The sequence below is a fragment of the Brachyhypopomus gauderio genome, chromosome 10 (assembly GCF_052324685.1).
Source record: "Brachyhypopomus gauderio isolate BG-103 chromosome 10, BGAUD_0.2, whole genome shotgun sequence".
NCBI classification, from domain to species: domain Eukaryota; kingdom Metazoa; phylum Chordata; class Actinopteri; order Gymnotiformes; family Hypopomidae; genus Brachyhypopomus; species Brachyhypopomus gauderio.
The window spans coordinates 23,873,880-23,932,369 of record NC_135220.1 but is presented as its reverse complement, the minus strand read 5'-3'; the positions used below and the strand labels follow the sequence as shown (position 1 = coordinate 23,932,369).

At 45.3% G+C, this 58,490-nt stretch overlaps 1 protein-coding gene across 4 annotated transcripts; it reads right to left on the bottom strand.

The window, feature by feature from the left end:
- Positions 1–536: 536 nt before the first annotated feature.
- On the bottom strand, positions 537–16,366 carry glis3 (GLIS family zinc finger 3). 4 transcript variants are annotated; one of them, XM_077020579.1, is made up of 12 exons: positions 16,089–16,366; positions 15,246–15,397; positions 14,138–14,519; positions 12,238–12,415; positions 10,903–12,073; positions 6,355–6,516; positions 6,129–6,239; positions 5,282–5,423; positions 5,064–5,190; positions 3,223–3,380; positions 2,124–2,303; positions 537–2,003 (listed from the first exon to the last, which is right to left on the bottom strand). In XM_077020579.1, the coding sequence occupies exons 3-12, from the start codon at positions 14,466–14,468 to the stop codon at positions 1,897–1,899; spliced, it is 2,667 nt and encodes an 888-aa protein (XP_076876694.1). In that variant the 5' UTR covers positions 14,469–14,519; positions 15,246–15,397; positions 16,089–16,366; the 3' UTR covers positions 537–1,896. The 4 variants fall into 4 exon arrangements, with proteins under 4 accessions (XP_076876694.1, XP_076876693.1, XP_076876695.1 ...); XM_077020578.1 differs by lacking the exon at positions 16,089–16,366 and having other exon boundaries at positions 15,246–15,491; XM_077020580.1 differs by lacking the exon at positions 16,089–16,366 and having other exon boundaries at positions 15,250–15,491.
- Positions 16,367–58,490: the final 42,124 nt, after the last annotated feature.

The window sequence follows — 58,490 nt, the reverse complement described above, 5'->3', positions numbered from 1 at the left end:
AACGGAGCTATTAATCCTTCCTGTTGAGACACATTCCATATGTCTGAATCAACTCCAAGTCAACAATTGATTCATTTGGCAAAATAATTCATGAATGCTTTATAACGTCGCTGTCAAGGCGGGACTTCCCATTTTGACATCAACCGCATCAAGGTTGGTGGAGGGAGCAGAGAAAGGAGCGAGGGACGAAATTACTTTCCTTTCTGCGCTCTCGTGTGTCCAACTTGATTACGTTGTAAGCTACTTACCGATGGCTCATATTAACTTACTGATTACGGAATTAGACATTTGTTCAAATATAAGTTTAGTAACTATCCACCTAACGTTAAAACAGCAAAATAACGAGTCTTAAACGCAGTTAGTGTGACTGTAATTCCAAAATGCTTTAAAAATGGCTTCTCCTAATTCTCTCCTAATATCACTTTTGCCTCCACAAAATTGTATTCCTCAGTGACGTCTAAAGCACTGTGATCGAAGCTTTGTGCTCGCGCGCGCGCTCACTCACTCAAATAAACCAATCAAGACTACAGACAAAGTAAAGTGGGCCAATGGTTTACAGTCTTGAATTTATTTTATTGTGATACTGGTACAATTCAAGTAAGATCAAACAAGTATTGTTTTATGTGGTACCTCTATGTCCTAGAGGCTTTGCATACTAATAGGCATGTGCATTTGTCAAGGGTTAAAATGTTAGGCAGAAATAAGATAAGCCCATAAGCTATTAGACTACTCTTATTTTAAACCATATTAAAATTGCAAGCAATAATTTCTAAAGCCTTTTGTTTGTTTAAATAAGGATATTGCAGGCCAGAAGGTTGTATATATTTCCTGTTCTTGGCTTCCTGCACTACTAAATGGAATTCTTGTGCATAGGATTCTGGGTAAAGATATGGAATCGCTACAAATGTAACAACACTCCTGATATGAGTGTAGTGATGTCAAGGACTCTAAATTAGCATAAATATAGAACTAAAAATGCTGCTCGCTTTATTAAATCTAATTACTGTGAGTCACATCATCACCCTTTTCTAGACGTGCTCACACGCTTGTTGCTTGACTTTGTCACAAGTGGCTCTTGTCAAAAACTTTATTGTTGGAACTGTGTTCTCTCGTTATTCATATTGATGTGATAGAATGCAGTTTGAGGTTGTGGAGTATGTCGGGCTTCAATAGACATTTAGAATGAAACGACCAAATATGGCCTATGTAATGAGTAGATGTCAGCAGGGGCACATTTTCTGTACAGGCATTTTACATGGGCTCCTTGAACCTTTTCAAATGGCCTGAAAGACAAAGCTTAGCTCTTTGATATGTTCCCAAAGACTCTTGACAGTTACACCTTTAGATGCTTTCTTTTTTGCAACCGATATGCTCCATTGTAAGTCAAAATAATAAAGGTTTTAGCTCCACAGTTATCGGTGTTGCAAAAATAGTAGGGAAACCTTTGCTTTTGTTCAAGTAATTGACTTCTGGCTCTACCAGAGAGCTGTCTCTAGGAACTTTAGAACAGAAGGATGCCTCTAACCTCACAGTGAGTTTAAACGAATACAGTGCAGTTGATGTCTTCATTATGTAGTGGTTTAATGCTTCATATAAAAACTTAAGCACCTTTCAGGCATATTTGTTTTATATTGACATACTTATCCAAGAGGGGTCATTGTCCTCCAGTGAAGCACAAAAAAAAATCACAATCCTATTTTTCAGATTGATTGGATATCAGCAATTCAAGATGTTTAGAATGATTAAGCAATGTAACATGCAAAAGAGACCATATCTTGTCTTTAGAAATACACACACAAATTAAGAAGTGCATCAGAAGCATGAAGTAGATGTACGTTCATGTGGACAGAAGAAAACATTAAGTGGCTTTCACCTTTCCATGTAGGCACAGGACAGCTAGCTTGGGCATTGATCTGGAGTGTGTATGTGAAGATAGTTGTCTTCTGTCACCGAATGGTCCCGATTCCCCAAGGGATCATCCGATCGACCCTGTTGATGGAACACTGCATTCGCAAGCATACAGCATACGCTTAGAGCTGTGGATTTCTCCCCATGGAAAGGCTCTCTATGGTAAATGAAAGGTGAGCTGCTCTGGTGTTAACATGACATGAACGCTCCCGCACCTGGGATTTGCGACAGGGGCCTGTGGTCCAGGTTGTCTCCCCTCTGAGTCGTGACTGAGGAAGCCAGACTGTCCTCCAGCCCTGGGATCTGCATCATGGAACAGGAGGCAACCAGCTTCATTGGCTGTGGTGAGTCACTGTAGGAAGGGGAACACACCGTCTGGACATGACTGGGGAAACCTGAGGAGTGTTTTGACAAACAGACACGAAAAAACACAAGAGGTTACTTTTTTTATGGGTTTTCAGTGCCATCATTAGAACATTTCAGTATCGCTTCTTTAACTTAAAAGCTCTCTCTGCCATGCCAATCATAAAAAGCACAAGCACCGTGTGGAATCTGCTCCGACATCCCCTTTTGAGCAAGAGTGTGAGCTTCGAATAAACCGGGAGCAGCCTTACACAGTACAAGCTACGGACTGTATTAGAGGGGTCTATTTTTGACTCCGCCTAACCGACAGCCATCTGTTGCTCTTGCATTAGAAGTACAGATTCATGAATCATTCAGCTGGTCTTCTGCCCCTGCTGTAAAGACCATGTGCAGCAGGAACTCTGGCTTGCATACGCATGCCGCCTCACCTAGCCCTGCCGCAAACACCCGTCAGCTAATGAGACATGGAGTCGGGATGCAATGCAGATAAGAGGGGGCGGGGGAAACAGCGGCAGCAACCCACCTACGTCGCGAAAATAAGTTTCAATTATAACATCATGCACATACATGTAGATTCCCTGTCTTCTTGTGGGTGGTCTTCTTTTCTCTCCTCACACTCAGCCTGCCTACAGCTTACACATATGTGTACATGTATGTGTGCCTACTTTACATGTTACAGGAGTTTGCTCAAATTTAGCTCTACAGCTCTGATTCTTAGAACGTGTTTTTCTTTTTCTTTCAGGAATCCTTTCTTTGCTTCTGGGAACTCACTTGTGAATTTTAATGCATTATGTGCTGGAAGATAGGTCTTAGAAGAAAACCAACCCTTCTGATGCGTTTTATTCATTTTGACATTGCAACCTTTTCCCACTCTCTATATACTGATTATGGTGTTACAGTTATTGTTATTACTACAAAATCTATTATAAACATAAACAATGAGACACGTACTGTCCTGATGTGGAGAGAGAGAGGAAGCGGAGAGGTGGGGGTATCTGGGTAGTGCACTGGGCTTTTGCCCTGCGTCCATGTGCTGGTGTGAATGAGGAGGAGGAGCAGGTTGGTGGTTGGGGGAGGAGCTTGGCTTCTGGAATCCAGGAGCGTCGAACCTGAGAAAGTGACATTTTAGAAGATCTACCGCTGGACACTGCAGCACTGCAGCATCTTCATAGATGCGAAGATCCACATTCAAAAGTCAGTTTGTACGGGGCAAGACAAACAAATCAATAGGTTATGATGCGATTCCTATTGCAAGCTCTCTGAGAACAAAGGGATGGCCTGGATGGAACATCTGCCTCAAAACTGTGGCAGTAGATGAGAAAGACTGCCCTTTTTAGAAGAATTATGAAATAAAGGGCCACAAGGATTTTACAATTGATTTAACACATAGAGAGGTAATTACAGCACTCCGCCTGTCTCACCCTTTCATCCCATTTTCTCAATTCTTTAAAGCACTTAGTGCATTTCTCCTAGCTTCTGCTTGGGGGCTGCACTATCAATTAATGGGGGGCTCTTAAGACCAGTCAGGCTGAGTACAACTTGCTCCCATTGGACGGTTGTCTTTGTGGGGTTCCCGCGGTGCGCGGCAGGCCCACCGTCGCCGCTGGAACAATCGCAGGCAGCACGCAGCCAGGAGCATCTGGCATGGCCCACGCAGGAGCGGGTCCCCTCCGGCCGTCTTTGAAGTGGGCCCCTGAAGGAACGGGTTTCCCTGGCAGTCGGTTAACGCCTGGCGTCCCTCTCTCCCCCGAGCTCCTTTGCCACAGTGGACGTGTTCGGCTCACAAAAAGCCCATTGGTGCCTTTCACGGCGAGGCAAAACGGTGCTGTATTTTAATCAGATTATTTCGACTGCGAGTTCGCAGCCATAAAGCCATGACAACCGATGCGCGAGGGCGCATTTGTTGCAGATCAGAGAATGAGCGCTGGAGCGTTTTAATCAGCCATCGCCGCCCTCTCTGCCAAGGTGAACCCAAACTGAATGCAAACTAAAAAGCAATTCAGTCCAAGGCAGGTTCCTTCATTGAGAGCAAACCAAACTGTAGTGTGGTGGTGGTGGTGGTGGTGGTGGTGGTGGGGGGGAGGGGTGGTTGTGGGAGGGGGTGCGGGTGGGGGTCACAGTGCATCAATGAGAATGGCAAGGATTATGCGGACCAATTCATCACCCTTGCAAAGAGACTCCGACAGAAGCGTATAGAAGTTAGTCCAACGTATGTGGCAGTGAGCGTTTCTCCGTCTGGCCTGATCTGCGGTTTCAAATGAGTACAAATGTACCTTCATTTCCTCTGCGTATGGCTGAGATTTAGCATGAGTAGTCCTTTTTTATTCCTTCTTTTTTTTCAACTTTCCTTTAGACATCCTGTGAACCAGCAACCAATTTTAGACTCGGCAGGAGTCTTTGAGAAGGACAGGACCGCTGCGGCTCTTCGAGTACTCAATTAAAAACCCTTATTGTCAATCATTTGCTACAGTGGTCACCATGGATTACAATGGTCTCCTTCTACTATTACCAACAACCGAATGAATAAATTAATGAATTTCTCAGCAATTCAAAGGCTTTACACATTTTTTTAGTTTGACATTGATATTCAGTTTGGGGCTTGGTTAGAGTGTTATGTTTAAACCACTTTCTTTTTTTTGTTAAATTGCTTAGTTAATATCCTATGACATTTTCCTAAGGGAATTTCATTTTGTGATTGAACAAGATAGATCACAATTCCAATGTAGCTAACATTAGCGTCATCGACTATTTGATCTAACTGCGCGGACAGTGAGCCTATAAAAAGGCGGCACCTGCAGCTGAGAGAAGGCAGGGGAGGTGGCCGCAGCCGCGCTCCGTGAGTTGACGGGTGAGCTTGGGCCACAGTGGGGAGCGGGGCGAGTCTTTGGAGGTCATCGGCCCCGCCAGCGGAGAACACACCTGTCATGCACACAGAGGAGACCAAAGGCATCCAATTCACACCACGGGCTAGCGATCGCGCTTGCGCACACGTAGACAAAACGCTCTGCACCTGCGTAAGAGTCCGTGGCCTGCCCCAGGGGTGGGCACAAGTCGCCCGGAATCAAATCCAGCATGGACAGGCTGGTCTGAAGGGGCTGAATGGACAGGCATTTGGAGAGTTCGTCTCGGGAGACCTCTGTGCTGGCTCTCAGCTGTATAACAGGGAAAAGGCGTTGAACAACACTCTGGCTGTGGCTCTGTTAATCTGCTGAAAACGGTTTTGGATCCTAATTATGCAAACTAGCTTCCTTAGCACCTTCCAAACTGACACCCGAACAAACATAGTTCCTCTTTTGGGGTTAACTATGGAAGGACAGCACATAGCCATAATATGTTAATGTTAATGCATATTAATATTGGTAGCATGTGTTCTCTTCACTTAATGTCAGCGATGTGCTTAAAAATAGCATGCTTGAATTCTAGTGTAGCTCTCGTGTTAGAATATAAGCATGCTATTTTAAGCACGTCACTGACATTAACTGAGGAAAACACATGCAACCGATACATATTATTTTCTGTTCCAGTCAAGAAGCAGCATACGTTAAGTTGCTGTATCTATGGTGATGTTTTTTTTATCTTTTCTGTGATAATGAGCTCTGCTCCTACACAAGTTATAAGTTCACCGTTTTTATCAGCGCATCTCCTGAAAACTGGTGCATGTGTATCGTAAGCACATGATGGCATGTATCTACCAAGAGAAAAACACCAGCCTATTGGCTTCCTCTTTGATTGTGATGAACTTGTATATCGCAAGGCCTCCGAGGAACCCGGTGTTTGTTGAGAAATTATTTCCTAAACGGCACGTGTAACGAGCAGATGTAGTGCCGAGATGATAATCCAGTGGCGTGTGCTCTCACCTTCTTCCGGGCCTGCTGTTCCCTGGTGGAGTGTGACTTCACGTGTTTCCGCAGAGAGCTGGGATCTGTGTAGCGCTTCAGGCAGCCCTGAATCTGGCACACGTATGGTTTCTGCACAGATATGCACAGGCACACGCATGTAGCCATGAGGCACTCCAGGAGCGCCCACGCTGAAGCTCGTTTATGGGGGCGGTGTGTGTGTGGTAGGATCCAGGCCTGGACTCACAGTGTCGAGATGTGTGCGCTGGTGCTTGGCCCGGTCGCTGGAGTTGCTGAAGGCTTTGTGGCAGCCCGGGTGTTGGCACGTGTACGGCTTCTCTCCTGTGTGGCTACGCAGGTGGATCTTTAGGTTCTCCAGACGGGAGAAAGCCTTGTGGCAGCCATCGAACTGGCCAGTGTGTGAAGAAAGACAGAGAGAGAATGTGTGAGAGAGAGAAAGACAGAAAGAAAGATATGGTGGCTTAGAAAGCAACTACTGTTGAACTGAGAATGCACTTCTGCTGGACCTGAGGGGGCCAAGCAGTGTTTCCACATGCTTTAACCAGGAGGGGGCAGTGTTCTACTGTTCAAGCCAATCAAGCACCTACACATGACTCCCGTGGTCCCACACCCTCCCTGAGCGTGATGTCTGCTTCCTGCATATCTAAAAGACTACATAAATCTGCCAAAATCTGGTAGCATAGTTAAAGAGGCCCATAAAATCCGTTTCTCTTCCTGTGCTGCTACTACACATAAGTGGTGTTTCAGCAGTGATGAGAGGCAGAAGGTCTCTCTCAGTGTGCCTCATTAGTGAAGTATCAGCGTCTGGGTTTTCCCATTTCGTCATGAAAAAAAAATCGGTATGGCTACAGTACAGTGAGATGAGCTCACCCTCGAAGCATGTAATACCCCTGCCCTGCTTGCTCTTTAGGGCCAAGTCTGCAATGTGCATTAGCCAGGCTGAAATCGCGCAAAAGCCACTGAGTTGTGAACAGAACTGATGACCTTATTTAGACTGGGGCTAGAAACGGAAACCACGCTCACTATCCAGCGTCTAATTGCGCGAGCCGAGATTGTTTTCACACCACTGCTCTCATGCCGGAGAGTCGAAATTTGTCTGAACGTTCGTTCCTTTTGCTGTTTGATTCCTTGTGAAACACTCCTGACTCCTTTTCCCTTAAGTCTTCCCAATGCAGTTTTTTTTAATGCGTAACTAGTCACACCAAATCGATCTTTCAGAGTGTGAGAACAGGCGGCTGTATGATTGGTTGTGATTGCGCATTTTTACTGCTAAGACTGTCCTGGGTGCTTAGAAACTACAGCAACCAGCTGTGTATAATCACCTTGACTGTACTCGACTGGGGGCTCCATGATTGACCCTTAATTCTACTAAACTTGTTGGCTTGCACTGTGAAGAACAAAACGATTATCCTGTCATTCCTTAATGTGGTTTTCTCACAGAGGAATGCAGTGGTGTTGGAATAATTTGCTTCCCTGGGGAGCAGTTTGTTGCGTCTGCATTAACCGATGTCCACAAAATATAGGACATGTCACTTTGGCTGTGTTTGTAAAGGAAATAAATAAATAACCGAATGAAAGCAAGAGCCAGTGCAGCTTGGCACCAAGTTTAGTGGAGACAGCTACTCAGTTCCTCTGCCATCGTCTTTGGCTTCTCTTAGACCAGCTCCTCATTACATGATGTTTGTGTGAGAAGCCGAGTGTCTGGAATTGGGATTAAACACTTGGTTATCAAAGAAACCAGGGAATGGATGCTGCTGCTTCGTAGTCTTTTCACGCGAATGGAAAATAATCTCTCAAAATGTGAAATAAAAGAGAACCCAGCAAGTATTCTGCTTAATTGCTACTTCTAAATGGCTGTACACTGAATGTTTACTGGTGTTGAGATACTGAGATGTGTCTAAAAGAAGCCATGCATTTTCACTGTGCTTGGCTTTTTATCCTGTCAAGGGCTCTCCACTTTATAACAAACAGATATTGAATCCTGAAATGATAACTGCTATCTGCTTTAATCACTATTTACTCATTAGGGGGCTAAACTAGCTCAGCACGACCACGGCAGCCCGCCGAGCACAAGGGGAACGTGAGGCGGGAGAAAAGCGGCCGGATCAATAAGCATTCGGATCAGGACCATGGTGAAAACACACCACGACACAAGGAGTGCACGCCTGGAGGAGCCTTTCACATCTGTTTAATAATGCTCCAGACCCACGACAGCTCCTCAGAAAGGCCGTGGGGCTGAAAAGACATGGGCAACGCGGCGATGCGGCTACAGCGCACGGCCTGGAGGCACAGCCAGCCCACTGACACGCCGTGGCAGGCAGCCATGGCCTGCCGCAAAATGGCACCCTTGTCCCATGCCAGGCAGTCAGTCTGCTAACATCTCTCCCTCTCGTCCTTCCTTTGATTCAGGCCAAGTCCTGGCTTCTGTGACACATCAACAACAAACTGCCCCCCCACGCCCTGTCCCCCACCCCCCACCCCACCAATATTGTTTATTGCCATGGCAATCTTTGGACATTTTCAAGTGGTCTGAGTAGTTGGGGGTAGTTTATGGCAAATAAAATAACTGCGTGTTGTAAAACAGCAGAATGGAACAGCGAATCAGCTTGAATGTAATTAGTCATCGGAAGATGATGTGTCAAGATAAAGGTGATTTGAGGTAACAGTGGATCAACACCCATATTCTTATGAACAAAGGCTTGTCACTTCAGGGATAAAAGGCACTTGTTAAAAAAAATCAAACAATAAAGCAAGACTTGCTTCTGGATGCCAGTATACTTTCCCTCCCTACATTTGTTTAACACCGCCAAACCTAGCAGGTCACATGATTAGCGTAGCATTCAGTACCTCAGACAGGGCCAGAATTTCAAGTTTCTCAGGGTATACGAGCCAAGCAAATCACCACAAATGTTCTTAGGGTCAAGACATCTCCATCTACATCTCAAAGTGTAAAACATTCTGTTTAACCTGACTACCTTCTTATCGGTTGGAAATTCAAAGCAAAGCCAAATTTGCTACTAAAACATTAGTTGGTAGTGCATGAGAGACAGGCATAATTTAGAGCTGTAAGAGGAAACAAAATATGATTTCCTCCAGTTTCTGATGAAGGGGAGGAAAAAAAAAAACAGAAGACAGTCAATAACAGCTGCTGGATCAGACATACGACTTAAATAACGATCTTTAAAGATCCCTGCCAAAGCTCCTGACAGCGTGCTTTTCAAGCTGCTATTTCTGGTGGACAGCCCAAAGTTTCCACTGGCTTCCATGGTAACCCTGATCACGATTACCTGCTCTTCTGATACAAAAGAGAGTTGTTATTGCCGCACTGCAGTCTATTGTCTGATGCAGTATGAATTGATGAGGAGTTATGGAGGGATAATTGTGATAACTAATGATATTCTGCAACAGGAATATGTGATAAACAGGAAATATCACAACTAAAAAATGACTTTTTAAAAATATCTCAAAAGAAAAGAAAACATATCTTAAAGATATCCTAAAAGACTACAGCTTGAGTACAACCTCTATGTACAAATATATATAAATATATTTTTATATATAGATATATATAAGTAAAAAGCAAGCTCACATTCAGAGATTATGACTCAACAAGCTGAGACACGTTTTGGCTGGCTCTCTGCTATTGTGAACTGTAATAGGATCTATTTAATACCAATTTCAAAGTACACATATCTTTTTGGTCATTCAGGTCTGGCTTGTTTGGATTTTATATTATTTGTGGGAGAAACTGACCTTATTATAAATCTTTGACAAAAGCTGGTTGCCTTCTTATGGCTAAGGAAAACTTCCGCAAATGACAAAAGACCACAGAAAGCGAATGGAGATTTTCAGCTTGGGTAGTGGCTGTGACCGTTTTCCTCCTCTTTGGTCTGTAATTATGCGCTTGACAAAACCATCCAACTGTTCTGGGCTCCATGGCAACAGGGGCAGTTTTAAGTAATGAGTAAGTGTTTGGAGAGAAAGGTCGACCACAGGTATGTGTGCCATTAATGATTGCCAAGATCAGACGAGGCAAGAAATGACCATAGACGGCCGTTTTACGAACCTCAACTTGTTGACTCTCACAGAAACGTCTGAGGCAGGGGATGGATCTCCTTGTTCTGGTGTCTATACAGGCCTCTGGCTCTGAGGTAAAACGTGTAGCTGTATCCACAGAAATAACTCTCACTGGTGTTAAATAAAAGCCTATAAAGGTAAGATGGTTGTAACTTGGAGCCTGTTGACATCTAGGCCGAACCCTCTGGCAGGATCTCGACTACTGACAGCCCGTCCAGCTCAGAGAAGTCAGTGGCGGGAAGCAGAGTGTTTCTCTGCCAGTGCTTAAGTAGATGTCCTGTGTGTGTGTGTGTGTGTGTGTGTGTGTGTGTGTGTGTGTGTGTGTGTGTGTGTGTGAATCATCAGAGACTCCTGCTAATGAGCCAAAGGCCAAAGCTACAAAAGGAAAATCCACCTAAAGTTGAAGAGCAGCACTGCGTAGATTCAGCATGATGACATATTACAGCACACCATTGACTTTTAACTGGATGGCATCTTAAATAGTTTGGAAGTCCCAAACTTTGTTTCAAATAGTAAAAGTCCAATTTAAATGCTTTGGTAGCCTTAGAATAAGAATAATCCTACCTAGGAGCCCCATGAGGTTTAGAGACATGGTAGAGACTGGAAGGCTAGAGTCATATTATATCTTTGAAATCTAAGGATGGATATATGTTAATCAGAGTAACGGCACAGGCATTTTAGGTCAGAGACTGCATACCATGCATTTGTTGGGTTTCTCCCCAGAATGTACCCTCATGTGGATCAGGAGTTTGTACCGAGCATTGAAAGGCTTCTGTCTCCGTGGACATCCTGCCCAGAAGCAGGTGAAGTCCTCTCCTTTGCGCTGTTCGACATGCAGCTTCTCAATATGCTTGACCAGCTCCTCTTTGTGGCCATAGGTGGCGCTACAGTCCAGCCAACGGCAGCAGTGCACCCCGTTGAAATCATCGAGCTCACCCTCTTCCTCCTCCAGCATGGGGCATAGAGCCAGGGGAAGAATGCCAGGATTGTCCGCAGGTGGCAGAGACTTCTGATCTGTATGGTTCCGAGCACGTCCCAGGTGACCACCATGTGATCGATGTACATGGTGGGAATAATAGGGGGGCGGAGCTACCCGGGGGGGGCCGAGGGGCTCGATGGTGGCTGTCATTCCAAGCTGAGGCTGTTCAGGCATTGGCAGGCTGTTTTGTGGGATGGCGTTAGCTGCCACTGCGGTGTTGATTATTGGGAACTCTTGTTCAGGCAAAAACTGATGCTCCACCACCAGATTGCTCCCTCCTGATTGGTTGTCATGGGAACCCGATTCTTCCAACCTCCGCATGCAGGAGGCCACTGTTTCTGGGTGGCAGTAACTGCTTAAGGCCTCGGCAAGCGCGGAGCCAACTTTGGGACTTGGGCTAATGAAGCTGGGATTAGGGATACATCTTCCCTTGACGCCCAGAAGATGCCCACATACCTCAGACTGCAGGGGAGAGGGAGTTGGCTGGGTGGCTGGAGAACTCTGAGAACCCACAATGTAAGCCACCAGTGAGGTGGGTGAGGTTCGAATAATGGAGTTCAGGTCAATGGCGATGCCGTCAGACAGGGGCGAAACCGACAGGGCCCTTTTTTTTGCGCGTCCGGAGTGGCGGGGGCTGTGGGCGTCCTCCTGAAACAGATAAGCGGGAAGAGAAGTTGGGTTGGAGGCACTGGTGGCCCCAGACATCGCAGTGCATAGTGGGATGTTAAGAGGCTCCACTCCGTCGGCCGTCTGGCTGGAGCTGTTCGACTGCCCGAGCGGCGGAAGCACCCGATAGCCATAAGGCCAGTCCAGCTTGCTGCTCCGTATCGACTGGCTCTCAGCAAGGCTGAGGGTGGTGGAAGCCAAGGACTCCCTGGACAGCACAGACCTGCACCAGTGCACAAGCATTGACTTCTCAGCTGCAAAGTTGACTGATCCAGTCCGTATCATGACCAGAACATTCACGGATTATCAAGAGGAAAAAAAAAAAGGAAAGTAAGATTTTTACAATTGTTTGTTTGGTTCATCATCCAAATGTTTGGTCTACTTTACCTGGCATCTGTGAAAGGCACAAAAAGGCCAAGAGAGTGTGGAGGAGCCACGGAGACTTGGATGGTGGCTGGGCACACAGGCCGAAGGCTCTGCACAACCATAGCACTGCTCGTCACCTGCAGGTTTGATACCCCACTCTGTCTCAGCAGCTTTCCATTTGACACTAGTAACTGAGAACCTGGGAAACAGCAGACGGAAAGCCATTTTACATTCATACATATTTTAATTGTTGCTATAAAGGAGATATTTTAAAATAAACATTTTTTATTTTAGTTTGTGGTCTCAGAGAATAAAGACTAGAAATGCAGACTATGAGAGACCAAGGAGTCCAAATATCAAACTTCAAGCTGATTTATATAAAAAAAAAAAAACATTAAGCACTATTAAGTCCTGATTAGTTCATTCAATAAAATGTGTCATCATATGACGTTACTATAATACAACATTATGATAAAGAGCTGGTGATGTAATTCTGTCAGCCCATTAATTAATTTCTATTCTCCCTTCAAACGTCTTGCTCCCATTGCTAGATTTATTCTCATTTCTCATTCTTTACATTTAGAATCATATTAATTTAATGTTGGACTGGAGTAGGCTACTATACTGGAAACTGGCAAATATATCTCACAACTTGGACATGGTGATTTAATGAAATACCGTCCAACTCTTCTCAAATCGCCTGTGACACTAAATATTTACTGAGGACATTCACGCTTCCAGATAAAGTGATACAGATCACTGTGAAAGGCCTATGGTTATAAAAGCACAATAAATATCACCTTTCTTCCATTTCATTTTATAATAGTTGTTTCTGGCAGGTTTATTAAATCTTTGTTGGCCATAAACAAGCACACATCCTTTTTTGACTGATAAAAAAAAACACAAGAATGCCCATGAAAATCCCAAACCTGTGGAGCCCGGAGAGACCGTTCTGCTCTGTTAATTACTAATGACATTTCTTTCTTTCTTTGGCCATGGCCCATTTAGAAGCAATCTTTCTGCTTGGGTAATTATCAAAATATGAAAGAACGGTTTTGGAGGGAGAAAGCATAGTGGTGTTTGCTGGACAATACTGAAGTATAAAATCCAGTTTGGAAATCAACAGTGTTATTACTCTGGGAAGTCAAGGCTAAATTATGCTGTGAAAGAAGTCCTGATGAATGTATTAGACTTAGAATTAGACTGTGTCTGTGATCTCTCATTTCGATGGAACACATTTCACATGGAGGTTTGCTATTACTTCATTAATGCTGAAGCATTTTAACAGCTCGTTTTTCAAAGAGCGAATAATTTCAACACTGGTTTATTATTAAAGTGAGTCAGTATGCTGGATGATGGTCAAAACATGAATGTTTATGTTGTTTTATGTAACATACTGAGAGGTAACATTACGGTGTTTACAAAAGATGGCAACGTTGGACTGTACCCTATCTCTCAAGGACCATCATGTCCCATGTTCCAGATCACTGGGCTGAGAAATATGGAAAGACTGGGACAGGCACGAAGGCATGGAGATTGCCTATTTGATTTGAAACGACACACCGTTGATACATTTCCTATTTATGAATTATGAACTCCATCTACTCTTTCAAGATCCGACATGGTGACATATTTTATCATGGAGCCTAGATAAATGAAATGGGAAAACTCCAGTGTGTGAAAAAGTCAGCCTTTGATCTTAATGATGTCATTATTAGTTTTAGCATTTTTCTCAATCCAGATCAGTTTATAATCTAGATAGGACTTGCATTCCATCACTGCATCAAGAGCATAAACCCATTCTCAGTGTTACAGTGTGATTTCCATATCAGTAGATCTGGTTCATTACAGTGTGATTTCAACATCAGTAGATCTGGTTTATTACTGTGTGATTTCAACATCAGTAGATCTGGTTTATTACCTTTAATACCACTCTGCGGGTCATCGGGCCTCACCACACCTGGATTGCTGGGTGGGCCCAGAAGGGACGGTTGCCCCGACGATCGTGAGAGGCTGAGGTTGCCGTGGTGCTTCCCGTTGGTAAGCACTTGCCTGCGTAGGCTCAGAGCGGGCAGGGCACTGGCGTTCCCCGCTGCAGAGCCGGGCATGGGGCCTGGGGCGCCATTTTGTGGGGGTGAGTGGGGGCATCCGGCACGCACCCGGATATGGGGCGCCTGCGGCCCAGTGGTGGCACCCAGAGACTCGGGCACGCCGGAGGGAGAGACCAGAAGGTTGCAGGCTTTCCCATTCATTTCCCTTAGCACTGCTTCAGGCAAAGACAGTGGTGGGCCAGAGGCAGCATTCTGATGAGCAGAACGGAACGCGGATTCAGCGTGAATTAGAGAGCACACATAATGCTGATGGGCTTTAAAATGATAATTAGAGCAAATGCAGAGAATGACTGTTGAAAATGAATATATTTAAATGATTTAATTTAGATTTGCAATGTCTCTCTCCATTAATCTTTTGTGATAATATAATTTTCGAGTCCATTAATGCTGTATGACAGGTTATGATCTTGGAGACGAGCGAAATTTAGCTAATGAGAGTTTCGCACCGTATCTAATACCACGATCATAGTGACCTTACTTGTATGGCTGACATGCTGATAGATTTTGTGGTCAAGATAAGAGAGTGAGGGAAAGTCTTCTCGTGGATGAGACCAACATGAAAATATGTTTCGAATTCCTCGTATATAGACTTTGATTTCTTTAGTTCGCTTTGAATCTATTCTTCATTCGTCACAAGAAATTCGTTCACATAACCTCTCAACATAGCCTATTGTATAAAAAACGATTTTTTAAAATAGTCTTTTCAGGCATTCATGAAAAAGTTTTTTGATTGCTTATGTGGAACGTCACCGCATTATTTTGGTTTAGGCGAGCTGTTACGTTCAAAGACAGCGCTACGACGTACATAAGAATCAAAGAATAAAAGTACTTAAGAATAAAAAAGCAGTATCCACAATAAAGTAATTAAAACTTATGTTTAAAATGTGAGTTAGGAAGGGGAAAGTGAGTTTAACCTACCTACCTGGGAAGTCCTCGGTGTTCTCAGACCTCGAGGTGAAACATTCAGCGCGCACCTTGTTCGGAATGGAATGCCGAAGATGACAGCACGTTAAACGACATCGTGAATTATATTTCACTGGGTATTTGTGATTTTAACTGTTATTTCATATCTGGAAAAGACAGAATAAAAGAAGGGTGAAAGTAGAAAAAGAAAGTTATTCCGTCACCGGTGTTTCCAACTTCAATGAAACTTGGCAATTAAAGATTAAGCTCTTGTCTGTCTGTACCTTTGTGTCAGTACGTGAGCGTAGCGGTCAGCGTTGCCAGGGGCGGGTATAGGTTTTTGGTTACCCTTTTACCCCTCAGAGATTTTCCACAACTTTGATTCAACCATCCCCCTCGTAATGGCATAATGTTGTCTATAGAACTTTTTCTTAGTTAATTATAAGGATTGGGACATTCGTGTCTGTATTTGACATATACTTAGTCGTTTAAAGGCCATAGTAGGTGCTGATTGATTTCACTTCATCTATGATGCATGCAGTGACCTATGCATGCGGTGATAGTGTGGGATGTAATTATCAGTGATGCATTTTCCCATGCCGTCCCGTTTTCTTGGAATGTCCTAGTGTTAATAGACAGTGTAATTTGCACATAACTTACACATTCACAGATAACGTACTTAATGCACGTTTGATGATTTGATTTGATGATGCATTGATTTATACTAATGTAACCTAACATATCAAAATCCAGATTTATTTATTTTTTCGCATAGTTTATCTCCACGAAATGCGTTGAATGCTCAGGGTGTGCCGAGATCTGTTTGGGCACAACTGATATGCCAAATATAACTGATACCTGCGTAATGGTCCTCTCGTCCGCCCCTGAGCCACAGTTGCGCACGGCATTGTGAGCTGCCTTTCTGCGCGCACTTTGAGTGTTTGCTCAGAGAGTTCTGCTTCTTGTTGGCATGGCAACTTCATTGTTTGTTCTAGGGCGACTCGGGAGCGCTTGCCCAGGAATCAAAAAAGAAAACTCCCCAGAATCAGCCATCATAATGGCAGCTCGGCATGAAAGTGTAACTCGGACAAAGGACGTTCAACATGTATGACAGGCAAAAAAGGACCTACTTGTGTACAGTGAGATGATTTCGTGGCTGGACTGCAATTCTCTAATGGTGATGATAACACCCTGCAGTATTAAACCCCGTAGGATTGATTACTGTGTTTGAAATAAAGAGTGGCCTCTAGTGGAAACTCCTGGAAAGAGCACTCTGCAAAAACGGAGTGGTGTGTGCAGGGCCGGAGTGGGACACTTTTTCAGCCCGGGAGTTTTATGACCAAATCCGGCCCAAAATTATTGTCCCCTCCCAATCGGCCCAAACTAGAGATTGACATGAGCCGGCCCATCGGGAATCCTCCCGAATCTCCCGATTAGCCACTCCGGCTTTGGGTGTGTGTCTAGCATGCCTTCGCCGACCTGCCACCTCTAATCTAGCGCATTGCGAACTCGCCTGGAATCGTTCTTTGTTGTGTCAGATTTCTACTCAAGGAATCGGTACAGTTGGGCATTTTTTCCTGTCCCTACATATTTATTTCCAAAACATCTGACCAGTGATAACGAGGAACTTCATCACGGCAGTCCTTTACTCCCGTCGGTAGTATACGCAGAAATACTCCGATGGCTCGTAGGGGTGTCACTAAAACCTCAACCAGCAGAGGGCAGTGTAAGTACAGAAACAGGCTGTAGTATTGGATGGCTACCCTGTGACCACTCTACTACCATTTCATCACCTGCTGGAGCCCACACAAGGCTCAGCAGGGGATTATGGCAATATGATTGTGTTAGAGAGAGATAGAAGGGTGAGAGACAGCGATAGAGATGTGTTATTACGTCTGTTGTATCATTTCTAAATGTAGCCAATCATAGTGTTAATCTATATCTGTGTCATTTCTCCCTTTGTATTAGTCGTGTAGGCTACAAAGAAATGCTTGCTATTATTGCTCAAGTCTGAGAGTACTCCGCGTCAAATGTAAATGGACAGTTTTCGCTACGCTCCGTTAGTGACAGTGCAAGCTGATCGGTGAAGTGTTTCATTAATTTCTTCATTCAGTGTCTTTCAACACACCGAGCTGTAACCACCACTTTAGATGTGGTTTTTGATAGGACTGAGTGTCAAGATTTGTAAGAAAGAAACAAAACACATCGTGAAGTTACCTAGAAATAAGACCCGGGCGCCATTTTACGCGACCCTTTGAATGACTGCGGTTGCCGTCGGCAAAACCTTGTGCCCTTTTGCTGCCACAGGTCTCTCCCTCTCATTACCCGAGTTTCTGCAATGCCTGTCCTTGTGTCCTCGGCTGAATTTCTCCAAGCGTCCCCCACCTCCACCCACCCCCAAAGCCTTGAAGAAACAGTAGTGGGGTTTCAAAGTGATTAGCGGCAAGAGCCATCCCCTCTGCTTTTAAAGGTTCAGAGAGCTTATTTTCTCTCTTGCGCGGCTAATGTCACCTGCTGTGTGAATGTCAAGGTAATGAGCAGCGCGAGCAACGCTCCATGCGCCCCGTGTCCCAGCCGCCTCATCAAGGCGGAGGCCGTAGCCGGAGTTTCACTTCTCCACCTTGTTCTCTTTTCCTCAGTCATTCGGAGTCATTCGGCGGGGCTCGAAGGAATGCTACGATCCACTAATAGCAAGCTAACCTTGTGGATAATGAGCGTAAAACGAATTTTGCTGTTCTACTATACGATTATACTTAATTCTGAGACATGGTAACAGTTGGGGTGAAAAATTCCTTTAATGTATTTATATATTTTCTCAAAATATACCAGCTATTGGATACATGGACAGCATACTGCGGGAAGACCACGGATATTAAAGTTCCCCAGTGGCTTCTCCTTTGCACTGTAGCCTATTGTTTTACTCTGGTCGTTGTGAGTAGATGATACCAATTAAAGTACAGCTGACTACTCTGTCGAGAGAGCCGTTGGGCAGAGACAGTGTTTTGTATTTGGGAAATGCTCTAGGGTATGCCCTGTAGCACAATTAACCCGACTGATTCTGGTTATAAAGGACATTGCAGGGACCACAGCCCTTGTGATTTTCATCTCTTGCTGACTTTACTGGCACATCTACAGGATCTACAGTAATGCAGGGAAATGATGTGGTAATCCGCTGAAATCAGCTTACAGTCACAGACAGCAGCAGATTCATTTGAGATAAAACGGATCGTGTCCGTTTTCATGAAAAATGAAAATCAAAAGATAGACATCAAAAAGATAAGGTTCTGAAGGTTCTGTCATGTACCCTAGTGGTAGAGCATGTGGTTTGTGTCACTTTGATGGGCTAGATCCCTCGTGGTAAATATGTGTATATAGATTTATATGTGTGTGTGTGTGTGTGTGTGTGTGTGTGTGTTGAAACATTTCAATGCTGTTTACATCTCAACACTGGCAGTTCACATAAAGGTGCAAAGTGCAGCTTTCATAAAACACAATAAAACACTGAAAAAATGTAAACATCAGAATCTGTTTGTGTATGTGCTGTGTGCGTGTTAGTGACAGAAAGACTTTTTCTTGAACATTCTGTAATGTCAACCTTCACCCACCAAGTCTCTTTCAGGTTCTGTGAGCCATGTTTTTCTAATTAAAAGTGTCGCAAACAATGTTGTTAACAACTGACCCGTTTCTTGTAGAGCCACTTTGGGTCAGGGGAGTTGAACAGCCCTCAGTATGTGATTCCACTTTGTTCCTATGGTCACCGAGTATCATGCACAACGACCAGCAACAAGGAGCATTTGCTGCAGAATATGCTGAGGAGAAATAAGACAAAATGTCAACCGCAAGGTGCTTTAATAGTCATGTCCGTGACTTTGACAGTTGCGCCGGCATAGACCAGTGGTAGCCTAAGGGCACATGATATGGTGGAGGGGAGAGAAGTTGCGTGGTACTTTAGAACAGGCTGGGAGTTAGCAGGTTCCTGAGCTGGTATTTGGGTGCAGCTACCCATTGTTCACCATACGATGTCAGGTATTTCAGCTGAAGGTGTGTCGTTAGCCCCCTGCTGGCCGCCTCCTGGTCTGGACCTTCTCCCATTCGTCTTCATTAAGAGAGACATTGACTGGGTCTCGGAGAGCAGATGGTCATTAATGTGCCCACCCTGTCCGGAGGGACGCTACCTGGAGGTCACGCGCCATGGTGTTGTGTCCTGGAATGTAGGGGGACCCCAAAAGCATGCACCACATGGAACCGATGCCAAGATAAACTGGTGTCTTTTCTAGCCTCTCCAATTGGCCAGATGGCTTCATTTCATTGTTGATGATAGTGGCTTCAGATTTGGTTGAAATCTGGGTTAGCGACTGATCACTGAGCCACTGTCAACATGAAGACATCTAGAAGGTTGCGGTGCTTTTAACGGTGCTTTACATGGACAGCCACCGTCTAGGTTGTGATGGGAAGATTGGACCAAGCACAGTCGAGGGTTGAAAACAAGGTGTATAAACACAAATAAGCCAAGCTGTCGTTTAATCTGAACCACACAAGGACAGGAATTTTCAAATGAATGGTACAGACAACATGCTAGGGTGTAAGAAGACTTCAGAATTGGCAAGCTATATGAAATAAAGGGTTATATGAAACAAAGCTAGTAAAAAGCAATTTTACCTCTGAATATTATGCCTCACACAATACATACTGGGGACAAAACGTGATAAAGGATTTAAATATGGAATTAACTAATTTATGTTTACAAACACAGATAACAGGCGAAACATTGTGGGGCCAGGACAACTTAGCAGTACATGTTGGCTGATAAAGGGGCCAAACACTGACAAGAGTTTTCATTGTGAAAGGAAGCTAACATTGATCAGGGCTTGAGTTTCAGGTAGACTGCTCTCAAGAAGTGCACAAGAAGGATTTGCTTCATCAAGAGGAACAGTGTAGAAAACAACATGACACAATATACCAAATTGCACACTGTGGTTGCGCACCAGAGCTCACCGACATGGTTTGACTGGCACTTAACAGGTAGATGCCAAAACTGCAGCCCCAAGATTTACTGCAGAATACTGTATAAGAACTCAAACTGTGTAAGTCTGTAATGACAAAAACTCCACGTTGTGAGTCTCACAGAGCAGGAATTTAGACAGCTCTGCTGTACAGAAACCTCTTACATGCAAGGTCATCAAACTAGAGCAACTGCATCCAAAGTATGGAGTTCTGAACCATGAGAATGTTTATTATGGTCTGATGCACCGTATTTGAGCTGTTCTCGTATGATAGGTGTTTCCATTGGAGAAAGCTCAAGGATGTCTTTGACCTACAATCCACTGTTAACTCTTAGTGTTCCCAAATATATATAAATATTATTTGGTAGTTTAGTTAGATGTTTTATTTCTTTTGTTCGTCCCCTATACACGGCAATGAGATTCTGCCTTAGCAGACTCTGCCCCTGGCATGTGCTCCAGTCTTTGGCTCTGACCCTTTTGTCTTCCTTAGTGTCCAGTTTCTGTCTTGTTTGGTCACCATCTGGTTCATATGCGTGAGATTGTCTGCCCATGCGTTAGACCATTCTACCTGTACTGAGTTCAAATCTGGACTCCAAAGTCCTAATAATGCAAGTCCATCATTACATCCAACTCCCACTGTCTTCCATATGCTGCTTACAGTTATGCTGCCTACAGTTTCTCTTTATACCACAATTATTCATTTTATTTTCTTTGTGCTGCACAGCCCCGTCGACAGGGGGGGACAACCGGGTCTGTTGTCCCGGGCCCTAGGGCCAGGGGGGCTCATCAAAGAGCCCAGCAATTTATTTTTTATTTAAAGTCTATAATTTTTAAATCTTGAAATCTTTCATTAATATAAAATCATGTACCCATAATAAGCTCAATGGCTCAAATATATATGTTTTTTACCTATCTGCATATTTTCCATTAAGTGCATACACCCCCGCCTCCCACTGGAAAATGGTTTGATCCAGCACCGACTGTAGCCGGCCGGTATCGGCCCAACAGCGGGAAATACAGTGGTGGATAGTTAAAGTAAATACAGAAATCTGGAGCGCAGAAAAGAAAGGAAAAACATTTACCTGACGAATTTTAAAGTTGCATTGTGTTCCAGGTTTGAAAAGTGCTGGAATTTAGGGTAAAGTACTTGAAAATGCTTGAAATTGTAACTACTTCGTTTCACAACAAATAGCTGTCTGACTGAACAGTTCTCGTGAAGACGTTAAGATTGGGCGTTTTGAAAATAAACAACCATTAAATAATGTGATAAAAAGCGAATTATTTCGAATCATTTTGAGTATATGTATAAATATTTAACTTAATTAAGTTTAACGTGCTGGAAAATATTGAAATGGACCTTTAAAGTGACGTACACGCACGGACGTAGTTTTGGGGGGGGACGGGGGGGACATGTCCCCCCCACTTTTTCAAAAGCCGGTTTTGGTCCCCCCCAGTTTTTACAGTTAAAACCAAATATTTAAGTAGCGACGAAGTCATGTCCCCCCCACTTTTTAACGGTTAAAAAAACAATATCCAAATAGCGACAAATCTAGCACTAGGATCATGCAGCTCCGAGCCCCCCCCCGCTCAACAATTTTTGTTCACAGCGCTCAACAATTTTCATTCAACCCCCCCCCCCCCCCCCCCCCCGCTCAACAGTTCGCCACCCCAGGTTGTGTCCCCCCCACTTATGAAATCAAAACTACGTCCATGCGTACACGTGCTTTAATTCCACCTTATGAACCCTACAAACATGACTTTGTTCATTGCGCTGAAGCGCGGTGCGCGCGAAGTTACAAAATTCGAGAGGTGTACGACCTCGCGAAACGACAGAGCGCGAGGCCTTCACGCACGGGCGGAGCCACTGCGATTACGTCATTTTCGCGCGAACCCTCGCGCGGGGGGGGGGGGGTGGGGGGGGGGGGGGGGGGGGGGTACATGAATCTTTCTTGTCCCGGGCCCCAGCAAGACTGTCAACGGGCCTGGTGCTGCACATAACATAGAGGGTTAAGATGTTATTCAGTTATAGCTGTCTTCTAGAATATTGGTGTTATATAACTGATAAAATGTCCATAACTGACATATGAGTTCTACATAAACTTCGGGCTGCCATTTTCCTGACTTAAAACTCACCTCCTAAAATTTTACCTTTTTTTTTTTTTTGGTTCAGTGTTAGGAACAGATTTTATGTGACTTCTCTCTGTCTTTCTTCACTTTATCCCTCCTCAGATGGATTTGATCCTGTTCTTATCTACTGACATCTGCACTCTGTTTCACTCCCCCCTCCCTGCCTCTCTCTCTCTCTCTTTCTCTCTCTCTCTCTCTCTCTCTCTCTCTCTCTTTCTGCTAGGGTCGTGAGCGTAGCAGGTGTGTAGGGGCAGCTAAAAGGACAGGAAGTGAATTAAGTCGTGATGAGTGGCCCTGCGGCTGCTCCAGTTCACGTGAGTACATTGTTCACCCCGAGTCAAGGCGATGTTGGAAGAGTAATGACTCAATGAGGGTTTTTTTTCTTTTTTTTTCTTTTCTTTTTTTACAACTTGCTTGTCGGTTCTGGACTATCTAGGAAGACTAATCATGTTTTCACCCCTCTGACCTGACCTGACCCTTCCCAGGGGTCAGTTCAATGTGTGGTGTATAATTCTCGTCCTACCCGCAGTGATATATTCAGCATGGATCTTTCTCTTTACCTGCAGGGAGATAGCCACTAGCAGTCGACGATGAAATGAGGGAGATCATGACTCATTTGTAGTATTATAGTGCTTAAATAATATTTCAGAATGATTGTGGAGTGCTTTCAAAAGCTTAATGAGATCATAGTTGCTAATCACAATGTCTCTTAAAATACATACAGTCTCCCTGCCGTTGTCTTCCTGCTTTCTTTCATTTGTGCCGTAAATTGGTGCCGTCCGAGGTGTCCTCGCCGCCCGCACTCTGTCTTCATCGTCTACTTTCGCTGGCAGCGGATGGATGTGTGGCATGTCTGCTTTCTCCGCATTATCTGCTGTGAGTGACACTCAAATCCAAGAGAGTCTTAACGGTGCCTCGTGGGCTCAGAGGAAGGCTAGCTGGGCTCGTTAAGGTTTCGAGAAGCGCCTGTCTCAGCTGGTCTCACTCTTACCAATGCTGGGGAGCCCACAGAGGCTAACGCAGGGGGGCGGTTTCAATGTTTCCCCTTTAACCATCTCTTTCTGCACTGTTGCTCCTGTGGCGAAGGTTCTCATGAAGGCTGGACAAGGCAGATCCGGGTCAGCGTCCGAGTCCATCCGACTGCATGGTGTCATGTGAGAGACATATCTGGCACCAGGCAAGATGGTGGTGTCACCCTGGAGCTGGCGAGCTACCATCTGCCTCAAGTTTGGAGGAAAGATCGCAACTTCTGCTAGGGGGCACGTCTGGTTTACTGCACTTCATGAAAAATCACAGTAGAATGTGGGAAAGGTGGTTGGAGACCATGGTATTATGGGGACAGGTTCTGACAAAGCTCTTTTGTGGTTTTGTTTACCTGAAACCAGTGAAAGAACTACTGGGTGTCTTCACGGGCCGCAGTCTTCAGATTGTGCCAATCATGATGTCAAAGTGAGGAGCTTCTTCTGCTCTGAGAATCTGGAAATATTTGTTTAATATTAATCAGTTCTTCACTGTCAGCACTACATTTTATGATTCCAGCATAAAATTAAACCACTTTTTAAACCATTCTAACATTTTAAACAATGGCTTTAACAAAAGTCCAAAAGGCTAAAAATTGGTCTCATGGTAAATTCTTTTGACTTTGGTTGCATTGTGTTCTTATTTGTTTTTTCCCCCAAGTGATCCCAATTATATCCTAATTATGCAACTTCAATTATATTGAGGGTGGGGCTCCATTCTGCTCAGTCTCTGCACAGATGTAGGTCTTCATGGGTTTGAAGTAATTAGCATACTGAAAATATGCTAACCATGAAGAGAGCTTTGGGAACTATACGTGAGCTCTTTCATCCATCTAACTTGATTTGCACAGCAAAATATGGTTAATTTCCATTGTATCCCTTGTGTATATATATATATATATATATATATATATATATATATACACAAGAGATGTACACAAGGGGTGGGGGGGGGGGGGGGTGGCGAACGTAAGTTGTTGGTTCTCCGCCAGTTGAGTATGATGAGGCTCAACTGATGAGGCTCAGGGATTCCGTGTCATACAGCGCCGTGCTCAGGGTCCTAGTGCCTGTAGAATTAATGGCCCGATTAACGTAATTTAAAAACCAGGACATTTCCACAGTTTTAAAAAATATCCCGGGACGCCCGGGACAGGACGTGAAATACGGACATGTCCCGGGAAATACGGACATGTCCCGGGAAATACGGACGTTTGGTCACCCTACACACTTGTGCAGTATGTCCACTCATTTAGCACTGTGTCTAAGATGTACAATTGTTGCTGTTGCTGTTGTTTTCATCATTTGTTTAATCCACCCCATGCAGCAGTGCTCCGCCTCTTTTCTCCGCCCCCAGCTCAGAAACACGCACCTATTCTAATAAGTTCTTTGCGGGTCTGTGTCCCGGAGCCAAAACCAGAATGTTCGCGGTGAAAAAAAAAAAAATGCAATCAAATTTTTCTGTCTCGGTAAGCAGAGCGCAGCTAGCTTGGGGTCGTCTGCCGCGCCGTACTCCTGGTTCCGCAGGCGTTTCCCGCTAGCCCTCGGGCTTACCTGTGTAATTAACTCCCCCCCCCCACCCTCTTTGAGTGGCGTGTTTCTCCTTCTCCGTGCAAATTCTCGGTATCCCCTATGGACCACCTGTATGCCTTAATGACTTCTCTCCAGCGATGCTTCCGTCCGCTCCTGCAGGAGAGCGAGCCCCGCGCCCTCTCCTCAGGTCCGATTAACGAGCTGGAGTTTTGATTAGGAGATGCCGTTTGTGATTCATGGCTTATGGGTTTTCATTCAGGGGCTTTAAAGGAGCGACCAAGGGAATGAAGTGTAATTCTTTTCCCATTATTTCCACTCAGGGATTACTGTAGTGTGTAATTGTATGTGTGCGTGTGCTACATTAGGGAAGTGTGATTGATGATTGAGCGCACCCATACCAGACCACAACAAGAGGTTTTAACCATGAACCCAGATTGTTGTTTCCATCTCGAATGACCTAGTCACAGAGATATTGAGCGGGAAGGCCTCAAAATCTCTCCCACCAGAGGGGTGGGAGTAAATTTAAAGTGCCATTTATAGGAGCATTTGAAGCAAGCAGCATGTTGTCGGAGCTGATATGAATACAGCAGGAATGGTAATTAACCCAGGGGGAAGTCCTCTGCTGAATCAACATTCCCAGTTCACACTGCAGCCTCTGCAGCTATTGGCTTGTTCTTATGAGGTCCACAAATAAAGCATCGATGAAGCTTCAGTACACAGTAATACAAAGGCAGGTATTACCAGAGCCTTCCCTTAAAACTTACTCCATGTTGCCAAGCATCTCTCAGACCCTCTGACTGTAATCAGTAGAACAGGGAGAAGCACATCTGTGCATTGACCTTAAGTGTCAGAACCCAGGTTGTTAGTTTAATGAAGCGCTGTTTAGCAAGTGTCCTACGGGAGGTGCAGTTTAATTACTATAATATTGCATTAGAGAGCTGCTCTCGCCTCTTCTTGCTCTGGGAAGCGTGAGGATCCGCTTTTGAAGTGAAGATTACAGCATCTCATCAATTTTAATAATGGACCAGTTTCATCATGGAGGTTAATTTTAGAAATGAGTTATTTCGTTTCGCGCCAAGGGCTTGTCGCATTCTGACATGACAAAAATTTATGATGATTTTGGTTATTTATAGAGATGTGAGTGGCTGGCAGAGTTCACATAAAAAATAAAGCACCCCGTTACAGAATATCTTCTGCCTCACGCACACCCTCACTCAGGGAACAGGAGGAACACTGAAGTAAGCCCAACTGTCGGGTGGGGAGGCATTGGGTGGAGAAGTCAACAACTCATAAAAATGCTACAGATGCATGAGGCTTCTTTGAATCTCTGAAACCTCGACACACAAATATGCCTTCGTGACACCTGCATACACAGGGGTGACTGCTTAGGCACTGGTTAGTCTATGAGCTTCCTAGAGAGGAACCTTGTGGGATTTGTGGTGGGGCCCCATCAGAGGCAAAAGAAGGATGTCATGTGACCTCCCACCAGCTACATGCACGCCTTCATGGACGGCAGCATTGCTTTGCCGTGGGGAAGACACTCTCGACACTTTGGTGGAATAGACAAATTAAAAAATTGTTCCCGACGAAAAGAAAACTTGGAAAGTTCTTCAGCTTAGAGCCTCAGGGGTGCGGTGCATGGTCTTTGGCATTTGTTGTCAGGTTATTGGGCTCTGGAGGCTTGGGGTTCAATTGCCCAACCCCCTACCCCAACCCCACCCTCCGAGTTCCCCCACCCTCCAAGGCCACCCAGTCTTGCAACGTCTTTGAGGAAGCCAGACCTGTGTGCTGGCACTCGTTTCCTGTGCGGTGTCAGAGGTGAGGTACAGGCAGGCGTTTGATTAGTACTCGTTGCTGACAGAACCCCACCAGGGAGGCGATAGTCAGTCGGGAGGAACGTGAAGGGCCCCGGGCAGACGGAGCCTGAGGTCCTGGGGCGGGCGGAGAGATGACTGATGGGGAAGCCTGGTTGTGTGATTTCCTTCTCTGTCTGGTACCGGATGTCTGGTCGATACCAAATGCAAAGGGCATGCCTTCCCCACCCCCACTTTCTCCACCCATGGTGGAGGTCTGAGGGCGTTGGTGGTAGGTATCTCTCCACAGTGGTGGCTGCTGGGAATTTGTGTGCTAGTTTTTTTTTTTTTACATTCTGTCCTATATGCAAAGCACAAAACACATACAGATCAAGGCCCTTGTGAACCAAACCCAGAAATCTGGAGTCACGATAGAAAAGGTTATCAAATCAGGCCAAACACGCCGAGTCATTAATGTCCTCCACAGGCTGCACAGATCACTGCCACGTAGCTGTCTTCTCACAGGGCACTGAATCACCACACCCTCTACTTCTCCACAGTGTGCACGCCTGCCCACGCAGAGAGAAGGTGAAAGAGATGGAGCTCACAATGGTCAGAGCTGTTGATAAGCAATGCGCCAAGGGTAGTAATGGATCCGTTTAGCTTTTAATCAATGTCTCTCGGTGCCTCATTGAGCGACGTGCTTACAGTGTTCCCAAGCTCGCCATTGTTTCCTGCACCCTTTTAACCTAATTGGACATTAGCTTCCTGTCGTTATTCCGCCCTTTCCAGGTTATTTATGGAGCGCCTGTGCTCTTCCTTAAGTTTTCATTACACCCAACATCCGGCAGCTAATTAAATGGAGCGGATCCAACGGGAATGCTGATGCCTGGCGGAGAAGCATCACAGAATAAATCTCTATTATGATCAGCCCATCTAACGCATTATTTATGTTGTTTGCGTGATGTAGGAAGCGGCGTGGCGGGCGGAGTGGAAGAGAGTCTTCCCAGTCCGAACCCGCGTGGGTGAAGGCTCAGCGGCCGGCGCCGTCTCCTCCCCTATCGCTCTGGACCTAAACGCCGTCGCACCAATTTCGTGAGAATCTTCTACCTTGCCCCAAAACGCCGCTTCACCTCTTTGTTGTTGGTTAGCGGTAACACCACAGATGTCTCCCAGAACGGGCGACAAAATCAACACGGATGAGTCATCCGTTCTCCAGCTCTGGTGAGAACATAGCCTTCACTCCGCCCTGTGTAGCGCCTCTGTTTCAGATGTGTTTGTTCAACATTTTTATTCCTTTTTGTTCCCTGGTAGGTACAGGAAAGAGGGGGGTAAATGGGAGAACTTCTCGGTGTTTGTCGCATGGCCCCTGGTGTTTTTTTTGCTCAGGCGTACTGCGCGGGCAGCTTTGGCAGGGTGGCATGGCAGCTGTGGGCGGTTTTGCTGTTCCCTGGAGACGTGCTACAATAGCGCTCCTTGCTCCGAGGAGCTACAGGGCACCGAAGGTGATTTTCCTATGGCTGCCGGGACTTAAAAGAGTCCGTAATCGTGCGTTTATGCGTAAAAGAGCCTGGACAAAGCATCCCGCCCCCTCCCTCTCCCCTCCGTGGCTTCATGGGTGTTTAAGTGAGCACTTTAAATGGAAATGCACTTGACATTTTAGTAGCAGATGCAATCATGCTGCATTACGACGCGGCCGAGTTCGCTCGTGAACGGCAGCCGTCGCTCTCTGTGCCCGTCGCCCTCCACGCCCGTCGCTCTCTGTGCCCGCCGCCCTCTGCTCCCGTCTCTCTCTGCGCCCTCCTTTCCCCTCCTCTCCAACGCTCCCTCTCTCCCCTGCTCTAGCTCCAGTCATCCTGCTTTCTACTACTTCCTGCGATTCAACCCTCCACCTCCCATCATTCTAAATGAAGCATATTGTATTATCTGCATCTCGTAGTGGGAGGGCTGGGTGGGTGGGGTGGTGGGGTGAGACAGCACCCATTCCTCTGTGATGCGAACGAGGTGTCTGCCTGCTGAGTCGGTACGCGCTGAATTGAATCAGCCTGGATTAACTTTGAGAGTATTGCTTTTACACGAGAAAATAACTTCAACTCAGCACGGCCTACTTGCTATCTCAGAGAAAGGTGGAAGGTGCAGATACATTTTGAAAATTCATCAACAAGTGCTGGACAGTCTATGAGGTTCCCCTATATTAAACACACAGAAAGAATTCAATTGAGTGTGAAGTGTGTTCACGAGTCAGTGAAGGGTGTTATGAACACAAGGGAGAGTGTTCTCTTAAGCAGCACCAGTGTGCCGTATGTGGTTCACATTAGTCATTAATCTGTGCTATGTGAAGCTTGCAGAAGACTCTTTCTTTGTGATGTAGCTGAATCAGAACCACTTCATTTCATCAAGTGCGTTACATATATGAGGAATTTGCCTTGGTTTTTTGCTACTAGAAATATGACACTTAACTGTGGAAGAATAAAATAAGGAATGTGGTGGCAGAGTAGATATTAGAGAAGTGGTGCTATCAAAATGTGGATAATTAAGGATATTAGACGATGATATGAATATTTTTATATGTTTGCAGTTTTGCAGCGCTGAGATGAAGGATCGTGTAGAGGAGCTATGGAAACGGCTTTGGCTACAGTGCTTGTGGTTTGGGAAGTCCAGTTTAGAGTGCTAAGTGTTACCTACAGTTGGAGACCACTAAAGCCTCGGGGGTGAGAAGCTTCAGAGACACAGCCTCGGGGGAAGAAGCTGTTTACACATCTGCTCGTGCTGGTTTTGATAGTCCTGAATGCTGATGGTAATTCTACCAGAAGGAGGTGGATAGAGCAGGAGATGTCCAGGTCGAGAGGGTGATCTGTTCTGAGGGCTCCTTGACTCTGCTGTTGTAAATGTTCTGAAGAGTTGGAAGAAGAGTTGGTCCTCTCCGCCGTCCTGGGGATGCATCACGTTTTGGTTCATTCATGTCAGGTGGAGCCTCCAGGTAGTTATTGATGAAATAAGGACGGACTTGATGATGGCTTTATCGAACTGCTCTCTACAATAGCCTTATTTTCTAACTCTGTCTCCTTCTTTCTCTCTTTTTCTTTCTTTCTGTCTCTCTCTCTGTCTCTCTCTCTCTCTCTCTCTCTCTCTCTCACACACACTCACACACACACAACACACACACACACACACACACACACACACACACACACACACACACACACACACAACACACACACACACACACACACACACACACACACACACACAGAGATGCACCATGCTGTCTCCCACTCTCTGTGTCTTGCTTTTTTTCTGCCTGGATGCCTCTGCCTTCCTACAACCCTCCATGGGGGGAGAGCCGCCCTATTACCAAAATTACAACCTGCTCACATTTCATTAAACTAATATGTGTGCTCGGCCAGACGGCTGCTTGTGTATGAACCCTAACCCAGCTGGAACCCTCTCCTGTGCCATCTTAACCTGTGCTACCTTTATTCCAGCAGCCATCAGTGCCACATTACGGTCAGAAGGAAACGCTGTTCTGGAGCTATGGCCTCTGGCACTCAGATCTGGAATGGGCCGGCCGGACCAGGCACCCTCTGTTCTCCATGCTGAAGCTCTGTGTCTGAACCAGGCCTTTCTGTAGTGAGATTTGTTGGAGGGGTTAACGAAGGCACTGCCAGGGGAGAAAGGCGGTGAGCTGCCTCAAGCGTCACCTGAATTTGAATTTTAGCGCCGTCGGGGAGATACTTGTGACTCTCGTTGGGGGCTTGTAACTCTTGTTCTGTTTTGTATTATGAGAATTTCTTTTACTCCGGTTCCCTGTTGTTCATAAGGTCATAGCTTTTGAAGTGTGATTCAGCGTCGACACAGGAAAAGCCTATTCTAGCGGGCTCCTAGATCTTTTATGCACTTCTACAAATGATTAGTCAGTAACAGTACTTGACAAAGAGCTTCAAAATGATCATTTCTGACACCTCACTCTTCCTCAGGTTTCTAAGTGTCTAGCCAACTAAAGAGGCCTGGCATAACCTTACATGATGCTTTTTACTGTATAGTGCTATGAATAAGACCCCGAGTTTCATGATGGATTGCAGGAAGCTGATCTCCAATGAGAACATCAGTCATGTGCTTCAGAAGTCTACTCCACCATCAGGTTCTCAAATTCATAGACCTTTTTATGGGCCAGCTCATATGATAAGCATAACTATAGCCAGAGGCAGGTCATAGCTGTTCTTAACCATACTTTTATATCAAATTCGACATTCTCTCATGATCAAATTTACCAATTCTTCATCAGATCCTGTTGCATCTTTCCACCGCTCTCCTGTTGCGTACGGCCATGGGGTCTGCGAACCCTGGGGTCACCGAGAGTTCAGTCTCAGAGCCGTGGCATACGAACCGGGTGAAAACGTGCGCTTGAAACAAAAGCGCTGTGAGCTCCCAGGGGTTAGGATCGAGAGTTAGTGTTATGGTCTTTGAAGTGTTCTCAGGGGTCTCTGCGGTGCATGAGGGAGCTCAGTGCAGAAAGCAGTCGGAGAGCGCACGAGAAAGAGATGGAATACTTCCTGGGCCCCACCCCCAACCCCTCCCACCCCTTTATTTTGAAGACACTTTTTTGATGTGAATGGGCGGGCGCCCCTCGATGGCCCCATGGTGTATTGCATTATGTGCTTCTGTGGATTTGCACTAAACTCCCTGGTTGAGCCCTTCATTTCTTACCACAGCAGACTGAAGTTGAAAATTAAATGTTAAAAGAGAAAATAAACGTTTGGCTCCGACCCTGTAAACGAAACAACTGCAACAAAATAATCATCTACCTAAAATACAGCATGGCAGAAAGTACGAAACTCTTGGTTTTCATTCTCCTAATCCTTCCTGTAGGCTAGAGAGCGTGTTTTTTTCCCTTCTTCGCTGTCAGTCTGAACTCTTTTCTGGGAAATTAATTCCATTATTAAACATGTTTCACCTCAGAAGTTTCAATTACTGCCTCCAATGTGAGGAGACGAGAGAGCATTGGCGTCTGTCTAGCCTATCACATGAATATTGTATAAGGGGCGCGGCGGTATTAACAACTGATAAATACAGTGTCAACCCTGATGTATTCATACAGAGGCTTTCGGAGCAGATGGCCGCAGAGGCCCGTGGGTTCATTGATGTCAGGTTTTTATGCGACATATGTAAGATATGGGCTAGGAGACAGTAGGCTTGTTGTTGAGGACCTTCTTCAGTAACCTTCTATACTGTTAAAGGAATTGCAAGTCACCTGGATATATTTTGATTCAAATTCTTTGATGGAACTGTTTATTGGCTGATGTTGAAGTGTGCCACCGAGTGCTTTTAAAACGCTCTCGTTGGTCTTGGTCCTGAAAGTGTTTCCAGGAATAATTGGAGACACAGAGTATCTTTGAGTCCAAACATGTCTTAGTGACCAATCTTCCCAAGACCCAATATTGTAGGATATGCTGAGTTGTCATGGTAACAGTCAGACAAAGGGACCAGGAAGAAAAGCTCTCTGCGCTCGTGGGAGACAGTACTATATCTAATGGAACTAATGTATGAACCTGGGTAAGATGGGAGGGTGTGAGTGTGTGTGTGTGTGTGGGGGGGGGGGGGGGGGTATTGCTGTGTGTTTGGGTGAATGGGAGAGCTTTTGGAGTGAAAAAATCACTCACTATAGTAACCGTAGCCCCGCGCAGAGCCACATTTGAGTTATAGGCATCCGTCCGTCGAGAACTGTGTAGGCACGCTTCCCCTCCCCGACAGCCAACGCTGTTTCTCAATCAGAGTCAAAAAAGCGGACGTGGCGTGTCGCGATGGCCGCACAGGTGCTAGACAAGAGATGGCGGTTGGATACCAGTAGAAATCAACACACTGCGTTATGTTTTAATTACGGGGGATTATGATCCGGAAAAGGGCCGCTCGTGAGTCGGACGGGCAAGCTGCTTCCTTGCTCGAGTGATCGCTGAAGGCTTCTTGGCTTCGTTCCAGCTCCCCTTGTGATGAGACTTTGTTTTAAAATAGGCCAGCATTTTTTTACACACAAAGCTAAACAACAATCAAGTGTTTGTTCAAAACATAATAGCAAAAATAATAAGTCAACCGCAGTCTGTTGAGAACACAAGCCGGATTTACGTTTCACTGTTTATTTTTGTTCGATGCTGCTAGGTGATCTTGAGCGCATGGAGTGGCGGTGAATATTTGGTTGATTTAAACTGTTTTCCGACTTCCTTACCAGGCATTCTGAATTCTAGTAATCCTGTAGGCCAAAACTTCGCTGGAACATGTCCAGCTGGGATCAGCATGGACTTCCCAGTGAGGGTGCTCATAGCAACACAGGTAACAGACACCACTACCAAAAGGTTTTGTGGATCAGGCATTTTTTTTCTGTTTCAGTTCGCTAAACCGCTGTACGCTTGCAAATTGTGAGCTTGTATTTGTACATGTGTGCAGTGTGAGGACTGCTCCCCTGAATTTTAACACAAAGTGTTGCCTTTTCATGCGTCATTTTCCTGCTTGCAGAATCCGTGTTGGCCTCTTGTTGAAAACGGGGCTCATTTCAAAAGAGTGCGTCTAGAAACAACTGCAAACATTTTCAATAAGTGAAAAGAAAACAGATCTGTATATAAAGATCAGAGGTGGCTTTTATTTGGAGCTGTACTTTACCTCCTATGACCGAAAGAACATGGCACCCACAAATAAACTCCGAAGTCATTGTTTCTGATCCGACCCTCTGCTGTGCTGCTCATTTGCTTGGTAAGCACTATTTGTTTCGTTTCACTTTCTTCGGTCTTCAAATATAATGCCCCATTTACTGTTTATTATGTAGAAAGATGCAGGAGGTTGCATCTTTCAGTCCTTCCAGTCAATACCACAAATTTTACGGTTCAAGGTTACCTACTTCAGGCGAATGGCGGACCACATTCTGAATCACTGGAGTTTTTCTCCACAGAGGCTAAAACCACACGTTTGTTATTTTTTTCATTTTCCATCTCTTTAATATTTTGCAGACTTTAGCACTATTTTTGGTTCATATAAAAAACACCCCCCCACACACACACACACCATCACCAACCCCTCCCCTCCTGACACAGGTATGGGACTAAGAGGAAAAAGGTCAAAGCAATTTATATTTGACATGTGCAGTGTGATCGCCTTGTCATCGCCTTGGGCCCTGCTACCTCCGTGTGCACGGACACACACGCGTGCACACACACACACATGCATCGCTGCCACGCAGGGAGAGCCAAGCAAGCATGTGTGGCCGCTGCTTTAACGAGTGTTCTCTGAAATCCGCTCCACAAAGGGACGGGTGCGTGAATGCCCCAGCTAGACGCTCCGGCTAGACGCTCCGGCTAGACGTTCCAGCAGGACCCTCCTCACATCTCGGATGGATGGATTTGCCGGGAAAGTGAACTCTGGTAGTCATCAATTCCACCCCCCCCAAAACACACACACACACACACACACACACACACACACACACTGAAATGGTTTACACTGTGATGGTTGACATCACTGTGTCCTCATGAGGGAAGACACAAATGAAAACATATAATGATGAGGAGACAGGGAGAGTGAGTGAGAGTGAGAGAGTGAGAGAGTGAGAGAGAGAAACAAAGAGAGAGGAGCTAATGAGGAGAGGTGTTCGAGGTGCATGAGTGACGATAATGGATGAAATAGTCAGGTTAGAAGGTTATTTATGAGACACACACACACACACACACACACACACACATGCACGGCAGTGTTGTCGCAAACCTGCAGAGGGAGGCGATAGGCTAGCAGGCTCCACTGCCTCTGTGAATACCCATCATGGCAATTTCACAATGATTTACGATGGAGTCCTATGAAGTAGGGACATATAACCTTGATACTGCCTTATCGGGAAGGAGATGTCTGGACATCTTTTGTATCATATGCCTCCGTACCCTGAAGGGCTGTGTGTGTGTGTGTGTGTGTGTGTGTGTAGACATTGCAAGCAAGGGCATGCTCTGAGCATCCAGGCTGACTGGTACTGATGAGATTCTCTCCATCGCTAGCTACCGACGTGCTGCAGGAATACACAGGGCAATAGTGTTCATTTTCCCCTGCAAGTCATTTAAAATTGACACCTGCAGTACACAGCCATTAGAACGAAGGGTATACCCAAACGATTTCCTGTTTACATTCACCGCCATAAACCTGAAGATGAAACTGAGGGTTGGAAATGAACTTACAAAGTATTTATTAGTGTTCAGTGTTTGTTTTCCAGAATTAGATGCATTGTTATAAGACTGTATGTAAAAGCAGGTACTGATGCGAGGGCTATATATTTTAATGCGTTGAATATGAGCTTATCATCTCATCCTTGCTGGTAACGTGTGCTGGCTGGAGCCGTGGTCCAGACGCTGGGTGGCGTGCAGGTTCGGGTCCTACGTGCTGCGAGGCACACCGTGCCCAGATGTTCCATGCCACATCTGTGCCACCCTCTTCACTGCCAGCACGCCAGTGTGCCATGAATCACCTGCTACCCGACGTCCCGGAGAGGCACGTCGGGCACTTCCGTGCCACTCTCTTCCCATCGCAGCTCCAGCAGGCTGGCTGGCATGGAGATGCCCACCTGCCTGGTACGTACACTGGCATCATGTCAACAGACACACTGCCACACCACGTGAGACTTTCCTGACACTTCTCTGTTCTGTGTTTCTCTCTTTATTCTTCTCTCATGCTTGCACTCACACAGATCACAGATGTGCGGACAGTTAAGTCATAAAAACAGGTTATGAAGGGTTCCAGCTGTTCCCCGCCAACAAACTAATTGAAGCTAATTTATAGAATTCACGTTGGTAAAGAGGTGCACTACAGGTGGGGTTTAATGTTGTAGGATGAAACTTAATTACTGCGCTAAACAACAGGCAACACACTCATCATCTCCCAGTCCCTTTATTTCAAGCATTATGCTTTAGCAACCAGCCAATAACTTCACAGGCTTTAATAAGCCTTAGTGAAAATTATTTTTTATCTTTCAAAACAATTGTCAGGCACATTTCTGAGGCCTGCTTATCTTATGAGCAAAGTAAAGAACAAATAACTACTTCATGGGGAAGTGCTTTTCATGAGAGCTTCAAATGTTATAGTTAGCCTGAGTCTGTCTATCTGTCTATCTTTGTGTGTGTGTGTGTGTGTGTGTGTGTGTCACACACACAAAGATAGACAGAGAGAAAGAAAAAATATATTTAGATCTCTTTTTACTTGTTGCATATTTTTTGTATTACGGATTTGATTTGATTTTGAATGGATGAAATTACCATTTTACCCATCCATCTACATCTAAATCACCCATTATGATGAAGTGAAAGCATTTTTAGAGTGGTTTGAAAATCAATTAAAAATCAAAAAATGAATTCTCTTAGTGCATATAAACCCAGACAGGGGTGGAGGTTCATCTTCTAACATGACAATGCCCTGAAGCACACAGCCAAAACAATACTGCTTCGGGTGAGGCTCTGAATGTTCTTGAGTAGTCCAGCCAGAGAGCAGACCTCAACTTCATGGAACGTCTGTGGAGAGACCTGAAGTTCACAGATGCTGGCCAACCGGTCTGAAGGAGCTGGATATCTGTCATGAGGAATATGATAAGCTGTCCATGTCCAGGCGTGCAGAGCTTGTAGGAATGTGTGCAAGAAGGCTTACGGCTGTAATTGGTGCCAAACAGGCTATAAAGTACTGAATAAATGGTCTGAATGCTTTTGTGAATGAAATACTTTAGTTTTTGATTTTGAATTAATGTTTGAAACTCTAGAAACATTTTCACTCTATCATAATGGGTGATTTGGTGTAAATTGATGGATAAAAATACCAATTACATCATATCAAAATATAATCAAATCCATAATACAATTAAAGTATGCAACAAGTACAGAGGTCTGATATATTTTGGACAGAGGTCCTTCAGCAGCTGTGCAAAGTGCTCTGGAATCTCTATTTCTAGGAAAAAATGGTTTACATTAGAAACCCTAACCCTAACCAATGTAGATGTTTAAATCAGAACATTTATTCCATGGAGTTCTACAGTTCAGACATTTTAGATCAGGTCTTTTTTCTTGGACTTTCCTAACTTCATTGCTGCCATAGCAACAACTGGCAATGGCAAGCAGATATGTTATTAATGCAGCGTCTGTAAGTATTAAAATGCTTTGCCACTGGAAACTACATATCCTTAATTATGAAGGCCTGAAGGTGTTCAGCAAAATGACCGGTGAGATTTCTCCAATATGAAGCTGACTTCATCTCTTGCAGGTAATTCCCTGGACCTCTTCCTCAGGAATACATGAGGAGGAATGAGTGACAACAGCTGACCCTTTCATGCTAGTTATTTTAGTGTCAATACATTTACATATAGCACATCTAGAGTGGTTGTAGCTTACAGTTCTGCAATTATATCTCATATAATAGATGATCATTTATTACCATAAATGAAATTATAATTTATCTCCGTCTTGATGAGCATGCGTTTGATGTTTTTTTCTCTCATCTGTAGATTGGAGAATGGGGGGGGGGGTGTGTGGTAGAGGATGGGGGTTGGGGTGGAAGATGGGAGTTGAGGTGGAGGATGAGGGTATGAGGGGTTGGGGTGGAGGATAAGGGTATGAGGGGTTGGGGTGGAGGATGAGGGTATGAGGGGTTGGGGTGGAGGATAAGGGTATGAGGGGTTGGGGTGGAGGATGAGGGTATGAGGGGTTGGGGTGGAGGATGAGGAGTTGAGGTGGAGGATGAGGGTATGAGGGGTTGGGGTGGAGGATGAGGGTATGAGGGGTTGGGGTGGAGGATGAGAAGATGTGGTGGATGATGGGAGTTGGGGTGGGGGGATGGTGGAAGATTGGGGTAGAGGGTGGAGGATGAGGGATTGGGGTGGAGGATGAGGGGATGAGGTATCTGCATCATTCTGGAGGATTTGGAATCATTTAAATATGTTTCATTTGGAGGATGATACGTCAGTACCAAAGGAATTCAACAAACAGGAGATTGTTTGTACGTCAGTTCCACTCTCTGAACAGGTAAACCACAAGCAAAGGCTTCAACTATGTGATGATAACCCCCAATCATGAAAACATTCACACATTTCCAGTTTACTGGAGGAAGCCATTCATTCATTCAGGCTGCAAGGGCATTTATGTCTTGGTAGCTGTCAGAAAAGGGAGGAATTTCTGAAAGTCTTAGAATGTGAAGAGTTGTATTAAGAGGGATTGAGAGAGACTTATTATAGTTGGTGGTATTTAAACAAGAATTTCAAATAAATATCTAAACGTGCATGCCAAGATGTGCTATATTCTGTTTATATTCCTGATCTGGGAGAAGTGAACAGTTGGAGTTCTTCTAATATGCAAGTAACCAAGTATCAAAAAAGTACTGTATATCAGTACTAAGGGTACCGGCATATTGTTAAAAACATTCCTCAACATATTCATCAAATAGGTTTGCAAGTGACAGTCCCATTTTAGTACCCATACCAGCTCCTCGTATCTCTGAGTACTTGGAGTCAAAGGTGAAGCAGTTCAGAGTTAACACATGTTCTGACAGTCTGAAGAGGATATCTGCGGGATGGGTAAAATCCCACAAATGTTCTAAAGCTCTCAAACCTTCTTCATTAGGGATGACTGTGTATCCATTTTTAATGTCCAGTGAAAAAAGTATGGGGTTGGCAGATAGTGTTCACTCTTTCAGATATTCAGAAGGATTTTAGAAGGTCTGAAGAGCCTTTAACAGTTTAATTGGTCAAAAAATTGGGATATAATTTCTGTTGGCCAGGAATAAGCAGATACAACAGAACATCCAGGATTCTTCTTCTGTCTATAAAGCCTGGTATCAGAAAGTCTAACTCTACCCTCTAACCTGACAACGTCACCTCTTTGGTTTAAATTACTTAGTTAAGATTGTTCTTCCATTGGCAGATTTTGCTAACCCTAAGATTAATTTTAGGTTTGTTCGAAGTTCTATTATTAATTTCTCTTTCACAGGTACTAATAAAAAAATCTTTAAATTCATTAGTAGTGGTGTAATGACAAGACTGGAGATGGTGCCATCCAGTTAAATAAGAAAAACGTCAAATTTGCAGTAAGAATGTAGAAATCCAAAGACGATTCCAGGTAAGTAACTGCAGTACACTGTAGTGTCCTGTAGAATACAGTCATACTGTCATACTGTAGCATACTGTAGTACACCATGTGCTGCAACTGTGCATTGTTCAAATTTACACATGGTGAGCTTTAGCACTCAATCATATATATAAATATGATGCAAATATATATAAATATTAGACTAAATGTATTCCATCTGAGAGATCTCTCAGTGCCCCAACCCAGGTCTGCCTTGGAGCATCTTTCTGTCCACCACTTCCATCACCGTGACCTTCCAAACACGCTCGGCCTGATTTCACTTGAAATGAATTCACTCGCTGATGCCGCATCCATATTGGTCCAGCCGAGAAAAAGGAACCGTCTTGCCGCTGGCCACGTGCCCCGTCCGCTAAGTGCACCTAGCCCGAGCAGAACAGGCCAGCGTGCATCAACGGAGCAAACGAGAAGTGCACCTTTAGGACGGAGGATAAAAAAATATATATTCCTCGCCTAAGCCGTGCTCAGAGAACGCGTGCTGTTTACTTCACAGGATTAGCAGGAGTGGGGGAGCGGAAGGCCATCAGAGTGAAGGGTACTGGAAATGGCTAGATGAGCAATTTGGCTCTGGGGAGAGCAGGGCTGGAAAGCTCGACAGGTGAGGAAGCCTCTCCACGGTGCTCAGAAAATCACAGGCCCGCCGTGAGAGGCCTGGCTTCCTGGTTCTGCTGTAATTGCACCCGACGAGTGAGAGGGGCGGCCCCCGTGGCCTCCACGGAGCCCCTGTGCCGCTCTTCTCCTTTAGGAACCGTTTCTCCGTAAAGGAGAGCTGTGTTAGAGGAGGGGGGCCTCCATCCCAAAGGCGAACAGACCAACGCTGAGGTCACAGCAGCGGGCCGCACATCCACGTGTGCACAGTGCACGTGCGAGAAAGTCACACACGTGCGTTTGTCAGTAAACTTTACAGAAGTCTTTTTTTTCCCCTTATGTAATAACTGCGCATTACTGAGGTTCGCGCATGGCAAACTTCAACACTCACTCATAAGCTTGAAGTATTCCACTGTGCCTGGAAGGATTATTGAATACAAAACTCACTAAAGCACACTCAAAATACTTAGCCTCACTGATAGAGAATAATAAAAACTATTTATATAGATTATAGATTATATAGATTTCTTTTTAATACTATTTCTAAACTTACAAAAAAACCAAGCAGGCGTAGAACCTCAGAGTCCAGTGAACCTCACTAGTAATGTATTTATTAATTTCTATGATAATAAAATAGAGAATATTAGACAAAATATAAAACCTTTTATTGGTAGTCGAACTGGAATGTTATCTGGCTGCAATGTTGGATGCAGGCTGAAGGACGAGGCAGGCACTCAGGATGCAACAACGTCATCAGTTTAATTGTGGGAGTTTGCGCAGACAGCACACACAACACGAAAACACACTACGTGCGACTCAAACAAAGACGAGCACAGGACACTGCGCAAACACACATTAAATAGACAAACCACATAAGCCCAGAGTGAGCATAAGATGAGCCACAGGTGAGACCAATGAACACTCTTAAACACAACCACACCCACGGAAATACATAGACGGGCATGAACACACGCCCCAAGGGGAGGGGTCCGGGCCTGTAGCGTGACACTGGTTTGGTCGATATTGATTTAAATTTTATATCAGGAAAAACGCTTGATGCTTTTTATCCACTCCCACAATCAGAATTAGAGAAAATAATTTCATCATTAAATTGTACTACTTGCACACTAGATTCGGTTCCCTCAAAATTATTAACAGAGGTATTACCAGTTGTGACTGAACCTCTTCTAACAATAGTTAACTCATCCATTACAATAGGTCACATGCCCAAATCCTGTAAATTAGCAGTTATTAAACATCTGATCAAGAAAACAAATCTTGATCTGACTGTACTATCTAATTATAGACCCATTTCGAACACATCATTTATATCCAAAATAATAGAATAAGCTGTATCCCAGCAATTATGCTTATATCTGCATAGGAATAACATATTTGAAAAGTTCCAATCTGGAATTAGGCCCCACCATAGTACTGAAACAGCCCTAGTCAAAGTAAGAAATGATCTCCTCCTTGCCTTAGATCAAGGCTATGTATCTCTGTTAGTGCTTCTTGCAGCTTTTGATACAATAGATCACAGGATCTTGCTAGAATGGTTAGAACGCTGGGTTGGAATCTCAGGCAAGGATTCAAGGAGGTTTATTTGTCAATTACACTGTATGTCCATGACATATCGAGATACTGTTTCTCTCTCACCTTACACATAACACATAACAGTTAATTTAAAATAATAAAAAGTAAAGTAAGTAATAGGCATAAGATAATGATAATAATAATGGTAATAATAGTGCTCATCCCTTTCATGGTTTTACTCTTACTTAACTAATCGCTATCAGTTTGTAGAGCTCAATAATATTCCATCCAAACGTACAAAAGTGAAATATGGGGTGCTGCAAGGCTCCATTGTAGGACCACTATTATTAACATTATATATGCTACCACTGGGCATAGTTATAAACAAACATGGTGTCAACTTTCACTGCTATGCAGATGACACTCAACTTTATATATCAGCCAAACCTGATGACAAACACTGTTTAGGAAAAAATGAAGCCTGCGTAAGAGATGTTAAATGCTGGATGTCTCTAAACTTCCTCCAACTTAATGAGGACAAAACAGAAGTTCTCCTTCTGGGCCCAAAGGCAGCAAGACAGAAAATACCAGATCGAATGCTTAATCTTGCAGACTACCCCATTACACCTGGCACAGTAGCCAATAATCTCGGTGTAATACTTGACTCTGACCTATCATTTGATAAATACATAGATAATACCATTAGGATAGCTTTTTTCTACATCTCTGCAACATTGCCAAGTTAAGAAAGGCATTATCACAGCATGATGCAGAAAAATTGGTGCACGCCTTTGTTAGCTCCAGAAAAGACTACTGTAACTCATTACTGTCAGGATGCTCAAATAGGAATCTAAATAAACTTCAAATAGTTCAAAATGCCGCGGCCAGAGTTCTGACTAGAACTAGAAAATTTCAGCATATTAGACCAGTCCTATCAGCCCTGCATTGGCTTCCAGTTAAATTCCGTATTGATTTAAAAATTATTTTATTTATAAAGCGCTACACGGGATTGCTCCTGATTACCTTCAGGAACTTATTTCCTATTATGAACCCTCACGTCCACTAAGATCACAGGGTGCTGGCCTCTTAGTTCCAACAATTAATAAGATCACAGCAAGGGGAAGAGCTTTTTTATAAGGCCCCCCAGCTTTGAAAGAACCTTCCAGAATGCATCCTGGACTCTGACACAGTCTCAATCTTTAAGTCTAGGTTGAAAACCTACTTATTTAGTTTAGCGTTTGATAACTAATATGCCCCCTTAGATAAAGGTACAGATACAAGGGTTCATAGGCGAAGGGGTGCTGGTGCTGTCACTCAAGTTTGTTGACATGGATGCCAATGTCTCAGAATGCCCCCAAGTCTATGTAACCTTCTGGTTCTGCCTTTTCAGCTAGGCTGTAATAATTTAACTTAATGCCGGAGTTGCTGCCACACTCCAGAAATGTTTATAATTTCATCTGTCCTGTATATGTCCTCATACAGAGCTAATTTCCACATGTCCACATGGCTGCCCGCCTACTCGAGGAACACTGAGATAGGAGAGGAGAGGAGAGACAAGCCTTTCCAGAGATCCATCCTGGGCCAGTCACCTCCTGCCTAACCAGATATGATGGAGGATCAACCCACTGCCCTGACTAACCAGTGTGGATGAAGGATAAACCCACTACCCTGACTAACCAGTGTGGATGAAGGATAAACCCACTACCCTGACTAACCAGTGTGGATGAAGGATAAACCCACTACCCTGACTAACCAGTGTGGATGAAGGATAAACCCACTACCCTGGGCCCTCTCCCCGCCCTGAATTCTCCTCTGCTATGACTAACGTTACCAACCATCAAGATGTTTGGGACTGAACAGGAATTACATAAAGAACTCATGTTTATAAATACACACCAAGATGGACTTTATTTATCCCTGACATCTTTTCCTTTTTTTCTTTCTTTTTAAATTGTGGTGTCCGCCAGAGGAGGATGGGTTTCCCCCCTGAGTCTTGGTTCCTCTCAAGGTTTCTTCCTCATGCCCTTAGGGAGTTTTTCCTTGCCACTGTCGCCCTTGGCTTGCTCACTGGGGCTTCGACTCGGACACTAGTAAAGCTGCTTTGTGACAACAACTGTTGTAAAAAGTGCTATATAAATAGAATTTGATTTGATTTGATAGCCTGGAACAGACATTTGATGGCAACAAGCATCTTCTCTGTTCTGGAGCTTATGTTTTGGGTAGCTTGCTGGCCACGCCCAGGGAGCAGGAGGGTCCCTCCCCCTCCCTTCCTCTGCCCTGTTGTTTGCAGCCTATTGAGCAGCAACATATTTCACTTTTGCCCTCCATGGGGCCTTGCGTCTAGAGAGGCAGACATGCACATGCTATACACATGGACCAGCTTAGACTAACAAGAACATGTCACTTGTGTAGCTAAGACCAAAGAGTTTTTGAGCTGGATGAGTAAAAGAAATTGGTGCAATATTATACATGCCGTCTGTTACATTTCTTCAAGCAAATAAATAAATAAATAAATAAAATGCAATTGTCAAACAATATTGGGTTTTTCCTTTCTTGGGATTTAATTTCACCCTGGCAGTGTAGGACAGGTTTGTAGAGGACATGATAGCAAATATGATTCCCATAACTTTGACGTTTTGGGCTTCACTGCACTTTAGTGACGTAGGAACAAGACTCCAGAACGGAATACGGAGTACCATCACGCTGGTCATACTCCGCCTGACTGCACGTCCTCGGCTGCCTCCGACAACATCGCTGTCATGTCCACGTAATGAAAAACCAAATTGGGCCTAACACATATGCGAATGCAAAGTCCTACGGAAACGAGTTCCGTTCTTTACGAATGGAGCTGTAGTGCTCAAGCTGGAGTCTGCACTTTGGTCCGAACTAACGTGGAACAGACCTCTTAAGACGCTCGCAAACAGGTGATGCATTATCAGAACACGCCGCAGGTCAGAGGGCTCCATCACGGCATGCCATCTGGCGCATGCACTCGTGAAGGGTCATATACGTTCTGGTGGAACCGTTTCCACCAAACGTTTTTTCTGTGATGCACTCTTTTAACGGCGAGAAGGCTGTCTATGCAAACCTGACTTCGGGCGGACACGCGACCGATTTGCCATGCACTGTAAATGAAAGGAACGGGTTAAAATCCCAGGCCCGTATCAGGTGCTATCCAAAAAGTGACAGTACTGCAGTGAACCCATCAGCGGCAATGGCTGACCGTGATGGTAATATCAGACACGTTCCACTTACTGTCTGCCATTACGGATTCTGCGCAATTAGGCTCCCATCCAAACTCGATGACCTCCACGGGGGACTCACTCACCCAGCTCGTGCTGAGGCCGGACAGTTACTACAGTGCGGCACAGCTGGATAAATGTCTGCCAGAGGTCTCAAGCCCGGACCAGGGGCCGCTAGTCGTAAATCAGAAGGACCCATTAAGAGCAGAGAAGGCACTTCCCACCCTGCTAATACAAGTCCTGGCACTATTTCAATCTCCTTTTGCAGACACTTATGGCAATTTTCAAAAAAACTCTTCCTAATAGCGATGACCGGCGGTTAGAGAGTGGGAGTATCATTTGTCACCATTTTACTGTGGGCTCAAGACACTCTGACCCACAGATCATGACACCAATTAAAATAGACACTTTATTTTTGCTTTATTATGAGCAAGGCTTACTCAGCGTTGGCATTGCCTTTTTTATCACCTTCATGAATAAAGCATGCGGGTCACAATACCCACAAAGCTGCTGTGTGATGGCTTTGTTTACTTAAAACAAACAAACAGAAACAGGTTATGGTGATTTAATTACAATATGTCCTTTAATAATTACAGGAAAGGAGAAACAGTTTTCCCATTAAAGCTTCATAGGAGTCTTATTGCTAAATCTCTGTGTGATTGCGATTTAATAGGGGAATTGAAAAACAATTGGGAAGGTAGAAATAGATATTACTGAGCATCTGGTGACTGCAGACATTCGCCTCGGAATTGATAGATTCGCAGCAGGGTGGCGGTAATATTTCACATTTCTACTGATATGGGCATGACAGCTGGAAATCCAATATATGAGCTTGTTATGTGGCGCCCCAGTTATATAACGAATGATTAGCGATGTCGTGTACCTGTGTGCGGTTGGAAGAGCCCCTGCATTCTCGAGCGGAAACCCCCCCCCCCCCCCCCCCCCCCACTCCCTCCCCCTCCCCCGGCGAGTCTTTATTATTGTAGGTTTTGATCCAAGCGCAAAACCCAAAAATATGAATTGTGGAATTGTTGTGAATTGTTATTCATATAACCCTGTATGACCCTTTGAATGTCCTAGGTTAGAATGTGCCATGAAGCAATGTAGTATTATTAAATGTGCTCATCAAGTCTGTTCCTGAACTACCCATGAGGTACATGTGGAAAACAGAATGTCAAATATAGTTCCTAGACTGAACATGAGGTTTTCTGCAAATTGTCAAGCCATTTGCGATTTTGACATTTGTGTGAGAGTTCTTGGAGAAAAAAAACTCTTTATGAACTTGTACGTGACTAACATAGATCTGACCAACTTTTGCCCTATAGGTAGTGTTTATAAACACATCATATTCCTCTCATGTGACACTCTTCCTATATGATGGATGCAGTGTAATATAACACAGTTCAGGCTTAAACAGAATCCCAAGCGTTATCCATTTTTGATGCTCCATCTTCCTACACATCTCAAGCAGGTAACCAAGCTTAGCTCAGGTTTCCAGAGGAGCAGGTTTGTGGTAGGAGCTGGACAGACTGGGAGTTGTGGAGAACATGAATGGGAAACATTCGTCCCCTCATATTTTCAGCACAAGTCAGAAATTACAAGTGGCTTGTGAAACCTGACTTGCTTGGACTGCTGAGGTTTTGAATACCATAAAATGAGCAAACTTCCATGCTACCGGTAGCAGGTATATTTATGGTGTCGTATTTTTGCTTGCTTGAATGAGTCAAAGTGAGAATTAGAAGAATCATAGCTCTTTGCAGAATTGCATGATGTCAGGAGTTCTGGCTAGACATTTGACCTTAGAGCCTGGCTAGGTAGTGTATCTGCGATGAACATGTTTTAACGTGAGCAGCTGTGATAAGGCCTTGCTTTAATGAACTTGGGAATACTGTGGCCCAGACCAACATTAGCTTCTGCGTAGCTTGTAGAACACATCCATACACGCACACACAGTCATTTCTCTGGATCCTCCTGACTCTTGTAAACTCTTCACACACAATGGCCTACCTATTTGAACAGGGAAGCTAATCCATCCCCCAAATGCACATTAAGCAAAATCGGTGTCCCGTGGGATTACGTAATGCAACCACTATAACCTTTTAGTAAAGGAATCGCTGACGAATGAGCATTTGGAGGTTATCTTCTTTGTCGTGGCAACGTGCGTGCCAGTGCTTATCACCGCAGTATAAACTGGGATTGCGTGGCGCATTTTATTGACATTCTGTTGCATTACAGAAACAAGGCTTGAACTGCGATCCTTATTAATTTTCCTGTGACAATATTAATGGAGTGCAGTGGCCCGTTGTATTCCTTCTACACGCTCGTCACTGCGGGCCCTCCCTCCGGCGGACTCAGACACGCTTTCCCGCCGCTTGGGGTTCGGGGGGAGTCGCGTTTCATTAATACCAGTCAATTTCGGGTTGATTTATTCCGATACGAATCGAGCTAACGTGCAGCAGGCGTCCGAGAACAAAGCGCGTGAGCATGCCACCGCAGCTGCACGGGTCACGTCTTGGGAAGCTGAAGCGCCACATTTTTGTTTTTTCGGATGCGCTGTCATTAAGGGCGTGGCACACGTTTCCAAAACACCAACTGCGGAATGGCCTTACGCGACATCCTTTCCACACGTGTCACGTGCGCCTTAAGGAGACAGCCAGCAGAAGGCATACTCGCCTTCGCTTCTTCTAAAGTAAACACGGGGTCGAGGGGTTTGCATGCCTGATGACTTCAGGGAGTACGCTATGAGGAGAAACCACAGCTGGGCGGCACCGTTCCACTCGCTGGGCCCGTTTCATTATCTCCTCATGTTCCCCCTCACTCACCCCCCCCCCCCCCAAAAAAAAAAAAGAAAAGAGAAAAAATGACAACTGATTTACCTCCAGATCAATTTGTATGTAAATCAGAAGAGAGTTGGAGCAGCGATGGAGTGGATTAACAGTAGTCATTTTCAGGTCTGTGCACTGTCAGCTTGTCTCAGGCGGGTAGGTGGGGTTGGGTGTGCAGGGGGACATTCCCAGGTGGGAAGGTTAATGGAGCTGATTTAGATAATAGGGACCCCCTTTTAAAGGAACCTGAGGCCTGGATGTTCTCGACCCTCAGATGCGGTGCCGATCAAACCGAGTGGTGTCCACATCCGGCCAGAACCCTCAGTTCCATACGACTACGAGCTGGCTTCAACTCCAGCACGCTTCCGAAGGTCTTAATTCCTTTCCTTCCATATTCCGAATTCTTCTTCTTTTTTTTGCGTGCGTATTCGGAAAGCCAGAGGAGGCCTTCAGTATGCGGAGCATGGCTAGGTTTGGGAGAAAGCTGCCGTCTGGCGCCCTGGTTTTCACGGCTCCTCTGTGCAGTGAGGCAGCAGGCTTTTTGGTCCGCTGGCGCCGTGTTAAAGTAGAGCGGGCGGCCAGTGAGATGACCTTTTATCTGGGAATGATAAATGGCCTCTCTGACTCACAGATAGTCTTGCCAATTTCCTTCCCCTTTGATTCCTGACTGAGGCTAAAGGTCCTGCATGAGTGTGTTGTGGGGCGGGCTGGATGTGTCGCTTCTTGCTGGGAGGTGAGAAACTCGCTGTGGAGACACAGATGTTCTGACTCCACCCCCGACCCCGCCCCTCCATCTCTACAGGAGACACACCATTCCTTTCAAAGGCATCTCCAGACCTCTTTAGATGCTTCTGGTTTTAAATTGTAATTACCCTCTGGTTTTCAGATAGATGATGCTAGACAATATTTACATGTTCCAAAGAGCAAAAGTAACTAGCATTTAGTTTAGTTTGGTTAGCAAAGTCTAAGAAGCCAAAAAAACTACTTGAAAACTTTTTTTCCTAACATTGTTCTTCCTTGGTTGAATAATTTGATTTTGGTCATAGTTTGGGATGAAGCCCAAGGCTTGGACAACTTGCCAATAAGATAATCCTCACTTGTTGGAGTGCTGCCAGTTACTTGGGGCACCCACCGAGAGCCTGATGGGCTTTTTTAACTGAGTGGACTCGTCATCGACATCTGCAGAACAGGAAGTGATGGGGGCAAGGACGGACAGCTCCTCTAAAAAATAATGTGTCCATCTTTCCCTCTCTCTTTCTCTCTACCTCACTCCCTCCTGTTTCTCTCTCTCTCTCTCAATCCCTCTCTCTTTCTCTCTACCTCACTTCCTCCCGTTTCTCTCTCTCTCTCTCTCTCAATCCCTCTCTCTTTCTCTCTACCTCACTCCCTCCCGTTTCTCTCTCTCTCTCTCTCTCAGTCCCTCTCTCTTTCTCTCTACCTCACACCCTCCCATTTCTCTCTCTCTCTCTCTCTCTCTCTCTCTCTCTCTCTTTCTCTCTACCTCACACCCTCCCATTTCTCTCTCTCTCTCTCTCTCTCTCTCTCTCAATCCCTCTCTCTTTCTCTCTACCTCACTCCCTCCCGTTTCTCTCTCTCTCTCTCTCTCAGTCCCTCTCTCTTTCTCTCTACCTCACACCCTCCCATTTCTCTCTCTCTCTCTCTCTCTCTCTCTCTCTCTCTTTCTCTCTTCCTCACACCCTCCCATTTCTCTCTCTCTCTCTCTCAGTCCCTCTCTCTTTCTCTCTACCTCACACCCTCCCATTTCTCTCTCTCTCTCTCTCTCTCTCTTTCTCTCTACCTCACACCCCTCCCATTTCTCTCTCTCTCTCTCTCTCTCTCTCTCTCTCTCTCTCTCTCTCTCTCAATCCCTCTCTCTTTCTCACTACAGTGTGGAGGCTCTTTTGTTTGGTCCTTTTGCTTGCCTGACTGGACAGCGAGTCAAGTGAAGTTGACCTTCTTCTGGTGCTGGTGTGTTTCTCTGCATGAATAGCTGAGTTTTCATGTGCTTCTCAAGACCTGAGAATCGTCTTTGAGTACAGTCAGGAAGAATGAGCCAGGCACAATGCTGAGGTGTTTTTGCTTTTGAGAAACTAATAAATCTTCTCGTGAATGGTATTTCTTGCATGCTCAGTGCCGTGGAGTAAAATTTGGCCCCACATGAATGTTTCATTGTTTTCTTTATTTCTTTATTAAAGAACTTTGTGGTGAAATTCTGTCAGACAGGTAGGTCGTACAATATTTATTAAAAAATAACATTCAGTGTGTTTACAGTATATAAAAAAATCTATTGCTTACACATAGAATCCTGGATTGTTACCTTGCTATATTTTCGACTTGATAAAGGCTTTGGATAATTTTGTCTACCTGTGTGGAGTGAGGAGGCAGTTGATTGATAGCTGACTTTGAAGTGTGACAGCTGACGACAGTTGACAGTTTGTCAATAGTCATTTTATTCTCCTTTGTCAGCTTGGAAACTAATAGCACTGAGCACATTCTGATTATTAATGATTAATGTGGTATGTGTAAAGCCCCAAGTATAACGCACATTGTGGTACAGGTATAAGAGCAACATGAAAGGGTCATTTTCTGACATTTTTACAAAATAAATGTAAACATTAATAAACAAGCACCAAATAGATAAACAAAGAAGATAATTACTATATGTCAGTATGCATTGTGTTTATATTTGCCCATGTCACCAATTCATGTTTTGGTGAGGTTTATGTTAATCACATTTTAATAATTGTAACCAAGAACAGATTTCCTTCTTTGATACTTCTTTGATTCAAAAAACCTCCACACCCACCAAATACATTATAGCATATTTGGCACTGTTTCCCCACTTTGTAGCACACACACACACACGCACACACACACACGCACACACACACACACACGCACACACACACACACACACACACACACACACACACACACACACACACACACACACACACACACACACACACACACACACACACACAGAGCACAGTGCCTGCCACCAAATACGGGCCTTTTGACTGCTGTGCAAAATTGTGCCCATAAATCATGTCATGGGCAGTTTAATTTTATCTCCAAAGCTAACTAGGCTAAACAGCCAACAGCCAATCACGTGCTGCCAATCCCAGATACACAGGAATAAAAAAGCTCTTTGTGTTATTAGATGGAGATATCATCTATGTCTGAAATTACGACTGAACACAACAAAAGCTGCATTACTTTTATAAAATGGCTTGTGATTTAGAAGAGAAGGGGGGGGGGGGGGGGGGGGGGGAGGAATGTATACTGTCTGTCACTTTCAATGACAATGTTGTGTTTGGTCATGGCGAGGCACCATGGCAACACAATCCGTCACACATGCGCCAGGGCGAACAGCTCATGCAAAGCACTTTTGCTTAAGACGAATTACTCCTTTTAGTGCAAAAGTAGAAGGAAGAAAAACGTCATCTTGATTTTTGTTACCTTTTATTTTTTTACATGACGAATAGGTGCCGGGTTGTTTCCCACAATTAAGCCCTGTACTCCGTCATGTGCATGCGGAAAGTGCCAGCCGTAAAAGCCTGCTGAAAATTAGTGGCTGGACGTGCGTCTGAAGCTAATAAGTCCGGGTAGACAGGGCGTGCTCTTCCTCAGCCATAGGCTTGTGCATGACTTTTATAGCTCTGTGACAGATGTGCGCATGCGAATCTTAATTGCACATCGCACTGGAGGGATAGTAAAATAGGTGGACCGCTTCCCACAATCAGAGTCTAACGCCGCCGAATGCAGTACATCAGCCAGCTAGAACAATGCGACAGGCATTAACGCAAGTCAGTATGACTGTGGAAAAAAGAACTCCATCTATTGAGCTTGTTCCACCCCGAATCCTCTCTGAAACATAACTCTCCATAAGGACGTATAGGATCGCGAGCTGTCTGTGTCATGTCTTTTGCAAACCATTAACTCCCCCCCCGGAGAGGCTGTCATTCTTTCGAACATTCCAAAGGCAGTTGAGTTTAATGGCTCTGAAGAGCATGTACCATTGAACACCCCGCGGCAGGGGTGGAGAGCTACGGGTGGGGGTGGAGAGGATGCTGATGACCTGTTACATTTTTATTCCTTCCATAAATAACTCCATTAAGACCTCTATAAAGCTCTCGTGGATGGCAGGGGTTGGAATAGGGGAGTGGGGGGTGTGAACGTATGCGGGTTTGCTTGGAGGTTTGGTTGGTTTGTACATAAATGAAGGATGCTCTGTATAGTATAGTACAGTGTCAAAGAGCTGCCGGAAGTTTCTCAATCAGCTGAAATACTTAAGCTTTAGCTGTTTGTAATGAATCTCTTGGCACAGTGGTACATAATATACAGTGCACACTGCTGCAGGGAAAACAAAATTATATATTGGCTTTTGAAGACCACCCAGAGACTTGGGTAGCTCTGCCATACAGCTGAAAACGTCAATTTTATTCTTGTTACAAGAGGAAATATATAATCAAAAATCATGTTTAAAATGTAAAACATGTTAAATCATAGCTTTGGTTTCTAACTAAAGAATAAACATCCGCACGACCATTCTGAAAAAAAAATATGATGGGATAACTGTCTTCTCCGGTATGCAACTGCTTATGCCAGATCTCACAAAGCCTTTCGGATATCACATAAATCTTGATTCTGATACATAAAACACATTGCTATTCAGAGAGTACATCCTTTGATGCTCTTCGCTGTGGTCAGTATGCGGCACGGCAGACAGCTGTGTTTCTCCTCAGCCGCGTGTGTAATCTTTATTGACAGGCAGTACGAGAGACACCAAGAAGGTACCATTTTCAAATTGAACCCTAGAAAGCCTCGTCCTGATACAGTGCCACGTTTATATTTGCTCGTCCGTTTTAGCTGCGGAGAGAGAGGAAGAAAAGCCATTTCCAATGAATGGAAGTGGTATGGTGCATTGCGAAAAGGGAGACTGTGATGAACCTTGAGCAGTGTTCTTGCATGGGGCTTGGCCGACAGTTTTACCTCCGCCTCTGGTGTGGTTTCCTGACTGTTTTATGCGTTATTCCAGTATTCAGGTTCTGAAGAGAAGTATGAGCGCTCTGCAAGTGTCTTGACACGGGTGTGCTGCTAAAACGTCATTTAATAACTCTTAGCCTACGACAGCCGACCGGTCTCTGGCGCTGCTGGCTTCCCCTGTAAATGGATCGCCTTTGGGGCAGTAATGTGTGCTCTTCCTAAGTACCAGCAAGGCCTCTCCGTTGACAATGCGAAGTCATATTTCCTCTAGCGCCTCAGGGGCTGTTCACAACCGCTACGCTGGCAGTCCTGACTGAGGGCTATGGATGGGGACAGTAATTAGGTGGCCATACTGTACATTAAGAGGCCACGGAGGGTTGAGCATGTTTTAGGGTAATAGCCCAAATGACATCGCTCGCAGTCACCGGTGGGGGTAGTGGGGGTAAATGAAAAACACAAAGGCACCCCATGATCGTGCTGTGTGTTCCCAGGCACTCTAAAGAGCGAAGCCCCCAAATAATCATTTTGACAACCCCAGGGGGGAGCTGATGTTATGGCAGGAGGATCCATTTATGCAGCCAGAAGCCACTCATCCCCGCCCCCCCGGCCCCGCCCCCCGGCCCCGCCCCCTCCCCCTTTCCAAGTGCACTGATCTAATTATTGCATGTTAAATGGGCATCTGGTAAATGGCGCGTATAATGATGCGTTTCCAGTGATCTGCATTAAGTGCCTCCTTGTCCTGCTGGAGGCTCTGACACACAAATTGGCCCTCTCCATCGTTCTCCACCCTCTCCTCGGCTGGAGCCCCTCCTCCCGTACACCGTGGCCTGTAGGGAGGTGGGGGAGGAGGAGGGGTGGTCGAGTAACCCCACTTAGAACACGCCCCCGGCTTCTTGGTGCAATTAATGAAGCCAGCACTTTGTGATTGATTTAGTCCATAACGTGCTGCTCTTCGGGATTTGGTCTGGCACAGCCGATCGCCAGGAAGAAGAAACGCTGAAGCATATGCGGGCGTGAAGGCGTCCGTCGGGCAGATTTATATGACGTTCAGATTTATGAAAGAGCAGATTCGTGTGATTATTTTCCAATGCTAATGGACAAGCAAAGAAAATGTGCGGTGCTAGACAAGGCATCAGCTGTGGTTGCTATAGCGAATGGAGAAGGGTCCACTGCGGAGGTCGCACCGAATGACCTTCATGCCTTTGAGTGCCCCCCCAACCCCCCCAGACCTAGCGAGAGGCAGTGGAGGTCTCTGTGGCATGGTACTGATGAAGCAGTGGGCCACTGAAACCCCCAACTTATGCTGGCACCATATGCCCCACAGTGGATTCTGGAATGACACTTTCTGATTGGTTGCTGTAATGAGAAAAATAAAGCTTGACATTAATAACACCCCCCAGCTCCACCTCCCGCCCACAGCCCCGCCCCCCAGCCCCCACATGTTATTAGTGCCGCTGTTGTACTAGAAGTGAAAAGTTGCATGGCTATGCTGACTCTGCAAATGCTTCTTAAAGGAGAATCAATATAAACTAAGTATTCTTATTTAGTATTCATCTTTATGGGACAAAGAGGGGGTAAACAAGCCTTTGTAAATGACATTTGTAGTTCTTAAGGCTATTGGCTGTATGGTGTACTTTTGTTTAACATTGGGCAAATGTGTCTTGCCACTTTATTATAGCAGTTGGTTTTTTTTTCCTTTTCTTGTTAGTTCTTTGAACAAAAACAAAAAATGATTTATGCCGATGCAGATGTGCTTGACAGAGCACAAACCCTCCTGCAGAAGACTACGCCTCTGTTCAATATTCCACCTCAGCCTGTCTGAAGGAGTTTGGTCTTCCATTTTTGATGACCCCCAGCAAATAGCATAGGAGAATCTAACCTATGTTTCCATAACCATAATTATCCAATTTCTTTGCCCAGCCAGCGGAAACCTCGTGGGTTCGAATCCCAGGTGTGCTATGCTACTCCTCCCAGGTGAGGCGTGTGGACTAAATGTTAGAACTGAAATGTGTCATCAGAGAGAACAGTGCTGACCTTTCTTCACATTATCTGCTACCGTATTATTAACTTTTATGAGGCCAGATTTATAGAAAATGGTGTCCCCAGATATCCGCCCTGAATGCCGGGACAGACTCATTAGGACCTTTGGATGTTGTCTTCTTGCACAAAGAGTTCTTTTGTTTTATTTTTCTGTCAGTTTAATTAGAGGGAAGTCGATGACTTAGGAGTAACGGAGAAGGAAGAAAGAGGTTGCGATGCCAGACCAACGTATTCATGTTTTCTCTTTCGGCCTCCTGTTCTTCGCAGTAAACTGCCAAGCCAGGTGTCATCCGCGGCGTGAGAACTTTTTGGACGGCCCGAGCACGAGGGCCATCCACTGAGATCATTCCATCACTCCCGATCTTGCACCTCCTACTGGGCATGGGGGAAAAAAAGACCTTTAGTTGTAAAATCGAGTTTATATTTTATAACAGATGGATGTGGGGAAAAGGGTGGACAGTGTTCGAGGCGATGAGTGATTGTCTTTCACGTTATTCTTTTTCGGGATGTCTCGGTTAATGAGACCCAAACAGTAGGGGGCGGTTGGGACAATAGATCATAGATCTGAACAAACACGGGGCAGCACACAGTCCGGGTCATTGGGTGCCGCTCCTGCCGTCTGCTGCCAAACCCTCACGTGCTGCCCCTCACGCATCACTGTGACAGACGTCCGTTACGAGGACCGTGACCTTCACGGTCAGACGGTGGCCGATTGTCCTTGTGAGCTTGCATGGCGTTATCAGGCCTCTGCTACACTTTATCTCCACCCCACCCCACCCCCTCCAGTAAAACCGATTAACGAGTCCTGAAGACACACAGAAACAGAAGGCAGAATCATGGGCAATAATGGGGAGGAAACTGAGCGAGCGGCTGCTAACCTACGCATGGCCACATGGGGCAGCGGTATGCAGGGAATGGGCACTGCCTTCAGGTCTAAAATCTCTTTTTGTGGTACTGGAGGTCCTTCTGGGTGTGTGCAGCACTGGAAAAGCAATGACTGAAGTAATGCAGAGGTGTGTGAAGGACAGTGTTCGCTGTACCATCCATCTTTGGGGATGCCAGTGTTTAATGTTTCCTTCCCCCATGTGGCCTGCTGGTGCAATCAATTTTTCTATGAAAGGAAATGTCTTCACACTCCGCTGTGAATAATTATCACCCCCAAATCATCCTGATAAGATAAAAGCTGACATGGAGTTAGAACGTACACGCTTATTGTCCTGGTAATGGACATATCAGTCACACGTCTGCGGTGTGAATTAGACATCATTAATTGTGACAGGCAGGGTAATGGCAGGAAAAAAGAGAGAAAAAATGATTAAATACTTCGTTTTTGTGAGGAGTCTAATGCTTATCAAATCACTTGTTTATGCATATTGTTGGGTAAACATGCGGTAATGTTTTTATATTGTAGGAGTTTTCTGGTTTTCTAACATGAAAAACACTTTTTAGAAGGATTTGCTCACAGACAAATTCAAAACTTTTTAAAAGAAAGTATATCACACACCACATTTCAAGGGTGATTTCTAATGGGCATAACGGGGTGAATTCTGTTTGTCTTGGCCACTGTCTGGTCCATGACGAAATGCGCTGGTGCGGCCTAATTTTTGAACAAAAGCAGAGGGAGCCAGGAAGCTGGAAGCCAAGGTGATCACTGGCCCCGCCCCCTCCCCCCCCCAGTCTGGCACCGAGCCCCGCCCACTCTACGCCCGGCCCGGTCCACACCAGACTGGAGCTGCACACTCCAGTGCACCGCCTCACTGACGACAGATGACACATGCTGTTATTAAGACACGTCAACGGTCGAGGGACGAGGTGAGCCAGAGACACCGCCCCATTCTCCGCACGCTGCCCGGGTCCTCCCGTCGGACCCCACGCCCGCATGGCTGGTGCGGGCCCAAGTGCGAGGGGCTCCGCTGGTGCCACAGCCCGCCTGGATCCCACGTGCTGTGCTGGGCGGCGGCCTGGGCTTGGGGTGGGGGTGTGGGGGCTAAGGTGCGGCTCTGGAACACGGCTGATGGAGACAGCAGGACCGGCAGCTCGGCTCTCCCTGCCCCACACGCCTGCCATCCTGCCTACAGCGCTGCAGCTGCCACTCTCCCAGCAGGGACGGCGCCGCTCGGCGGAGGAACACGCAGGCGCCGGTGGCTTCGTCCGCGCTTCGGTTTAATACCGGCACCACCAGCAGATGGGTCACTATTAGTGCGGCTCGTGTGGCAATTTCAGACCGGGCCTTGCTTAGCCCACCAGAGGCGGCCGGCTATTTGAGCGCGTGCTTATACAACGAAGGTGTCGCCCCGATCCAATTCCAGCCGCATGGCGCGTGGCGGCTCCGACGTCCGCGGCGCTGTCGCAGAAAACGGGCCGTTTATGTACGCACGAGGAGTGATCAAAGTAAGTGCTCAGAAAACGCCTCCCTCGTCTGCTTCCCATAAATTACCTTATGTACAAACAGCCGGTCTCCGTGCATACGGAATGAGACACAATAAAGACACGTTCTGAGCCGAGCCCTTGTCGGATGAGCCGAGGAAGAAGAGCCAGGCAATGGGCCCGACGAATTATCCCCAACATCAGCATAATTAAAAAGCATAAATCTCCACTGCAGGGACATTAATGTTGTCAATCTCACCCATGAAGTGGATTAATTTGCGACGTGAGCCTGGAGAAGGGATGTACCTCGATGCGATCGTACAAAGCGGGGGGGAGCGAGCACCACGAACATGGGCCGGTCGTATATTGCGATGAGCCGAGCAAGTCGCCCTCTGTGGAGCAGAGGGGCGAGAGAAAAAGAAGATAATAGAGCAGGGCTGTCCTGTCCACCTGAAGGTCGCTTAAGGTCAGCCGCACACAGAATAACGGGCCGCTCCTCTGGGAGCCCAGGACTGAGGCCCCTGGCACATCAAGGTCACCTTCAACTTCCCCCTCTAGTTGTACCTGCATCTCACTAGCACAATGGAATCCATCACCTGGTATCACCCCTCCTCCCAATAACACACGGACTGGCATGTGTGCTCACACACACACACACACACACACACACACACACACACACACACTTCCCCTCCTGGTGCTGGGCGGAACCACTTGGGACTCAGGTGCGCCTCCCTCTCTGTGAATAATCGACCCAGTGCCACAGGAATTAGGAGGCTGGTGCAGCCAATGACGGAGAGGACATCCCCAAAGTCGGTTACCCACAATCCTGCAGTACAACTTAATGGGGGATGGGGCTTTTTTTTTTTTTGTCGTTGATGTTTCTTTTGTTTTTGTAGTCTGCCCCCACCCCTGCTGCCCTGGTATAAGAACAAAACAACAAAACAGCAGCGTTGACCAAACAAAAACATCATGAGAATTGGACACACCCTTTCCTGTGGTCCATTTTTCATAGCGCCTAGCCAAACACAGGCCACAGTAAACCTCGCGTATGGAAACACTGCACCAGATGGAAGGTGTGAAGTTGTAATGGTAGATGCACTGTTATGGTCACGGTCAAGAAAAGATAAACCGTGCAGAGGACAAAGAACGCTTTGGTCTCGAGACAGACAGGAAGGAGGCTGTCTGGAAGACTTTGCTTCACTTCCACCACATTATTTTGTAATGAATCTATAATCAGGCCCTATGTTGACAACTAACAGTTTTTGCACCTCAATAAATATTTTTTTCTCCTTTTACTCTGCTAATTATATATTTTACACATTTTCTAATCTCAGAAATTTGATCAGAGATTTGAGGAATTATCACTGGTATTCTCCTTAGCAGGAAGATGGCATCAGACCGATCTGAAGTATCATTAATTAAAACACAACATTCCTCACTGAGTGTATCCACCGTGAGCTTGATATAATTAGACTAGACAGCTATCCACCTCTAGTGAATAGCAATGTGCTTTCAACTTGGCAAAGACAAATGCCTGGAAATATGACTATGTCAACTGATATATGATACAGTATTAATACCCCTGCATTAGCATGTCAGAATAAATAAATGGAAATGCATTAACAACTATTAGGTTAGTGAAAGGAGGGGCCACATACATCACAGTGTGAAGTCATAGTTTCCCAGCTTCTTGAAGCTGTCTTATCCTATCCTGTCTAAAACAAGAAGCAAAAAAAAACCACTCTAGACTGGTGTCTTAAATAAAGTCTTAAATTCAAATCCAACACCGTAGCACCTCAAATCCCTATGCACATTGGATTTGATATAAAAGACAGCGGCATTGCGTTGTTCAGACTTTGTGATAAATGCTATTTTATTCTGCTCTTAATAGATGATGATAGAAATGGTAATAACAACAGGGCAGAAGGGTGCGGAGAACAATTACATGACAACGCTCTGCAGTGTGGTCACCTATCATCAGTGGCCTTCAGATACAGTCCCAGCACACATCGGTCAAAATCATGATCACTTCAAATTATGGTCCCCCTGAGAAGCACCATG

Excerpts from the sequence above, each read along its gene's own strand:
- glis3 (XM_077020579.1), bottom strand. The coding sequence starts at position 14,468 with ATGAATGGGAAAGCCTGCAACCTTCTGGTCTCTCCCTCCGGCGTGCCC. Across the intron at positions 6,240-6,354 it reads AGCGCACACATCTCGACACT|AAACCATACGTGTGCCAGAT; the intron begins GTGAGTCCAGGC and ends ATATCTGTGCAG. Across the intron at positions 5,191-5,281 it reads GGCCACGGACTCTTACGCAG|GTGTGTTCTCCGCTGGCGGG; the intron begins GTGCAGAGCGTT and ends TGTGCATGACAG.